Source organism: Abramis brama, assembly GCF_963993115.1.
Source record: "Abramis brama genome assembly, chromosome: 20".
NCBI classification, from domain to species: domain Eukaryota; kingdom Metazoa; phylum Chordata; class Actinopteri; order Cypriniformes; family Leuciscidae; genus Abramis; species Abramis brama.
In genome coordinates this window covers 1761614-1823609 of record NC_139982.1, presented here as the reverse complement: position 1 = coordinate 1823609, position 61996 = coordinate 1761614, and the positions used below count along the sequence as shown (strand labels likewise).

The 61996-nt window shown below is 39.6% G+C and overlaps 2 protein-coding genes across 3 annotated transcripts; both read right to left on the bottom strand.

Moving 5' to 3' along the window:
- Positions 1-2926: 2926 nt before the first annotated feature.
- trim44 (tripartite motif containing 44) lies at positions 2927-17570 on the bottom strand. 2 transcript variants are annotated; one of them, XM_084094836.1, is made up of 6 exons: positions 17065-17570; positions 14205-14712; positions 13577-13654; positions 10686-11000; positions 4837-4856; positions 2927-4225 (listed from the first exon to the last, which is right to left on the bottom strand). In XM_084094836.1, the coding sequence occupies exons 2-6, from the start codon at positions 14658-14660 to the stop codon at positions 4144-4146; spliced, it is 951 nt and encodes a 316-aa protein (XP_083950962.1). In that variant the 5' UTR covers positions 14661-14712; positions 17065-17570; the 3' UTR covers positions 2927-4143. The 2 variants fall into 2 exon arrangements, with proteins under 2 accessions (XP_083950962.1, XP_083950961.1); XM_084094835.1 differs by having other exon boundaries at positions 3472-4607; positions 17065-17524.
- A 6143-nt stretch (positions 17571-23713) lies between these two features.
- LOC311070459 (NLR family CARD domain-containing protein 3-like) lies at positions 23714-53259 on the bottom strand. Its single transcript, XM_084094317.1, has 6 exons — positions 53163-53259; positions 51217-53046; positions 49571-49744; positions 40472-40645; positions 26026-26072; positions 23714-25173 (listed from the first exon to the last, which is right to left on the bottom strand). The coding sequence occupies exons 1-6, from the start codon at positions 53210-53212 to the stop codon at positions 24644-24646; spliced, it is 2805 nt and encodes a 934-aa protein (XP_083950443.1). The 5' UTR covers positions 53213-53259; the 3' UTR covers positions 23714-24643.
- Positions 53260-61996: the final 8737 nt, after the last annotated feature.

Below are 61996 nucleotides of genomic sequence, written 5' to 3'. Positions count from 1 at the left end.
TTATATCAAATCCGTAAAAGGATTGTTAGGCCAAATAAATTAAATCAACCAGAACCGGGAACTCTTCCCATAACATCCGATGTCCTTGTTAAGAGGAGTGGCATCTATGCTATTAGTCTGTCTCATTATTATACAGAGGTTATTCAAAAATGTAAAGTCCACAGTCTTGTAATGCTGCCTGAATCATAATCATAATAGTGTTCATTCGTAGGCCAGAGGAGAACTGATCCGACTGAGTCTGGATTCTCCCAAGAGGTTTTCCTCCATTCTGTCACCTGAGCGAGGTCATGTTGCTAGTTTAGTTGGGGTTTTAAAGACACTTAATGTACAGTAATTATTGATCTGACTGCACTGACATGATCAGGTATTGGCTTCTGAACACAGGGCTGACATGATTGTGAAATTTGGCTGACGATTAATTGTCTGTTTTAGGGCTTTGTCATATTTTTTGTGTGCTTTTCATTATAACAAAAAAAAAATGTAACAAAATGTTATGATTAAAGGACAACTCTGGTGAAAAATGAACCTAGGGGTAATTAACACATGGTTACCGAGTCGATCGTTCCCTGGGATGCGTTTTCATGAAAATCGGATGCAAAGAGTTTTATCTCTAAAAACAGATTAGGAATTCGATAGGAATTACGTTTGTGAAATCTAACGTAGCACGGCGTTCGTGACTCGATTAGTCGAGACTGTTTTCCAAGATGGCTCCTGCATGTAAACGCGTAATGTACTGTCTTTATAAAGTATCTTCTTATTAAACTGTCTGTACACTTACAAAGTTCTCAATGCTTCGGTTTGCATGTAGGGACCCTCATTATGCTACCGTGTTAGTGTGAGGCTATTTTGAGCCTTGTTAGTGGTATTAACTAGCGATTTACTTTTACTTACTCTGTGCCCCATATACTAGCGTTATAAGCTCATCTGTTTTTAAAGATAAAACTCTTTACATTCTATAATCATGAAAACACATTCCAGGGAACAATCGACTCGGTAACCATGTGTTAATTAACCCCAGGTTCATTTTTCACCGGAGTTGTCCTTTAATTGAAACATTTTCTAAATTGTCACTTGCACTGTACGATTCATACAGTTAAAATATTTAAAGGGGTGGTATAATGGGTGGTTGAGTTTTAGCTCAAAATACCCCACGGATATTTTTATATAGCATTTTAAAGTTGTCACTTTTTGAGGGTGAGCAAAAACGCACAGTTTTGTGTCTGTTCCTTTAAATGCAAATGAGCTGCTGCTCCCGGCACAGGGGGCGGAGCTTCAACAGCTTGCACTCACACAGTCATGTACTGAACATTTCAAAAACTTTTAGCCTTTCATGTTCAAACTGGAGTCAGACAATGATGGAGAGACTAAAGAAGAAGTGACAACATGTAGAAGCAACAGGACATTTCTGAATGGTAAATTGGTCAGCTTGAGCCACTGTACCTCAGATGTTTTCGCATGTCCCCTGCTTCCCCTTCTCATTTTCTGAAGGGCTTCTGGAGCTTTGCACAGGTAGGGATTTTATAAGTTCTTTCATTTTTATTTTTTAAAGAAATCAAGTTTTAATGTTGTTTTTATGTCTATGCAACACCATTGCTGAGTATTTTCTCCTTAAAGCTGCTGTGAATCAAAAATGCGTTTTGAGACGTCCTGTTCCCTGTTTCCATATTTTTGGTCCCACCTGTACTGAATGAAGCAAGAGTTTAGAGTAACATTTAAGCTATTTTAAGGCATTAAGAAACATTTTTCACAGGAAAAACGTTTAAATGTTATTTTGATTATCAAAGCTGAGTTTAAAGAGGTAAAATTATTGACTGCAGGGGCACTTTAAAGAAAGTGCTTTGAGTGCCCAGCACTGGCAGACTTGAGACCAGACTTAATAACCAGGGCAAATTAGCATGAGAGCGCAATCACATAAAAGTGCTGATGGGAGTGTAAAGTTCAGCACGTGATCTACTGACGACACACACGTTAAAGAACACAGAAGCAGCCGGATCATTTCCATAATGACCCACACAATCTACCAAGAGCAAATTAGCATCTGGTTTAAGACATGCTTTTTTGGGCGGTAAATAATGATGTACATACCAGTAAATTGACTAGCGTAAACCTTAGTAAATCACCTTGTATTAAGTATTTAAATACTCTCCTCCCATATATACTGCATCTGAAAGGGAAACTCCTACAAATGCATTTGCAATAAGATCAGGCGTAAAAATAACCCTGTCCTCGCCTTTTCAACGCTAATTTTACTCTTCGTGTCTTTAGTAAATCCTGACAGTATTTTTTTTACCGCCAAAAGAGGTTTTGCGCTGGAGCAAACTGGTAGTAAATCTGGACCTTGGTATTTTAACCCTCAAAAGCATTGAAGCTTTGATTTTTAAATCAGTAATATCATCAGCAGCTTACATGATGGTAGGAGTTCAGAATCAGTGTAGAGTAAGTTAAATCATAAAAGCCTATTATTTTACAACAAAGTGACAGAAATAAAGCATATTACAGTATGTGTGTATGCTGAGAACTGAATCTTTCCACACTGCTTTTCCTGAGAGTTTAACTCGCATTCATGGACTCCATGATTGAGCAATAGTTAAAATCACTGGTTAGCCAAACACCTTATTGATACAGAGGTCACTGTACTCCTAATATCAAAAATCATATGGGCGTTACATAATCAGATTACATCTTTTCAAGTAACACATTACTTTTAATTAATTTACAACAGAAAATCTGAGTTACTTTTTCAAATAAATAACACAAGTTACTTTGTTTTCCCATGTATTGACTGACAGCTCTCCCATCCCCATGTTGAGAGAATCGTAAGTGCAGAGACGTATTAAATACTTTATGTATTTAATCTCACTTTATTAACCAATGTCTTTGCTTTTGACCTTCGATGATCCAAATCAACCATACGAATAAGCAAAAATGACTTTACATTTGAGTACAAGTTTTTATTAATATTATTGCTAAAGTAAGAGTGTTAAACTTCGATTCCCAGGGAAAATAAGAACTGCTACGAATGTAAATGTGTACCTTGAAATACAATGTAAATCGCTTTGGATAAAAGCGTCTGCCAAATGCATAAATGTAAATGTAAATTTGCGTTTCCTTCAGTCTGAGGATTATTCATTTCCCCTTTGGTGTGAACGGGCCTTTACATTTGCTGCCAAAAATACAACTTTTTTTCTTATTAAAATACAAACAAGCCAAGGTGAGAAAACGTAATGCAAAAGTAACATAGTGCATTACTTTCCATAAAAAGCAACGAAATTAAAAAAACTAGAAATTAAATTTTTTTAAAGTAACTAAAACTTTTAGGAAGTAACGCAGTATTCAGGAATTTATAACTTATAAAAGTAACTTTCCCCAACTGACCATTATCAAATATACAACCTCATGTTTTCCCAAAGCAAAGCATTGTTTAGTTATCAAAGAGAGATCTACTAATACAGAAAAAAATGCTAAGAGAACTGAAAAAAGCAAAATATATATTTAAAACTGGTGAGGAAAATGTACACAATGCGATTCCAGACCCAACATACTGATATCCAAACACAAGAAATGGTTTTTCCAGCAGGTTACGATCAGGGTTGTAATATATTTGGTATACTGGGAATCAGTGACCCAGGAAAATGTACACTTCATTCTGATAAAGAAAAGGTAGCCAACAAATGGACTAGAAACAATGCATCAAACAATGAACAGCTAGACCAAATATCCTCTACGTTTAAGCTCGAATAGAATCAAAGTATAGCATGATGATGTGAAGGTAAAAGACCGCATTTCATGAATCAAACTATCAAACCAGTGTGGAATATGAATAATTATTAAAAAAAAGGATAAAAGCATTCTATCAAAAGAGTTTTTTTTTCTTTAAAAAAATTCAAATGACAAAATACAAATCTGTCTTGTAGAATGTAGTGTTTCTGCTTCCTTCCTGCCTTTCCAGCATTTCCATTTTGTTTTATTAACTTTGATAGAAAGAAAGAAATTGGTTCAAGACAAAACAATTTTGAGATGAGCGTTTAAAACTAAAGAAATATGATCAGCACAGTTGCATTCAGCGATAGTCATAGTTTTTCATCCCGATAAGTTTGGTATGACGGGAGAAAGCCAGAGAAGGCGACGGAATGGCCATTAGTTTTAGGGTGTATGTCCAATATGTGCATCTCCTCTCTCTTCATCTCCTGAAGGATCTTCCGCATCCCTCCTTTGATTGGCTGCTCTGTAAGAGGAAGGAAGACTCATGAATTATACTTTTACATTCAAACATTGACAAAATACAGACACCGGCACAGAAATTTAAAACTTGGAGGTCACAAAATCCCAATTAAATATAGAGAAGTAATAGTGACACAGGGCACAGTTTAATCTAGATGTTGATTTGTGGCGCCACATCCCCGCATGAAGCCGGTATTATACAAGTTGTGGATTCATGTGGAGAACTGGGACTGACTTATCGGATTGTCAGTGCTGTGGACTCTGATGAGATAACAGTATGCAGTCTTATAGACACTGCCTGTGTCTCCTCTGTTGGCAAGCCGTTCTGACTCCCTGCCAAAATCCTCTTCTCTGGAATGGGAAGTATCTCTGGTGTTCCCCAGGATCTGGAGGGGAAGTTCTGAGTACATCATTTGAGAGACTAAAATTTGGGACCTCAGAATTTCTAAAAGCCTGCATCCAGCCCCGGCCACATCCACTGTATCTTTCGTCAATCAGTTAATATGCAACCCAATAATGTTCAGCTATTGGTATATTGTCAACAAAACATGGCTATTTACAATACAAAGAGTATCTGGCAGTTACTGAAACAAAAGATACTTTAAAATCCCTTACCTTAGTCTCAAATCAGGAATCTGAAAAACAGAGTAAAGAACAGAAGTTATTCATTTGAAATCACTGTTCTTCTGCTATATCATACATCCCGACTGTCAGTGGCTGTGAGACTAGTAGAGCTGCCTTTCCCTGCCTTCAATAATCTATATATATATATATATATATATATATATATATATATATATATATATATATATATATATGATGTCTTGACTGTGAAGGATCCAAATTTAAGAATATGTTTAAGATCTGCTGATCTTACTTCCTTACATAACATCACATGAAAAACTAAGGTGAATTACACTGTATTGGGCATTCAAGGTGAACATGATGGCATCAATTTACTGATCAGAAGTTAGCTTTAAGTCAGCTGTCTAAACATTGTAATAGTCAGGGGTTTTGTTAGCCTTTGATCTTCCAACTAAGAGTTGAACTGTGTGTGAATGTTACTAGTCTTAGTTCTCGTGACCATTTGTGTTTATACCATTTGGGGAGCTCAGTTGGGGGTAATTGCCTCTATTGTCTTTAGCAGTAGTCATCCCTAAAGGCTGTGTATAAGTTCAGCACCTTTAGGGACAGCCCACTAAAATGCCTATAAAGAAACCATGTAAAGTTACGTTAGTCAGACTGATTTGGGAAGAACTGCAGCCGCGTCAACGCGAAGTCCTCAATAAAGAATAACTTTGTTTGAACGTGATCCCCAACGTCTCCTGGTCTCTTGCTTCGACGAAGAAAAAAGTTTTCAACAATTTGGTGCCGTGACCCGGATGGAGAAGGAAACTCAAAGAATTTTAAGCTCAATGAACTGAATCTTGAAACTTCAAGCTCAACAAAAGATTTGACAAAGATTGCCAGACTGAATCTTTCCAGCTTCCTCCAGATTGAAAACTTCAAGCTCAAAGATTTCAACAAAGCTGACTGAGTTCCAGACTGAATCTTGAAACTTCAAGCTCAAAGATCTCAACAAAGCTGACTGAGTTCCAGACGAAATTTTTCTGTACAACCAACGATTCGGTGAGTTTACACTCCATTCAAAGAACCAATGCAGACCAGTACAAATGTTTTCCTCTGCGCCGTTCAGAGAAGTAGTTAAACAGCTGTAGAGTTTGGTTAACTAAAGATGAGCCTCTAAAAAGTTTTTCTTTTAGAGATGAAATTTACCCTCTGTTGTTGACAGGGAAGATTAACAGTTACATGTTAATATTGTGTGTATGCTCTTGCTAGAGAAGACCTATCTGTGAGCTAGAGAATTAGCTTTAGAATTAGATTTAGCCTCATGTGCTAATAAGATTGTACCCTCTGTTTGCAAGACAGTAGAGAGAAGTTTTTTTTTAGTGTTTTGTTTGTGGTAACAGAAATTCACAAAATGTTTAGGAAAAGTACTAGACAGATTACACCTTTTTGGACAGATAGTGAATTCAAGTCTTTGTTATCAGAGCACATGGACTCAATCGTGACTGAGAAAGTCAGATTGAATTTAACAAAGAAATTTAGCATTGATCCAGGCAGAGTTTGGTCAATCGAAGATTGTAAGAAGGTACTAGGAGAAAGTATTCGCAAGAACAGTGTCAAAGGCATTATCTTCTGTCACAGAGAATTCGGTTTAACCCTAGCTACAGAACAGTCTAAGCGCAACTCTGAGCTAGAGAAACAGATCAAAGAGCTCCGTGCTAGAATATCTTCGTTGACTAAGAAAGTAAACCGCAACAAAGATGCAGAAAAAACTGATGTGGAAGAAGTTAGTCAGCCTGATAACAATTATCCTGACTTAAAAGCTTTCGTTGAAACAAATGTAGCCATCCAATCAGTAACTGATCAGCCTGTAGATTCAGTGCAGGTTTGTGGGGCTAGGAGAAGATCTCAGGGAACTGAAAGTGTTACTCCGAACTCTTCTGTTGTCCAAATACAAACGGTTGCCAAAACATCTTTAGGTCCTAAGGATATAGATAGACTCTCCCAGAGTTTACCCTCAGCACGTACAAATTTTTCTGAATTTAGAAGAGCATTGTTCAGCAAAATGCATCTCTATGACATGTCGTTGCCAGAAGTCACACAGCTGATGTCACAAATTCTAACTGAATCTGAATTCAACAATTTTGAGTCTGCTGTTACTTCCGAACTGCAATATGTCAGTAAAGGCGATTTGAGAGAAGGTGTTTTGAAAATCCTAAAGAATATCTTAGGACCGAAAATCGATTGGTCAAGAGTTACTAGCTGTGTACAAGAGAAAGAAGAAACTGTGAGTGAATATACTGAGAGGTTCTGTCAGGTAGCGGTAACGTACAGTGGAATAGTGGATGATTCCGAAAGTGTGTTAGCTGACAAAGGAGCTCTAATCCGAATTTGGGCAGATGGTCTTGTAGCTGAGTACAGAACAGCCTTGCCATTCCTAGATATTACGTGGGCTAAAAGAACTCTCAGAAGTAACCTAGAAAGTTTAGCTATTTGGGAAAGAGATTCTGATGTCAAAGAGAGAGTAAGAATTGCAGCAGTTTCTGTTAAGGTCAACTCAGAGAAGCCAAAGAAACGCAAAAGTCCTAGAGAAGCCAGTTGTTCTTACTGTGGCAAGCACGGACATTTTGGAAAAGAATGTAGAAAAAACAAAAATAACTTAAGACAAGTTAACAATGTTATGCAGATTTTACTACATTTGTTTGCTACTTTGAAGCAACCCCTCCCCTCGTCATTGGACTCGTGGGTAAGCTTTTTGAGGTGTTAACCATTTAGGCTGTGATTGCTTAATCTCCCCAGTAACTCACAACAAAGATGAAAGACTTACTGACTGTCACAGCCTTTGTTTGGGGGACATTCAGTATACTCACAGCCTTAAAATGTTATACCACAGAATATTGCAGTTAGACAACCATCCTCTGTTAATGATGTTTATTAGGACTGATGTTTCACTGGAGAATGGAAATGTGCCAATTTTTCTCACACACTGTACAGTGTGCACATCACAGGGACAGAATAGGACACACAGACCAGGGCGGAGCCAATGGAAGAACCGATGTGCAACAGGCCTCGGGGGTCAGCCATGTGGTGAAGATTTCCTCATCCCCCCTCTTATCCCCACCTCACTGGTCCATAGGTGTCAAATCAATTAAGAAATAGGGAAAGAATGAAACAACCGCAGCAGACGCTACAACCCTAGTGTTTAAACAAATACTGCTACAACCCTAGTGTTTGGACAAATACTGCTCTGTCGTCTTTTGTTTTCTTTCTTCCTCTGTGCAGATAAACACTTGATGGCTGTTCCAAAAATCCATATGCAACGACGTCTCACCTGCATATGAAGCCACAACCTCAAGAAGACAACTACACCCACTGCTGAACGAGCCAATCACAAAAGAAAAAGAAGAAAAAAAAAAATACACAACGCAGAAATACAAAACCTTCAGTCATCCATCGATATGATCAAGACTACAAGCCTGCACCATTATCTGAGTGCTGCACCTGGTTAATATGACTGAAGATAACTTTTCATGGTTCGGAAACCTGTTAGTATCAAGTGTGTCAACCAGCAAATGACTCACGTCCAGCACACCCGTAAGATTTCACGGACCCTAAGTGCATGTTTGTTTCTGTGTCAACATGCAATTACAGATGAACAACACAGAGCAAGTTATATGTGCCTGTAACTTACACAAGTTACAAGAATGAACATATGCGATGTGCCTGTAACTTACACCAGTTACAAGAATTAACTTTATGTGTTTAAATTTGTATTTTGTGAGAGTTTTTAAGAACTCTCAAACGGGGGACTGAAGGATCCAAATTTAAGAATATGTTTAAGATCTGCTGATCTTACTTCCTTACATAACATCACATGAAAAACTAAGGTGAATTACACTGTATTGGGCATTCAAGGTGAACATGATGGCATCAATTTACTGATCAGAAGTTAGCTTTAAGTCAGCTGTCTAAACATTGTAATAGTCAGGGGTTTTGTTAGCCTTTGATCTTCCAACTAAGAGTTGAACTGTGTGTGAATGTTACTAGTCTTAGTTCTCGTGACCATTTGTGTTTATACCATTTGGGGAGCTCAGTTGGGGGTAATTGCCTCTATTGTCTTTAGCAGTAGTCATCCCTAAAGGCTGTGTATAAGTTCAGCACCTTTAGGGACAGCCCACTAAAATGCCTATAAAGAAACCATGTAAAGTTACGTTAGTCAGACTGATTTGGGAAGAACTGCAGCCGCGTCAACGCGAAGTCCTCAATTAAGAATAACTTTGTTTGAACGTGATCCCCAACGTCTCCTGGTCTCTTGCTTCGACGAAGAAAAAGTTTTCAACAACTGTTTCTAAAGTATGTAATAATATAGTAATGTGTTATAGTTGTCCTACAGTATATCTCCATACAGAAGCTTTAGGTCAAGCCCATCCTGGGATAGAACATGTCAGCCCTTATCTAAAACTTTGCTTTCCCAAGGGCTTCTTTATTTCAACCAGTGGTTTCTGGAGAGAGTGTTACCGTCGGTTGCTTGCTACACTTACATTTATCCATTCAGCAGATGCTTTTATGAAAACTGACTTACAAACGCAGGCAGATGTGTTTGATTAAACTCTGCAGGACAATGAATCTCCAGGACTCCATGAATCTCTACTTGAGCCAACATTATATCTTAGTCCCACAGTGCCAGGTTTCAGGAGTAACTGGTTGTGCAGGATAATCTGCCACTGACTTAAATATTTGTCAGGAAGCGCAGAAGGATGTTAGAAGCCCAAATGCTGCGATCTTAACTGCAGATAGCTGTAGATGAACAGGTGAGTAACAACAGCAGTCGATAGCCACGTTTCCACCGGAATTACCAGGAACAATTTGTCCCAGGAACTTTTTCCCCAAGACCTGTTGCTTTCTGCATTTCCACCACAGTCTAAAGTACCGTGAAGATTAGGCAAATTAGTCCGGTGATGTGGGACTGCACGCACCGCAACAGATTTTTAAAAATGGTGGTTGAAATGAAATGCTGCGTGGAGTCAACCAATCAATATGCGGCATGAACTCAACCAATCAGCATGTTCAGTGCCCAAGTCCCAACCCCGAAAGTTCCTGAAACGCGGCTAATGAATGCATGGTAGAAACAGAAAGCTGAAATGGTCTATGCCTTCACCTAGTCCTCGATCTTAAGGACTTAGTGACTAAAACAACCACCAGTTAGACAGCAAAACAAACCTCTTTGACCACCTCATCAAGCAATATGGGATGGACCTTATAGGCAATAAATTATTGCTTTCACAGTTTGATCAATGTCCTTTAACATTACAATACATTGAGTGTCAAATATGTCTGCTGCGATTCCATATCTGAAATGTGATTTGTTCTTGCGTTCCTGTAGCTCATACCTTGATTGCAATGTAAGTTGCTTTGAATAAAAGCATATGCCAAATGTGTAAAAGTATTATAAATTTACTTATCTTAGTTAAAAGAGAAGTTCACTTTAAAATGAAAATTCTGTCATCATTTACTCACCCTCATGTTGTTTCAAACCTGTATGAATTTCTTTCTTCTGCTGAACAGAAAGGAAGATATTCAGAAGAATGTCAGTAACCAGACAGTTTTTGGGTCCCATTGACTTCCATAGTATATTTTTTTCCTACTATGGAAGTCAATGGGACCCAAAAACTGTCTGGTTACTGATATTCTTCTAAATATCTTCCTTTCTGTTCAGCAGAAGAAAGAAATTCATACAGGTTTGAAACAACATGAGGGTGAGTAAATGATGACAGAATTTTCATTTTAAAGTGAACTTCTCCTTTAACCATCCCAAACCTCTTCATGCATTATTACTGTGTTTTTTCTTTCAGTGAAGCTTCTCTGTAATCACGTGTGATGTGAGAAGCTTGACTAACCAGTGGTCTGGGCTCCAGCAGAGCTTCGGGTGCCGGTGCCGGTCCGCTGGCCAACAGCGGGGCGAGGGACATTGGCGCGACCCCGTCCTGCTCCATCTGATCCAGGTCGCTCAGCTGCTGTGTGATGGAGTCCATTTCCTCCTGAAGCTTCTCCGTGTGGACGCTGATCTCAGAGATCTTCTCGGCGGCCTGGGCAGTGAGGAAAGCCTCCTTCAGATCCACCAGGTGTAGGACACGCCACTCCTCCAGCCGAACCAGCCGGTGCAGCTCGTCAAACTGATCGTTCACAAACTGCTCCAGCTCTTCCACACCCATCTATGAGCAGCCAAGCAGGAGAGGTTTGCTACACAGTATACTGATTTATGGGAGTAAACTTTGTTCAATTTGTTGTAGTAACAAGTCTAATTACTATTTGGAGTGCAAAGACAACTACAGGATTGAAAAATAATGCTTTCTCCCAAGGAATATTGTTCAGTTATGAAACTGCCTGTTCCTGATTCAGACAAGCTTGTTCATGCATTCATAACCACAAGACTAGATAATTATATTTACATCTGGCTGGATGAAGTCTCCATAAACACACTGCAGTTTGTTCAAAACACAGCAGCCGAGGTACTGAGATTTAGAGATAAAGCCTTTTCCTAAATATCTCTGTCCATATCATTTGCTTTCCCTTCTTCTACCTCCAGTAGCTGCAGTTGGTTGTACTGCATTCACCTGTCATATTTTTCAGTTATGAAACATGCTTTCTGTTCCTGATACAGAAAGGTCATACATTGACCTCAAGACTATTACTATAACGGCCTATCGTTTGGTTGAAAATCCAGCAGCTAGTGTCTTTACCTGATCCAGAAGATTTGATCGTATTAGCCCAACTTTATTATTGACACATTGGCTCCATATTATTCTTCGATTATGAAATACTGCTACTTTCGCCATTCATACTGACCCCATATTTGCACTGCACACGTCTGCGGCGTGTCTGTCCTCCAGGCGGTGCCAACACACACCAGGAGTGTTTCAGAAGCGAAGTGACTGGATGCGCAAGACCACATGATTATCATGTCCAATGTAGTTTTTCTTGATTTTTGGGTTTTTACCATGGTTAAGTTATTATCAATTAAATGCAATTATAATTGTATAATTGTAATTATAAGCACTTATCTTGTACCTATATTTCACATACAGTGCCTGTGAGCAGGAGGAGAACACTGGCTTTTGGACGTGGTGTCCATCAAACATAGGCTAGGCGCCTAGAGGTTACACACGACGGCAGTCCAGAGGCATCTAAGTCAGAGTCTCTGAAATGCTCTTTTAATGATGGAACTCATTTGGACTAAAGAGATGCATAAATAAGTCGTATTTCATGACACATCTATATTTTTTTGCTCAATATTTCCTTGTGTGCAGCATGTGTGGAAGTGCCTGCTTGACCACATTTTGTGTTTCTATATTTTATTGAGATGAGTACCCAACTTAACTCTGATTGAGCCATCTCTACCATCTGGTTGAGGTATGTTATGCCAAAAATATCCACTAGATGTCACAGCGTCAATCAACAGCACTTGTCACAACATTTCAGAAACATGGATTTCAGAAACAAAAAAATCCCTCCTGCCATGTGAACTGTTTTTGGTGAAATTTTGCAAGGTAAGCATATTTTTTTGACATATTACACTGTAAGAGCCCTGACTTTACAAAATGATGTTACTTGGTGCCATGAAAAAACTTTAGTATGTTTTTAATAATTTTCAAATCATGCTCAACAGTTAACGCTCACCCCCTTTTTTGAGAATGGACATTAAAATGCACTATTAAATTTGGTTCTAATTCAAGAATGCTTTGGAAGATAGACCTAAGTCTGGTCTTGTTTTAAAGAAAACACTCAGCAGATTATTGCTGAGGTAAAAGCACTTCAAAAAATTAAAGTATGAAAAAGTAAATGGAAGTTTAAATTTACAGTTAATTAAAATATACTGTACTTAATATTTTTTCTTTTATATAAAATACATATTTTACTAAATATTTTTTACTATAAAATTACTATAAAATCAATATATATCTAACCATATATCTAACCAAGTTGTGTTACAAATTTGAAGTTGACATCACAAAAATTTAAGTTGAAGATTTGAATTGAATTGAACTGAATTGAATTGAATTGAATTGAAGATTTTGTTTAGGCGTATTACCAAAAATAGCCACCGGGTGACATACATTCCATTGATTTTAACTTTATGCATTCTGCCATAACAAATTAATACATTTCTGTCCAAATATCACTTCTGTCACAAAATATGGAACCTTGAGACTCAGACCTTTCTGACAATATGTGTTTTGTAAGATTAGAAAAGGTTTTGATCATAAATTATGATCTTGAAACATAAAAGCCTAAAATGTCATTATATTACTATCTTTTGCTATTTTTTTTTTAGTTTTTTTTTTAGTTTTTGAATGCAGAAAGAATGTAATGTCTTTTAGTTATTTGTGTTATTTATTTTTGTTTATTGTTAAAAAACAAGAAAACATAATTTCCTGTGTTAAAATGAAAACCTGAAATATTTAATCGCACACTTCAATAAATAAAGAAGATTCAATATACAAAAATATTTTATTTTGATTATGTTTTTAAATAAATTAGTATTATAGTTCATATTTTCATAGTTCATATGAAAATGTGTATACAATTTATTTTACCTTTAAGTGCCATCTCGACCATTTGGTAGAGGCCGATATTTTTAAAATGATGGGATGTGTTGAAAAAAAAGACAGTGATTGTGGTTACTAGCGACATAAGTAGATAAGAAATGCAAAAAAAATTTTTTTCAAATGCCTTTTTCTTGGTGGGGCAGTTAAGGGGTTAAGGCAATATTGTGATGAGCGTGACTCACGTCTGGGCTTATCCACTTGTTCTTGATCCTGTCTGATATTTCCTGCGTGCGCTCCAGCAAGTCGATGCCTTCTCGGCTCTGAAACACAAACAAACCATGAACATGTCGACACTGCTGTCCACTGCTCCTCTGAGGGCATCCGGCTCCCTCTGCTGGCCGGACTGACAGTCTGAATGTAGAGTTTTGGAACTTACATTTGGTGATCTATCCCTATGTGTCCTAAATGACAGAATTATAACCAGTGTTGTGTGTGTGTGTGTGTGTGTGTGTGGTGAGTGTGTGTGTGTGAGTGTGTGTGTTTGTTTTTGTGATTTATGATGACATAAATTTGTATAATGACATGGGTATTACACTGGTATTGCACTGGTATTACACTGGTATTACACTGGTATTACAACGTGAACGTGATTTATGAGAACATTTCCTGAGTCCTCGTATTTCAAATGGCTTTAAAAACATACTAAACAGTGTTTTATTAAAAATGTAAAAATGCATAAAGTTTTCTGTAATGGGTAAGTTTAGGGTTAGGGTTAAGTGTGTGTGTGTGTGTGTGTGTGTGTGTGTGTGTGTGTGTGTGTGTGTGTGTGTGTGTGTGAGAGTGTGTGAGAGTGTGTGTGTGTTCACTGACCTTCTGCCACAGGTAGGCCTCTCTGAGCGTGATGATCTCGTGTTCTCTGTGATCGCCCTGCACCGCACACACCACACAGATGACCCGCTGGTCCTGCTTACAGTAGAGCGACCCCTCCTGATCATGTTCTTTACACTTCAGCCTCTCCACTGTCACAGTTTCTCTCTTCGCTGCTCCGCTGTGGCTCTCGTGCGGTGCGGAGGCTCCCTGCGCTGCGCTGTCGGCCGGCGGGCACACACACTCCGGCGCGGGCGCGGGGGTGCAGTACGCCTGCAGCGGGTGCCCAGTGCTCAGGGAGTGCTGGTCCGCATGGCTGCTGCAGAAGGCGAAGCGGCAGCGAGTGCAAACCCACACCGCCGGCTGAGGCTCGTCCGGCTCACACGCATCGCATGTGCCGTCCATCTGCGGCAGGTCCTCCTCCTTCAGACAGCTCCTGATCCCTCCGGAGGCGTCCATGACCGTCAGCGGGAGACGCTAACGCGACGGTAGGGAGTTTCTGGGTGGAAGCCTAAAATGGGTAAAGGACAACTGCATTTAAATGACTGGCATTAATGCCATGTTTACACTGCACCATTTTCAAACTCGTCAGGTCACTGTTCTCTTCTGCACGACTATCTGGGGCGATATTTAGTCGCTGTTGTGTTCACACTGAACGGTAGATCGGTGACAGGAGGTTTCACACTGCGTGACTTTACAGGAGGAAGAATCGCCGACAACTCTGTCTGGATCAAGATCAAGCGTGTGTGAGACTGGAATTGTTATTAAAAATGATAGCTTGCGATCCAAATTGTCTGTGCGCTGAAAAGGACAAAGAAGAAAACAGATTATGCAGGAGGGAATGGTTGGGGAGACGCGGGGAGATTGTGAGGATTGTGTTCTGCAAAGAGAGTTGGGGGTAAATGAATAATTCTGCAATGTTCTGCTGTTGCGGCGCTGGTCAAGCGAATGTTTGTGCTTTGTTTCTGTTTGATATAATTGTGCATATCTATTAAAATACTGATCTTCTGGTCTATCCCTCCTCCCGCTGCCCTGTATCTTGCTCGTTGGCTTTAGGTCATCGCAGGTGTAGTTTTCAGTCAGAACACTTTCACACCGCAGGATTGTGAATCGCTTCAGGTCCAGATAAAGAGCACGCCAAATATCTCACAGGCGTCGGCAATTCTCTCAGATCGCGTCTTTGATAATTCACACTGCGTGATCGTCACTCGTGCGAACGAACACCGATTTCCCTCTGATTTCGGGCATTTGTCTGCGATTGAAAATCAGGCCGGAAATCATGCAGTGTGAGCTCGGCATAACAGTAATGTGTGGATGGTTCAGTCAACTACAAGTGTATAGCTATAATGTATTGTAATTAGTTTGCTAACATAAATATGCTAGGAAAGACTTTGGGCCATTTCACATCATCTTTCTTCTTGCAGCTGTTTGATATGGAGGTTTTCCACTTGTACTCATGAGTGGGGTTTTCGCAGGTTTCCATGAGCTCACAAAGTTATGTACAGTACAGAGTAATGTGTATTGCAAACAAGACCATCCAGTCATTGTCCCGTCTCGGAAAACAAACCTTTACCTTTCATTTCTCTTTAAAGGAGATAAAACTGAAAAACTGAAAAGCTGAAAGCAAATGAAAATTGGCCGATGACAACAGTGACTCAAAAAAGACTGGCCGTAGAGCGAGGGTTAGGGTTAGGGTTAGGGTTAGGGTTAGGGTCTGGAGCGGTCAACGGTTTGGATTTTATGTCATTAGCCATTTTGCATTGTAAAATCTTGAAAGGAACCAGACTGATTTTAGTGGGCAGTATTTCAGATTTAGTTCAGTGCTTCCGTACTATCCTAACACTGTAACCTTACAGTTCAATCACTTTAGTAACATATCTACTTTGTTTTCTCCATTATCATTAAAAGGAGTTTTTTTTTTTTGTCACCTTTGCACATACTTTTGGGTGTGTGACAAAAAAACATACCTTTTTATGCAAATTAAGATCTGTCTACAAACCCTTAATAAATCGTCATTAGTTTTTATTAATATCAAAATATGAATTACTAATCTTTTTAATTAATTATAATTGTATATTATTCATTATATGAATTATAAAAATATAGAAATTAACCTTACAGATGATCAATATCATGTTATAATAAAATAATATTATGTTATCATAAAAGAAAATTCGTGTTGTTGTGGACCTATACAAATGACAAACTCTTTAAATTCACTTGCACTGACTTCTGCAGAGATGTGAATCTATCTCTTATTCACACGTTTGGCTGTCGCTGTAAACATCACACTTCATGTGCACATGTTTCTGAGGCAATCATAACCTCAGGATCAAGCCTCGAGTTGATAGAGATAGTTCATAGCATGTAGTGAGAGAATGTTAAATTGCAAGGATCTGTTAGGTTTTGTCAACTCAGAACTAACCCTGTCAGACAGGCTTCAGAAAAACAACAACAACGCAGGTTAGCCATGTAGCATACACTCCTGCTCAAACATTTGTGGTCAGCAAGACTTATTTTTTATAAAGAAACTACTTTTATTCAGTGCACTAGCTGTTAGCACTTTGTATTTTGTTAGGCAAGGTATTAAAGTCCCAGGATCCTAGCTGTAGTCATTTAGCAGATGCTATTATCCAAAGCAACTTCCCCTATATCAACCTGAGGACAGTACAGTCTTGCTGAAACACACAATGAGGAAGTTCAGGAGTCGCAACCATTCAACAACCTTCCGGATCCTCACACAGAGGATTACACAAAAGGCTTCCCGCTCCTAACATGTAGCTTCAGCGGGTTTTCTCTCCAGCTCTTAGCATGAGAAGGAAAGCTATTGTCTTCTGTTTTCTTCATGAATCCTCAGTCTTACCTCAGTCTTTCTGGAGTGGACACTGTTTTCTTTGTCTCTGTGCTGCACACGTATGACCCGCTGGGATGCTAATGCTGATTTTTTCTCTTTCCCCCTTTGTTTTGTTAATTTTACTTATATTCTTTCTGACTGCCCTGTTTTCACAGAGCTGTAACCCAACACATGATGATCTCAGACCTCTGCTGCTGCTCACACTGCCTGCACTTCCTTGTTTTGGTTTGGGTTTTTTTTTTCTTTCTTTTTTTCACTACTTCCTGTTTCTCCAAAACAAGCTGAAAGACAGAGACCAGCAACAGCAGACAGAGAAGAGGACAAAAACCACGGAAGGATACTCGGCTCTCTAAATATTTAGTGTTATTTAGTTGATTTAATGTTGGATTAATGTTGTTTTAATTACAAAATGGTTGCTTGGATCTCTCTCTCTCTCTCTCTCTCTCTCTCTCTCTCTCTCTCTCTCTCTCTCTCTCTCTCTCTCTCTCTCTCTCTCTCTGTGTGTGTATGTGACTGCTGGGAGTAGGCGGAACATTGTGAGTGTGAGTCGTCAGTGGCTTCAACTTGTGCTTCATGTTGTGCTGTTGTGCTTTCAAGGCACCATGAAATCAAAATGGTCAATTTTATATATATATATATGGGTGTTTCTGCAACTACGGGCACGGGGACTATCCTAATTTAAAAAAATAAACCTCTATGAATTTCAATTTTAACCATCACAGTCTGTAATACATATAAAGATTTACACAAAATAGAATGTATTTGTTAAGATTTTACTCTGGAACATGTTTATTTTTTATGTTTTTCGGGTCATCTTCTTAAAAAGTGTCCTTACCGCAATGTTACAATAACGTTCATTTTATACATTTTTCTTTAGTAATTTCTATAAAAAATGTAATATATCAGGGCTGCCAACTTTTGAGTTTAGCTTGGAGTGAGATTTTTTTTTTTTTTTTGGCGAGGGGGGGAGGGGGAGGGGTGGTATGTAAAAACAAATATTGCATCACAATAAGTGTAATTGTGATTGTCAAAACATTTGGTAACTAAATAGAATTTTATGAAGTTTAGTGACAACATGTTACAATGTTTACATTGTACAATGACTGGTATAGGATACAGTTTGTATTATTGCTTGACAAAAATTTCAAGATTTCAATTCCATTCTTGTGATTTGATTCCGATTTTGATTCAATATTGACTATTTTGGATACATGTTTATTTTAAATTTTATTTAAAAAAATAATCTCACCTAATGCTGTAAACATAGAGGGCCCAATCTGCTGGTATTATTAAAGGTTAAAAATAATATTAAATTAAATATAATGCAGTTTTTGTTATAATAACAATTATTTAATGACATAAGTAAAAATATAATAAATATGTAATATAGTGCTCAGCAAAATCTCCTCTCTAGCTATTTTTTCTATTTAATTGGTCGTTAAATGGCTTTCCTGAGGTAAATGTAACGTTATGTGACATAATTGTTCTCCTGCTGTTATATTGACCTCTTTCCGTGGTTGAAAAACACTAATTGGTCGATATTATGTTTACTTTCGGTAAGTTGTACTGCATCTTTAAATAAAAAAGTAACAGGTGATCGGTTCACGTGCACTTGAACTGAGGCGCTCAGCGATCTGTCACGTCACATTTACAAGTGCCAAACGTATTTTTGTCTGAATTTCGTAATAAAATTGACGGAATCTAAGAGCTGTGAATTAGTTTAATATTAAAAGTACCTCTTTGCTCCACAATTTTTCTGTGCGTGAGAAAATGGATGTGTGGCGTGAGAGCGTGTGAAAAGTGTCAACTGCGTGAGTCTCACGCTCAATGCGTGAGAGTTGGCAGCCCTGTATATTTAAATAGCTTTTTCAAATTTGATGCAGTTTTGTAAATACTGATATAAAAAAATAGTATACAAAATAGGGAATTTCATGTTTTTTTCTATGCCATGTAAAAAATTTACAGTAACCTTAGATGTCAATTGTTTCCATACACACAAAAGATAACATAATTAACTTTTTATGACAGATGTTGCAATTTCAATGTGTTAATCATCTCAACTTAAGTGTAAAAATATATTTTTTTGCAAATGAAAATGTGAAAAAAAAGGAAATAGAGCAGTGCTGCGGTAATGACATCTTGTGTCGGTAAGGACAAAATTTTATTTTTAATGTAAAAAATGGCATGTTTATATATATATACTAATATAAATACTAATATATACTTAAGTACTAATAATATACTAAATATTTGTAATTTAATATACAGTAAACCTTGAATTTGTCTCTACCGCAACAAAAAGTCTTTACCGCAACACCCAAATTTGCTGCGGTAAAGACATGTTGCGGAAATGACATTTTTGCTAATATTTTAGCTAATTGGCAGCTAGCAAGGCCTACCACATTAGTTTTGACTCTTAACATCTTAATATATGTGAATTCAACAGTAATATACATTTATTTTTAAAATGTAGTTATAAATACACAATTATTAAGCTGAATGGTAAGGACGCACAATAAATACTAGAGCAGAAAAGATGATGTTTACCTTATTTTTTTGGTATCTTGTGAGTGAGGTAGTGTGGTGGTCCAGTCTGTCAGCAATGTGCTCATGTGATAATTTCTGTTTTCATAGAAACTAGACTTGTTTGTGTTCGATAAAATTTCATAATAAAAGCTTTTTTTCATTGTTGCGGTAAGGACTCAAAAGTGTGGGACAGGCACATTTAGTTAAAAAAATCATAAAAATGATCAGTAAATAATACAAAGAATTTTAAGATGCTGTAAATGAATCTGTATATTAAACAATTCCATTTGAAATAATGTCATATTGTAAAAGAATGAGCTAATTTTAAGTATCTCAACATTGAAACCACGGGTGTGGGACATGAGCAAAAATGGTGTTTGGACCTATAAATGCTTCATAATTTTACATTAAATCATATTATTTATTCATCATTTTTTATGTCAAGGTGTGTATTGACACTACTTTTATATTTATGAAACATCAAATGACAAATTTTATCATAAATCTAAAATTTCACTCCTGGGACTTAAAAGTGCCCGTAGTTGCAGAAACACCCATATATATATATATTATTTTTATTTATTTTTTTATTATTATTTTTTTTTTCATGGAATATTGCAGTATTTCTTATGAATGATTTATCGGTGCACTTCATTATTTACTGTGTTAAATTCATGTTTCTGGTTATCTTGAATCAGAATAATTTCCCCTCCCCCATAAGTCTTTCACTCGTTTATAAGGCACAACAGGGAAGACATTTATGTTCACTATAAAGATAACCGCTCTTGGCTGGAAGTCAACATTAGTACAACACTTTCTTCCATTCATTCATTTCAGTTCAAGTTCTCATGGTTTTGATGTCTTCAAAATTGGAATTGATGATTTTAATTACTTTTTTTTTCCTTAGATTTTTTTTCTGGATTCCATTTAAATGGTTAAATTAAATGTTAGCAATCAAATAGCATGTCTATCATTGATGTTGAATTGCATACGTTTCATTATTCCAATGTATTAAAAGCACCCTATAAAATTATGTTTTATTTTCCCAAATTCTTCTTTTTTTTTTTTTTCACGGGCCCTATGAAATGTTTGTAAATAAAAAAGAATATTTACAAAAGTGTTATGTCATAAACACAACTGGCATTCATTTGCGAATCGCTTTCTGTGCATTTGTTGATCTCCGCACTTATTTGTATATTTTGAAACACTTCTTATGTCAGGATTCAGGAAGTGCCGACAAATTTACAAATGAGTGGACTGCACCAAGCGTAGCACATTCATAGTACATTCTCGCTACAACCAATCACGTTTGGCTTTACACTTGGGGCGGGAGCAGATTAATTTTGTATGGAAAGCCAGGAAGCTCAAAATCAAGTGATTTTTAACACGTAAACTACATGTGAACAATGCGTCAACAACGTGTTGTCTGCGTGACAACGCGTGATCGCAGGCGTCAATACTTTTGATCCATCTGAGTGTGATGAGTTCCCATTGGCTGCTGAGCACCAGGGTTAAACCATTTGTGAGCTTATAGAGGTTGCCTGCCACTCATTGACTCTATATGATTGCAGTTTTCTGATTAAATTATTTTAAATTTAACAGATAAAATACCCTCAATTTAAAACAAATGAATAAATAATTAAAAATAACTTAAATATGTGATTTATGAAAAATTGGATTTCAGTGCAAAAATAGATAGAAATACAGCTGAAACCACTTGTCTGATCATCATATTAGCTATGCTTCCATCCACCTATTTTTATGCGCATTTTGGGATATCGCATTGAAAAAAATGCTGGATGGAAATGCCAAGCTGCGCATAAAATCATCTAAAAATGTGCATAAAAAAAACCTCAATTGAGTTGGATACATTTTTTATCCGATAAGAAAACATGCGTTTAAACTACAATGGAAACACATTTACTGAATAAATTCCACGATGCACATCAAAAAAGACATGTGACTTTGCTATGGGACGGCGCAACTGGACTAACCAGTGGAGCGATTTTGTTGCACCGCATCTCAAATGCTTGTTCTGAAACACCTCAGCAAAGTCTGTCAACAAAGTGGTTCAGTATAATTACCTGAGAGCTGTCTTACACGACTGCGTTCCCAAACAGCAGCATCTGCCTCCGAAATCAAGATAACACGTTTATTGTGCTTCGTCTGTGCACTTAAAGACACAAGTCATTTATAATATACGAAAACTATTATATATAGTGGCAATTCTGACTTATCTTAGTGATATTTATCGCAAGTTTATCAGGAAGTGACGATTTTATTCTCTTTGACTCACTGGATGAAAACGATGCTTTATTTGAAAATGTTTTATGCAATATTAAAATTTTGCGCACAAGTTATATTTGCAACTTTGGATGGAAACTAGCTACTGATGGCCTGTGAGATGAAGGGAGGGGACAGGGGCGATTCTAGGATTACAATATTTGGGTCTAATGAGGGTATGATAAAAAATAAAATAATAATTTAATATATTGTTTGTATACTAGGATAGGCCTTAACAATACAGTAGGTTCTAAACAACCCATCAAGTCAGTCCCTGAAAATGTAATTAATTTCTAATCAGTTTAAATGACAGCAGCTAATATTCATTAATTATATTGAGAATACAGACAAACCCTATATTACTGTAAATGTCTAGATTGGCAATATGTGGTTAAAATATTTTTTAGAAACTACCTTTGAGCAGTAAAATTAACTTTAAAGAAGATCTACATTTCTCATTTTCATTCATGGAGATAACACAGGAAATGTGCCATGCTTTAGTCAAGGATTTCTGTCACCTGGTGTAAAACAAACTCTTTAACATGAAAATGGCATGACATTACCACTATAGCCAGCAGATGGCAGCAGAGGACCACTCATTAGCTCATTTGCCATTACCACATCCTTTTATAGTGCTTTTTGCATGTTTTGCTTTTGGATTTATTATAAAATGCATAAAATAGGCCTAATATAACACATTTTGACAATTGTTTGGCAATTTTTGGGTCTAAGAACTGACTGTTCAAAGGCAAGCCTACAGAGAGCATCCAAAGGCCTAAGCAAGGTCCTTGTGAGATGCACAGTCACAGTTCTACTCCAATATCATCAACAATAGCCCTGGCAACTTTAAGAAACTTTTCTCTACTATAAATCACATCCTCAAACTGCAAACTGTCATTCAGAAGCCACAGAGGAGAAGTGCAACAACTTTATCATTTTTTCAGGAAAAAAAAGTAGACACCATCCGCTCCCTCCTATCCAGCTCCTCCACCCTGCCTGTCCAGACTGTCGACCCACAGCCTGGGACTTCCCAACCTCTCTGCTGTTTCTCTGACATCTCACAGCGAGAGGTTGAGGACCTCATCAGAAAGATGAAACTCTAACTCTACCTCAGGAGTAAAATCAATCAACCCCCTCTGCTGCCCTGCCATCATCTATTTTGACCACCTGCCTGGAGAAGATAAAGGTGTGGATGAAGCAACACATCTGCAGCTGAAAAGCTCCAAGACTGAAGCCATCCTACTTGGCACCCCACAGCAGGTCCGGACATCTGTCATTACCAGCATTACCTTCTCTGGACAGTATATTCCACTTTCAACATCAGCCACCAACGTGGGTGTTAGAATGGACTCTAGTCTGACCTTTGAGGCTCACATCAAACGTCTGTCCAAGACCTCCTTCTTCCACCTCAGGAACATCGCCAAACTCTGTCCCACACTCACTCTTGCAGATGTGGAAAAGCTTGTCCTCGCCTTTGTCTCCTCCAAGCTGAACTACTGCAATGCGCTTCGGGATCCCTCACAAAAGCCTCCAGAAGCTGCAGTACATTCAGAAAAGTGCTGCTATATGACCATATATGACCGCAAATATGACCATATCACCCCCATCCTTAAATCACTCCACTGGCTTCCTGTCTCACTCAGGACTGAGTACAGGGTCTCCCTCCTCACCCACCCTTGTCCACATCAAATACCTTTTTTTATATAAATCTGAATCGTGGCATACAAACACTGATCAAATCTGTATTTTATATTTTATAAATGAGGTCCACAGAAAGAATTTATAATGTAAAGAAGCCAGTCATTTGTTCATTAAAAAGACTTTTTATTTCCATTTGTAAGGGTGGGTTTCCTACAGGGTGACTAAAGAAATGTTATTAACAAGATGGTAGAAAACTGTACATTTCTTGTCTATTACCACCCACTGCTACTTATACCAATGACGGAAATAAGCGCAGTTACAATAGCTTAATATGTGCGAGAGCGTTGCTATAGAGAGTGACGATATCGTATTGCAATAGGTAGCACTTCAAAGTCAATTCAAACCTACCACATCAAACCTAGTTAGCACATTATTTGTAATTGAAAGGGTTCAATGACAATATGGTTATGGTTACACTTAAAATAATTATAAAATAGATGTATGAGATGATAAAAACTTTTACCATTAATTGTACCAAGCATATATGCAAAATGTTACCTGAGAGATAGAAAGAGAGGGAGAGGCGGAGAGAGTGTAGAGTAAGAGAGAAAGAAAAGAGGAGGCAAACAGAGAATGCCCCAAGAAAGAGAGCCAGAGAATCACAAAGAACCAGAGCAACAGTTACAATCATCTTTTATCCCTTCCTGACCATGTGACCGAAACCCAAATGTGAGACGTTCAAACTGACCAATCAGATAATTACACTTCCCCCACCGTACTAAAGGTGTGACAATTCATCGACCGCCGAAGTACACACATCTTGGCCTACAGGCCTAGATCACTATCAGCCCCTCTGTGCCTTTAGAAACTCCAAATGGTCCTTGGGGTAAGAAAGAGTGGGTTGAAAACAGCAAAGCAAATGTCTTTGTTCATTTCAAATATCTTGGAATTATTTTCAATCCTACACATTTAACCAATTAAATAGCATTTATATTTAAGTTTTTTTGCTATATTTTAATGTTAGTAAGTCGTGTTAAAAATTGCTCTGTGCATAATAAGCCAGTGTGTTATGGTGTGATGGGCCGCTTTTTCTTTTTATTCCTGGTCAAATGAAAGCGTACAGACCAACTGCAGGTTGTTAAATCTTACACAGAGACACGGAGGCATCATAAACCCTAAATCCAGCATAGAGGGGTTCAGTGAATGTTGTGTTGAATGTGTCTATGTGTGTGAGTGTGTTTGTGTCAGAGACGCTGTAGAAGGACAGAGTGCCGGATGGCCAGTCCAGATACACTCCTACTCTGTTAGACGGCGGTGAGGGGGAAGAAATGTTATTGCTCATATTATTGTGCCAGACAGTAAATCCATTTGCAGTGCAGTACAGACTCCAGGATTTGTCACTGTATCCAAACCAACAGTCATTCCCTCCTTTCCTGCTAAGTCCTTTATATGCCACGGCTATACCAGCCCCCTTCCCGCTCCACTCAGCCTCCCAGTAACAGCGTTCAGTCAGACTCTCCCCACACAGAACCTGCTCATAGTTCTCAAATCTCTCTGGATGATCGGGATATGACTCTGGATCTTTGGTGTGTGTCACCTTCCTCTTCTCCTCACACAGAGAGAGCTTAACATGTGCTGTGTTTGGATCCAGAAGGAGATCACAGGCATCTGAACACAAGAAACACAAGAAGAAGATTGGAAGTTGTGCGAAGTTGATAGTTTTAGAGCAGTGCATGTGTGTGTGTACACTCAACAAATAAGACAAACTTATTGTGTGTGTGGGGGGGGAGGTTATATCAAAAGTAGCACTCAGGATCTGGTGTGTCCAGCAGCTTTAAGCCCTACACAGCATCATGGACTGCAGCAAACTGGCCAGTTCTAGCTGTGAGATTTTACCTCACTCTTCCGCCAAGGCACTTGCAAGTTCTCGAACACTTCTGTGGGGACACGTGGTTACACGTGGTTTGGCACTTCAAGGATGATTAGCTGTCCTTCTGTCTCCCTGCAGCACTATGTTAGGTGTCTAGGTGTCTTACATTACACACACTGCAGTTTATTGCTCTGTTCACATCTGCAGTCCTCATGCCTCCTGCAGCAGGTCTATGGCATGTTCACACAGGTGATCAGGGACCAGGGGCATCTTTCTTTTGATGTTCTTCAGAGTCAGAGGAAAGGTCTCTTTAAAATTATTGGAACTGTGAACATTTTTTTTTCTGCCTGAAAACCATTAGTGTTTTGAAGACTGTTACACAGGTGCATGTGCGATAATTGTTTATGGTTCAATGAAAAACATTGTTTAAATCCGTTCCAATAAATATCTGAAAGCTTATTTGGATTTTACTAAATTATCTTTAAAATACAGTATCCTAAAAAGGGACGTGAAATGAGATGTCTTCAATAATATAGTCATTAACACGTGTGTGTGTGTGTGTGTGTGTGTGTGTGTGTGTGTGTGTGTGTGTGTGTGTGTGTGTGTGTGTGTGTGTGTGTGTGTGAAAGAGTGAAAGAGAAAAGTCCTACATTTTCTCAGTCCTTGTTGAATTCTGAAATGTTCTCCATGATCCAAACTAGAAAGAGACATAAAATATTAGTGAGAACTTCAAAATAAATAAGTATTTCTCAAAATGAGGCATTCAAAAATGGAGCCAAATACATAATTCTTTTGGACACAGTCCAATGAACTTAGCAGTCTAATAGTTACAGATCTCTAAAGACAGATCAGCCTACAGCATACATAATGCAGTGACAATAAATTCAAGACCAAGTGACTAAACACACAGCTATATAAACTTTGAATACAGAAAATCACTCACACCGTAACAGACTGAACCCAAACGCTGAGTGCAATTAAATCGTTTATTTAGTCCACAGTGAAAACAATCACTACAGTCCTGGATAGGGTTGCCAACCGTTCCGTAAAAAACGGAATCGTTCCGTATTTAGAAAAAAATGGATGCGTTCCGTTTCAAAGTAATAAGGAACGCAATTTGTTCCGTATTTCTGTCAGAGCCAAAACGAGCAAACATTGTCATTTGTCAAATTGTCATCTAAATCAATGAACGAGAGGACGTTTTATTTTGAAACTGCGCGGTATGCTAATTTCCTACTCTTGTGTTTTGTTGTCACCAATGAGATACGCGCACTTACATTCCCACTCAGCTCATTGGTCAAGATAGGCCCACTGCTGCTCGTAAGGAAGACGTGTCGGCGAAACAGACAGCAAAAACTAAGCAGCATGGACGACACCGGCTCGGAGAATATACAACATTTACCAACCAGTACTGCTTCTACAAGCACTGACAGTGGTACATCTCCCAGGAAGAAACAAAGACGTTTACAAAAATATCGAGTTGAATGGGAAAAGGACCACGCATGGCTGGGGAAAGTGCATGACAATGAATATAAAGCGAACTGCATAATCTGCCGGCGCGTGTTTTCAATTGCCCATGGTGGCATACATGACTTGAAACAGCATGCAAGTGGTACTGGACATGTCGAAAGACAACGGGCCAACCAAACAAGGGGAAGCCTTGACCGATTTGTTGTCCATCAGGCAACTCCAGAGGCAGATATGGTAAGGACTTCTGGTTATGGAAACGTGCAATGAATGAATGTCAGCATGTTATTGCCAGCGATATTACAATAGGCCTTAATGATAGCCTACAGTAGGCTATCATTAATATTTTATAAATACTTATAAATACTTTATAAATAAAATTTGATTGATTTATTGAATATTATGAAGAAGTGCAATTGGTGGATTAATGCATAAAATGTATTTCCAAAAATAACTACAAATACATAGATAGGCTAATTGATAATCTGAAGAATGCACTGCACATTATACACACAAAGATCTTTTACATTTCTAATAAGTTCAAACTTTTCATAGATATTTTCATGTGCAGACAGCTATATATAAACTGCATGTTGGTAAACCTTGATGTAACATAGTTATTGATTATTAGTTATTCTGTAGATATAATATGCTTCTGTTTGTTAACCTGGGTTTAGTAATACACGTCGACTATAGGCCAATACGATAAGATATTTTATTTTTTTCCTTCTTGATAGGTGACTGCTGCAGAGGTAGCTCATGTGTACCACACAGTCAAACATGGTTTAAGTTATAACTCAGCCGACTGTGCATTCAAGTTGACCACCCGAACACTGAGTGACTCCAACATTGCCAAGAAGATGTCCTGTGGTAGGACGAAAGCTGAGGCAGTTGTGAAAGATGTCCTGTCTCCAAAGGCGATAGAAGCTGTTATCAAACAGTTGAAAAGGGATGGTAATCCACTACCATTCTCTCTCCATACAGATGCCTCAAACAAGAGCAATCGCAAAATGTTTCCCTTGGCTGTACAGTTTTTCACACCAGAGAATGGGATAGTCAACAAAGTAATAGATTTTGTAGAAAATCCAGATGCAGAGGGAATAGTCAGATCAATCCAAAGCTCCCTTGACAACACAGGTTTATCCCTTGATCATGTATCTGCATTCAGTGCTGATAATGCAAATGTCAATTATGGTGTCCACAATTCTGTCTTCACAAAATTGAAAGAGATCAACTGTGAGATACTTCGTGGCAACTGTCATGCACATATCATTCATAATACAGTGAGAAAAGCTCTGGACCAGCTTTCAGTGGATATTGAAAATATTGTCCTCAAAGTTTATGGCTTCTTCTCCATCTCTGCCAAAAGGAGAGAGTCCCTGAAGGAGTTCTGTGAGTTTTGTGATACCGAATTCCATGAAATCCTGCGCCATGTAGTGACCAGATGGCTGTCACTGAACCCTGCAATCACCCGCCTGCTCCAAAACTAAAATCCACAAGCCACTAAAATCATATCTGATTAGCATTGGTGAGGAATGTCCAAGGCGTCTTCAAACATTGCTGAGGTTGAGTGAAGATGCTCCTGGACCCGAGGAGGAGGCAGACATTGTGGAAGTGTACCTTCTCTTTTGTAGTAATATCATGTCCTTGTTTGAGGAGGTGGTGAAGAAGCTGGAGACAAATGTAACTTCATCTGTTGACCTTTACTGCATCATGGATTCCTTTCTGATGAGACTAATTCAGAGAAGGGATGATGGCTTCTACGGTTATCTCACACGATAGAGGCTCCAGCATCTCTCACCATCTGAAGCTGATGTTGCCAGGCAGGAGTTTACAGTCTTCTTAAACACTGCCATTAGTTACATCCAGAAGTGGTTTGACTTTTCAGAGGAAAACTGGCTTTTTCACCTGCAGCCCCTCTCTTTAGAGTCTGGGAAGATATCTTTTGATGAGATGGAGAAGATCACTGAGCGGCTTCACATGGTTGATAGGTAAGTTAGATACAAATGCAAATGTAAACCATGTTTTACTATTGTTGATGATTATGAAAGTACATACAACTGATAGAAATATTCAAATAAATACATGTATATACACATAACTTTCTACACATATAATTAATTTAGTTAAATAAACAGCAAAACACTGTACAAAGTTCTGAAATGTGTTTTATTTCTGTATTGACCACCGTATGGCCTGTGTACCATTTATGACTAACACAACCTTTCTTCTCCTCTGCTCTGAAAGACTTAACATCTCTATGGACAGCCTCTATGAAGAATGCATGACCACAAATAACCTCCTTGCGCACCTCACCACAGCGGCCCAAGAAAAGGAACAGTGGCAACGCAAGGGAACAGCAGAGAGGTGGATGCATGTTCTTCAGGCAACTGATCTCCCCAACATTCAGGCTGTTGTATCCTTTGTCCTCAGTATCCCATCTTCCACTGGGTTTGTAGAAAGGATTTTCTCTTTCATGAAAAGCAAATGGACAGATGTGCGGAACAAATGTTCCATTGAACTAATTAGGAGTGAGCTTATTGTCAGCCTCAATTATGACATGTCTTGCTCAGAGTTTTACTCTGCAGCACTGAAAGACAAACAGCTCCTTGCTGCAGCAAGAAGTCAAAAGAAATACCATTGGAAAAAGTAGGTTGTGTACCACTGAGCTCTTAAGATCCAAAGGTCAGTCACATTTCTGTTTCAATACAAATGAACATTCCAGGCATTTCAGGTAAAAAGGTGTTTTTTGGCACAGTGCAATGTTTATTTTAATTTGTCTTTACCATTTTGTACATTAACCCTCTGGGGACCACAAACGCGCCCGCGCGTTTTGCTCGTTTTTTTTTTTTTAGCAATGAAAATAAACACTAAATGCTCTGTTAATTTTGATCTTTCATTTTCGTGTAATACATCAATCGATCCTGTTCAGTTTCTATTTTTTTTCTGTATACTCACAATAAAAATAAAGTGTTTTGCTTTTTGACAAATAAAGAAAAATTAACATGATGCGATTTCTGCCTTCTCTCTGTCAGTAAACTCCCATTTGAAACGCGTTCGAAAATGATCTATAACTCCGCGAAAATTCAGTCAAACAGGCAAACAGACCCACGGGCATAAAGCTTGAGATCGCATCTTTTAAATGAAGTCATTTATATAAAAAACAAATATTCTCAGCTTCTGTAATCTGTATAAAAAGAGAGCGACTCCTGTCGAGCTCATTACGAGCTCATTCACAGTAATGTGACCACTCCCCGGAGAGCGCGTGCTATTCAAACGCAAATTCTGAGAACTATTTCAGAGCTGTGAAACGCCCACATCAGCTGTAAACAAAGCGCGTCGCGACTCCTCGCGAGTGAGACATTGTAGCCTACCTTATGGAGAAAAGATTCCTCAGAACAGTGCTGATGAGGAGCAATATCTCCTGAAATGAGGAGCAGATTCCGCTGAGGAGTGAGGTAGGCTGTTTTCTTTTCTCACGTGTGGAATAACGTTATGGAATAACGTTAGTGTAGGCCTATGTAAACCGCAAAAAGATGAATCGCATTTCTATAATATGACTCGCCTTTCTGTGAGATGAATGAAGGGGACATATTTGTAAAGACTGTTTAGCCTAAATATGAATCGCGCGTCTGTGTGTGAAAGAATAAACTGCTTTGCTATAGCCTACTGAGATGAGTAAAAATCGACTGGAATATGTTGAAATAAAATGTATTTGTATAAGCAACGTATTAAACTGCAAAAAAAAAATACTATTTTTGTCAAAAATAAATTCATAGACTAAGATGTTAGATGTTCCAATGTTGGCTATATTCAAACTAATGAATACATATGATAAAATGTAGGCCTATAATCTTTTTCTTTTTTTTTTTTTACAAAGAAAGAGTACACTTGAAATATTGTTGAAATTGTAATTATTGTTGTAATTGTAACATTTTTAATAAAATAGCAAAACATATTTACAAGAGAGATGTAAGCGAAATCTTAAATGGTCAATATAAGTCTTCTTCTAAATACATCTTTTGTCCTTGCATTGTGGCTCAGTCAGTTTCACACCTGAGTGAATGGCTCATTATGCAGAGTGGGTGGGACATTGTAATCTAAGGTGTAAACTACTCCTCCCCCTCGCATATTGGCTTTCCAAGCAAAACCTGTTTTACACCATTTAAATCAATGTATTTTTTTTTGTGAACGATAAAGCAAGACTATTTTTACATCATTTTGAAGCTAGAACTCAAAGGGACAACATCCATTAGTCAAAAGTCTTGTGGACACATATTTAATATGTGTTTTGTGGTTTTAATTCAGCAACTTTCATTTTAATTTTTCCAATAACCACGCATAAACATTATTCTCTTAAAAATACAAACATCTACATACACGTTTCTCGCATATTATGGTAGCCCTGTTTGTGCTATATAGAGTGAATTTACACCTTTGCCATTAACATGTTTATAAATAACTGAAAAAAGCACAAATGTCAAGGCATGTCAGAACATCTCAAGGACCCCAAAAACAGCTTGGTCCCCAGAGGGTTAACAGTCCTGTATTGCATACTGTTTTAAGTTAAAGAGGACTATTTTTTCTTAAGAGAAACCTTTTTTGCATTTTGCACATTCAGTCTTCATATCCTACTGTTTTAAGCACATGAGAACAATTCATTATTTAAAGGAAAAACTTTTTGTTTCTGTTTTTATTTTTGTGAGTTTGCACATTTTACAGGCTTTCAGAACTATCCAGAATAATTTCTGTTACAGAAATTCTATTTTTCCAGTACAATAAATAGATAAGTGTTGTAACAACAATTTCTTTCTGTGTATTCCATGGAAGGGGGGGGGGGGGGGGTTACATGGTGGATTTGGGTGGGAGTTGTGCGCGTGTGTGGGGGAGGGGGGATGGGGGGGGGGGGGGGGTCTTGCTGTTGCGCAGGGGTGTTCCTTTTTTTTTTTTACAGGGAGTTGGCAACCCTAGTCCTGGAAGATGAAAATACATAAATAAAAAATAAATAAATCCAAATCACAGATGATGAGGCCAACTAGAGTTAGATGATGAACTTGAACAGGAAGAAATCTGTTGAACAGTCCAATCTGTATAATCCAGGCTGGTTTGTGATCGCTACAACGAGAGAATACAACGTGGCATGAGATCGAAGCACAAAGAGACAGAGGGCAAGATGAGTGACGAAGGCAGACGATGATGAAACAAAGAGTCCAAAGGCTTGTTCGACTTGAACCGGTGCTGTACAAACCGATCAGTGAATGACATCAAAGTACCGCAAGAGCGATTAGAGAGCAGACGGCTCTGTATGCTTTTGACTCGCACTCCCAGTACTTTGATGTCATAAACGATCGGCCTGTGCTGCGCCGGTTCAAGTCGAACAAGCCTCAAATGTAGCGAGGTAAGCAGGAGAAGGGAAGGGGGATTGTGAAGCGACTTCCAATCCCATTACAGATTGCTGATAGGGTGGCCCAATTTAAAGGACAGGCAACATGGAAAGGCAGCCGGGGTCCTTGTAGCACCAGTTAGCCGTTTGGCTAGTAGCCGTGTAGTCAAGTCAAGTCATCTTCATTTATATAGCGCTTTTAACAATGTAGATTGTTCCAAAGCAGCTTTACATTGATAATAGGAAATTAAAGTAAAGTGTTTTGGCTTTATAGCAGCTCTCGAATAAAGTTATTGTCCAGATAAAGTTAGTTTGATTGATAGTTTGATTGATTCACTTCCATCGCAACGATCATTTGTTATTAACTTAGGGGCCGCTACAGGCACGGCGCCAGGATTTTTTCTCTACTGGTGCTAATGGGGAGCTGGACCGATACGTGGGGGTGCTAAGAAAACAATTGATTTTCATTACTTAAGTTACTCTATAATATAGAGGTTCTCGTTTTTTCAATAAAAGCAGCTATGATACACTGCACTTTAACTGGATTTGGCCAAAGAATAGTCAACAAAATAACTAAGCCTAATACAAGCGACCACAAGGCAATGACAAAAATGTTTCACGTGGAAAGGTGCGAGATTCAGCACCGGAGAGCGACCATGCGTCTGCCGGTAATCAGACAATACATACAAAATGCGACAAACATATTTATTCCATATGCACAATTAATGAAAACAAACAAACATCTATGCATTGCTAATATTGTCTTGGATCACAACCAATATCAACTCAACTTAAGAAATTAAATTGATAGTTAAATTAATAACATAGGCTACAAAGTGCAGCCGCAACGAGAAGTGCAAACAGTTTGTGTCTAATGATTCGGATCACAACGTCAAAAATAGAATTAATAATATAAAACGCTACAGCAAGAAAAACAAACACCCTGTACCTGTTAACTGGGCACACACTTAAAGAGCATAAAATGAACTGGCTCATTACAGTATTGATTATTATTCTACTGCAAACAAAAACACGCGCCAAATTCTGTTGTGCATTTGTTACAGTGTAACGAATTAAATGTCACGTCATGACATCAAATGTAGCCTATCACAACCAGTCTCTGATCGCAACGTCAGGAAAAAACCTCACTGAGTTGTTTTACAGGAGGACAATGCGTCTGTTGTTGTGGTTAAGTGCAAATGAGTCTATAATCTTTTGGACATCAAGGGCCTTGGTTCTTTCTGCGTGGATGGACAGGCAGGCAAGGTTGCTAAGTCGAGGATTTGCCATTCGGTTTCTCAGGTATGTTTTTACGCGCCGCATGCAGGAAAAACTGCGCTCACATGAAGCGGATGTTACAGGCAGTGTAACAGATATGCGCAAAAGTTTATAGATGTCCTCAAATGAATCTTTGTATGGTTTTAGCATGGACAGAAATTCCAGTGTGCTGCCGACTGTTTCACCTTGTTCTTTTTTTCTTTCCAAGAGCCGGCGCATTTGGTGCACCTCGGCCAGCAGGTCATCCTTTTTGATCCCATACAACTGCGCCATGGGCTCAAGGCTCTCCTTTTCAAGGAATGTGGCATTTTTGGGGTTGAGGGCTGACGTGCCCATGAGAACAGCACCTGCTTCTGATGAAAACCGTTGTGTCATTTCATTCACTAGTCGATCAATGACAGGGTAGAATGAGGATGTTCGGAGTTCATCCAGAGAGGACATGGATCGGTGTTCTGTTTGAACTGGAGCTTGAACTACGTAATCCTGCAGATGGTGAGGCTGCTGGGATTGTCTCTTCTCTTGTGGGAGCTGAGGTGGTTTTGCTACACCGACTTTGGCGCACAGGGCCTCCGCCTTGCGCCATATGGCTCTCCAAGAGTCCTCTGTGCGCTTTTCTTTTAGGCCCGTGATGACCGAGTGCGCGAGGTCGGTGGCAGTCTCCAGCAAAAGATCGGGTGACTGTAGAGTGTCAGACAGGAACTTTGCTGTACGAAAAAGATCCTCAAACAGAATAAGGTGGAGGATGAATTCAGCATCAATGAATGAAAGCAATGACCGTGCATCAGTGGATCTGCGTGGATTTGGTTGCGCCTTAATGTCATTTAAGGTTGCAATGATGGCGGGGAGGGTTTTTTGCACTGCCCAGAGCGAGTAGTACTGGCAGGACCAGCGCGTATCAGACAGTTTCTTAAGTTCAATGGGCTGCTGTGAAGGCTCAAGTTCCTTTTGCTTCTTAATGAAATGGGCATGGACAAATGAGCCTGAGAAAAACTTGTACATGTCTTGCACAATAACAAAAAAATCCCCCGCTGGCTTCACGTTTCTGACACAGTCCACCAGAACAAGATTGAGGCGGTGTGCATGGCAGTGAATGTAGACTGCCTGAGGGACCTCTTCTCTGAATTTCTCTTGGACCCCGTTGTGAACACCAGACATTACAGCAGCACCATCATAACACTGAGCAATACAGGCAGTGTGATCAATGTTACATTTGCTGAGAGTGTTTTTAATCGTAGTGAAAAGTGACCCTGCATCTAATCCGTCAGCTGGCGTGAAATGGAGAAATTCTTCCACAACGTGATCATTTTTCACGTAGCGCACCACGACAGACACTTGTTCCATTTTACTCAGATCCTTACTCTCATCTACCATCAAAGCAAATATTTCAGCATCTTGTATTTCACCACTAATCTGATCCCTAATCATATTTGCCATAATTTCCAGTATTTCGTTCTGTATATCATGATGCGTGTACTTCGCATTTCTTGGATTTTCTGATATTTTCTGTGCTACGGTTTTGTCAAATTTTCCTATGATCTGTAAAAGTTCTAGGAAGTTTCCCTGGTTGACAGCCCTGTCATTCTCTGTGTCTCCTCTCTGTGAAAGTCCCTGGTACGCAGTGAAACGCAATGACTCCACAACTGCTCGCATATACTCTCTGTTCTCACGGACTATTTTTGTATGTCCATCACTCAGAGCATTACATATTGTTGAGCCAGACTCTTTCTGAATATTCCACTCATTCCATGCTGCCATGGCATATTTATGCTCCACACTGGCATTGTGTGTCTTAAATGAACTTGTCGCCTTCTTCCAGTTCTGGTAGCCATGGTGGGTAAATGCCGCCTTGTCTCCATGGTTACCAGGACGCTGAAAGTGCCGGCATGCAAAGCAGAAAACACGGTCCTTTGAAATAGAATATTCCAGCCATTTGTTATCCTCATACCATCTACGACTGAAGTAGCGATCCTGCTGTCCAACTTTAGTGGCCGGATAACGCCGGAGAAGAGGCCGCCTCGGTTCATCTACAGGTGACTGGCTTAAATCAGAGGGAGCGGTGTCGGTGTCAGCGGCACATCTAACTGGGACTGTTGAGCAACTAGCGGCGATGGACAGCTCCGGTGCTCCTTCGGGTCCTGGCTCATGACTTTCTCTCTCAAATTCATTTTTCGAATCTCCCTCTTCTTCTTTGTCCATCTGGGAGACTGGATCTTGGTCTTCATTTTCGATCTGCACTCTTTTTTTTTTAATAACAAAACGATCCATTGTATTTGTAACAGATTGTAGCCTAAACTAGCTAGCCTAGCCTCACAAGGGTTTCTTGTTTACAAACAATAACGGATGCGCGCGCTTTTTCTTTATTTTAAATTCCGTTTTTCTTTATTTAAATTTCGTTTTTCTTTATTTAAATTTCGTTTTTTCTTTATTTTAAATTTCGTTTTTCTTTATTTAAATTTCGTTTTTCTTTATTTAAATTTCGTTTTTCTTTATTTAAATTTCGTTTTTTCTTTATTTAAATTTCGTTTTTTCTTTATTTTAAATTTCGTTTTTCTTTATTTAAATTTCGTTTTTTCTTTATTTTAAATTTTGTTTTTCTTAATTTAAATATACCCTTTACTGCATCAGTAATTTGTTAGTCAGAAAAATATTAGACTACCTTAAAAGTATCGCTTAAGTTAACAGACCTGTGTGTGCGCGCGTTTTATATAGTGTCCATTCTCGGAGCATAAGCCCTGCCCGCCTGAGGCGAGCCGCTCCCGCTCGCGCTGTTCTGACTGTAGTTTACTAAAAGTTTATTCATTCTGAACGTGCGGCGTCTGGCGTTTCCATATTGCACCAAATGCGACAATGCACTCCCTTGTGAAATCGATTGGATGAACAGTTCTCGAAATAATTAAAAAATGCAAACAGACGGACAGACACATAGAGAATACTGCCTTTATTAGAGAGAAGAATATTTTCAGCCCCCTCTCCCGAAGCTTCGAATATTCGATGTTCATTACTACCGAAGCTTCGAAGCTCAAAAAATGGTATTCGGACCAGCCAGCCCTAAATAATACCTGACGATCTTTGGATTGTGGATGACAAGAAGTGACCAGCAATTGTATGGCCTGCCTGATATATATATATATATAGGCCTATAGCCTATATAATTATCTAATTCAGACACCAAGTGTGTAAACAAGAGAAATGATTAGAGCATGCAAATCCCTTGATGCATACAACTACGTGCTATGTGGTCATGCGCAGTTCGTCAAATACTTTGATGCTGCACCTGATTTTTGCGTGTTGAGGTCAGATGTACTCCGGTACGAACTAAGAGCGCGGGTCATTTGCCTGGTTGCGTGGGCTTAACTGGGGCTACACAGATTTTTGACGGGGCTTTAGCGCCCCCTAGCCCCGGTGTAGCGCCGTGCTTGGGCCGCTAACACCACACCGTTTTAACAGAAAACTCTTAAGTTCTTTCTGCGCAAACTTCAAAAACGCGAACCAGTGAGAACGTTGATGGTGTGCACATGCGTATTACAAGTTCAGTCTATAGTTTGAATATACAGTATGTGCGCAGGCGTGTAGTCCTTCCCTACAAATCAACCCTCAACATACTACTTGTCTGGCCTTAAAATTAATAATACAGAATTTTAATCGCTTCCGCATAGCCACGCGAACCAGAATTATCCCGACAACGCTTTATCTGTAGAGAGGCAAAGGGAGGGGAGGAGGCCTTCACAGGGAAGAGACTAGTTGACATTTCAGGACTGCGCTGTCGTCGCGTCCAAGCGTAGGTCCTTCATCAGGTCTGGATACAGCCTGGATCCGGCGGACTGCGGTAAACCTCAGGATAAACAGAGAGACTAATATTAGCGTAGACGGCTTTCTTCTTATGATGTAACGAGTACATCAGGATTTATGGAAAGTGACCTAATCTATGCAGCCTAACATTGGATTATAGAAGTCTATAATGTGTTATTGTCGCGATTCACACAGGGAACAGACGATATGGTAAGTTTAATGTGTTTATTTAGCAGAATGGATCGGATCCAGAGATGAATGGTGAGTAAACCGAAATTAGATAAACAATGGAAGCTTAGGTGAATGATAATCAAGTCTCTCTTTCTCTTTGCAGATGATGAAGATGAAGGCTCAGAAGATGGATGGTAGACAGGCTGATGAGGATCGTCTCAGGTAGGTTTTCAGGTAAGTCTTGTAGGAAGGGAGTCTGTGTGTCTTGTATTGACGAGACTAGACGAGGAGTGAAGGGAGAGTGCTGAATATATAGGGCTTGTTAACGAGGGAGTGCAGGTGATGATGATGATGGCTGATAGAGTGCAGGTGTGCCAAGGAGGATGATGGGAAGTGTAGTGCATGCACAGATGAGGAAGACAGACGGTGAATGTGACATAACTCCCCCCTCCTGCTAGGCGCGACCCGTGCCGTAGATGGTAGATCCTGGGAGGGGGGTGGGCATCCTGGAGTCAGTGACCGGAGGGAGAACAGGGACAGGACAGACAGGAGACTCCAGGATGGTATAGCGGACCGTGGCAGAGCAGGCTGAGCAGGGGGCCACGGCGGTGCAGGCTGAGCAGGAGTTCCAGGGATCCCCAACTGAGCCGGAGGGAGCCAGAGCCGAGGCGACACCACAGGTCTGGAGGGCCAAGGCGGATCTGCAGGCTCATGGGACTGAGGCGGAGAAGGGGCTCTGGAAGCCCGTGGCGTAACCAGTGCGAGGGAGGACGACTGAGGAGCAGGAGGGAAGACGGAGCCCAGTGGAGCAGAAGGGATGCAGGGCAGAGGCGCAGCCGGCAGCACGGAGTCCCGAGGTGGAACCAGGGTGACGGCTGACCAATGCGAGGAAGGAAGGAGGAGTGAGCCTGGTGGAGCTATAGGGCTGACAAGACCCGACGGAGGTAAGGGCACAATGAGCCGAAGAGAAGCTACAGGGTCGGAGGACCAAGGTGGAGTCAGAGATTCAGGGGACTGAGGCGAGGACAGGGGATCCACTGACCAGGGCGATGCTGAGGCCTGGAGTCCCGGAGGCGGCTCCACAGCAACACTGGCGGGTAGCTGTGGATGGGCAGCAGGGTCAACAGGGCTCAGTAGAGGCCAAACAGTAGCATGAAGGGACCAGACGAGGAGTGAAGGGAGAGTGCTGAATATATAGGGCTTGTTAACGAGGGAGTGCAGGTGATGATGATGGCTGATAGAGTGCAGGTGTGCAGGTGTGCCAAGGAGGATGATGGGAAGTGTAGTGCACACACAGATGATGAATGTGACAGTTATGTGTATGCTAGGTCAAAGAGATGTGTCTTTAATCTAGCTTTGAACTGACAGAGTGTGTCTGCTTCCCGGACAATGGTAGGAAGACTGTTCCAAAGTTTTGGTGCTAAATAGGAGAAGGATCTACCGCCAGCAGTCGATTTAGATATTCTAGGTATTATCAACTGGCCGGAATTTTGAGATTGAATAGACGTGAAGGATTATAATGCGTTAAGAGCTCGCTCAAGTACTGCGGAGCTAAACCATTTAGTGCTTTGTAAGTAATCAGCAATATTTTAAAATTTATATGATATTTAATAGGGAGCCAGTGCAGTGTTGACAGAACCGGGCTAATATGGTCATATTTCCTGGTTCTGGTAAGAACTCGAGCTTCTGCGTTTTGGACCAGCTGTAGTTTGTTTATTAAGCGTGCAGGGCCACCACCCAGTAGAGCATTACAATAATCTAGCCTTGAGGTCATGAACGCATGAACTAATTGTTCCGCATTTGTCAATGAGAGCATATACCGCTTAACTACACACAACCGCCCTTCAAGCCGCCATCTTGAAACCACTTTTTTTAGTTACATTTGAATTAGATTCTGTTTATCATTCTCTACTATGATTTGTTTGTGGTGCAGAGTCATGTACACATCATATTTTAAATTAATCTTTAGCTTGGTCAACTTTATTTCATAGGAGAAAATTGCACGTTTTTATTTATTGCACTATTTAAGGCACTTTTAGGTAAATTACCTTCTTATATTTCTTATCTTTTCACCTCTAACCTCTTTAACCATTTTTAAATATCTTTTACAAACTGATTTAAATGAGACATTTAATTGTTTTTGTTGATTTGACTTTATATGTGTATTTGCAGTATTGTTATCTTATGATCTTTTTGTGAAACTTTATGTGCTGCCAAAAAAATTTAAACAGACATAAATTATTATTATTTGGTCAGTTTGTTTTTGTGATTTGTGTGTGTGCTCATGTGGCACATACTGAAAGCATAATTTGTATACATACCTGTTTGTGTGTGTGTTAACCTGGTAAATCCTACATTTGTACAGTATTGAAATCATTATGTCTAAAGAAAGTCCCATATAAAACATGAAAACGCAACGTGTGTGTGTGTGTGTGTGTAGTACTGTTTAAAAGTCGTAAGCACATTATATGCTTCACAAAAAAAGATTTTTAGATTATTTATTTTAATACTTATTTTAATGTGTTTTGTTTTAGTGTACCAGTATGAAATACCAGTTTAGATTTCCAAACATTTTATGTACGTATATTGTAATAATCCAGTGAAATTTTTGTATGAACAAGTCTGACAACTGTACAGTCTGGTCCACACAGAGATCTGATCTCACCATTATTGAATCAGTTTGGTTTGATTACTTGAAGAGAGAAAAACAACTGAGACAAAAATAAATCCATAAGAACTGTGGCAACTTATCCAAGATGCTTAAACAACCTTGAAAACTGTGTACCTGGGAGAACTTGTGCTGTTTTAAAGAGAAAGGATGGTCAAACCAAATATTGATTTGACTTTAGATTTATAATGTTAAATAAAAAATACTTAACGTCTTCACAGGAACTTTTGCACAGTACTGTATGTGTATTTATACATATTATGTCATTTATTTCACTCAGTTTCACTGAGATTAGCAGTAATAATGATCTTGTGTAAAACCCTGATACTGCCCCACATACTTGAGTATCTGCAGTGAACAGTTTGGATCATTCAGTTTGTCCGAGAGCAGCTGGACTCCTGATTGTCCTGGGTGATTGTAGCTCAGATCCAGCTCTCTTAGGTGTGAGGGGTTTGAACTCAGAGCTGAAGACACATAACCACAGCCTTCCTCTGTCACCATACAGCCAGACAACCTACAGACAACACAAAACAGTCAGATAATCTTAAACAGAAGATTAAGAATTGAAGTGAAGACTCAAAAACATTACATAGACCTGACTGGACCTGGTTTGACATACTGATATTTTATTTAGAAAAGCTGCCAAAACTTGAGAGTGCGGGTCTGTTGCGTCTAGACATGCTGCCATCTTACCTCACTGTCATACCATGTCATAAGTGTCTGGCATGCCAACACTGCCAGACACTCTGAATCTTTTATTTTCTCGTTTTGACCGCTGTAACAAGAGAGGCCAGCATTCATCCTGCTCTACCAGAGAAGGACGAACCTATTCAGCTTGCCCAACATCAGGTCAGATCCACCATTAGGATCTGACCTGAGTCAATAGGGGCTTTTGCACCGGGTAGTTCTAGGAACGTAAGCCACGTTTCCACCGAAATTATCCGCAACAATTTGTCGCTGGAACTTTTTTTCCACCAGACCTTTGCTGTCTGCGTTTCCATCGCAATCTAAGTACCGTAAATCTAGTACTGTGAAGATTAGGCAAATAGTCCGGTGACGTAGGACTGCGTGCTACTGTACAGTTCCCGCTGGGTTTCATCCTCTGAATTTAAGCTTAATAAAGCCTGAACCTCGTCGTCGGTCCATTGGTCATATTTTTTAAAGTCCATTGTTGATTTGAACAGCAAACAACTGTTACTACATGCACCGTAACAGATGGTGGTTAAAATAAAATGTTGCGTGGAGTCAACCAATCAAAATGCGGCATGGACTCAACCAATCAGCATGGTCAACGCCCAAGTCCCACCCCTGAAAGTTCCTGAACTTTGAAAAAGTACTACATCGCAAGCGGGAATGGGGGATATTTACCCGGAACTTCATTTAGACCAGTGATTCCCAACCCCCGGTCCCCGGACCGGTGCCAATCCGTGGACCCGTTAGTACCGGGCCTTGAAATATTCCCAGAATAATGTTTTTTTTATTATTATTATTATTTTTATATATATATAATAATAATAATAATAATAATAATAATAAATGCTTTTTTTAAGTGCTATGACATGTCATGTTATTTAATCCAAAACATAAACAATAAATAGATTAAAATATGTTTCTTTGGGCGTCTTGCGATTGTTTAGCAACGCGTCGTATCTGAACGGACTGCAAAAAAAAGCGCGGTGCACCTGAAGTGACAGAAGTGAGAGATGAGCGGGCCTCAGCAAACTTCAATGGCTAATTTCATTGCGGACAGTTCGGGTAAAAGAAAAGGCGATGACCAACTCGAAAATAGTGAGAGAAAAAAGAAAAAAAAGTCAAGCTTCAATCGTAAATACGATACCTCATACATTAGGTATGGATTTACCACAACAAGTGATTCCGTGGCGCCAAATCCATTGTGTGTTATTTGTGGTGAAAAACTCTGCAATGAAGCAATGAAGCCGTCAAAACTTCAGCGGCACTTAACCACCAAACACCCAACTCTCAAAGACAAAACGGAGGAGTTTTTCGAAAGAAAGAAATGTGAGTTGGACGCTCAGCGGCAAGTTTTGATATCCTCAACATCAGTAAACGTAGCTGCAACAAAGGCGTCATATCTGGTTGCTCATCGAATAGCTACAGCTAAAAAAAAATTTACAATCGGAGAAGAGCTAATTTTGCCGGCTGCAAAAGATATTTGTCGGGAACTTTTAGGGGAAAAAGCAGCTAGCAAGTTGGAACATGTTCCACTATCTGACAATACTGTTGCCAGGAGAATTGATGACATGGCTGAAGATATTGAGGGGCAGCTGTTGGGCAGATTAAAAGCATCTCCGTGGTACGCAATTCAAGTGGACGAATCGACTGACGTGGAAAATAAGGCGATCATGTTAGTTTATGTGCGGTACGTGCATCAAGATGAGGTGCAGGAAGATTTGCTCTGTTGTCTTTCACTTCCAAGCACAACCACCGGCTCCGAAATATTCCAAGTATTGAACGAATACGTAGCAGGCAGACTGGAATGGAAGTTTTGTGTTGGTGTCTGCACTGACGGGGCTGCCGCGATGACCAGCCGGTTGTCGGGGTTCACTGCCAGGGTGAAAGAAGTTGCGCCAGAATGTGAGGCAACTCACTGCATGATTCACCGAGAGATGCTGGCAACCAAGAAGATGTCTCCAGAGCTTCACACGGTCCTTAATAATGCTATACGTGTCATCAACCACATTAAAGCTCATGCACTGAATACACGTTTGTTTGAATTATTGTGTGAGGACATGGATGCTGATCTCAAGCGCCTGCTGCTACATACAGAAGTTAGGTGGCTGTCCAAAGGGAAAGCCCTAACACGAGTGTTTGAGCTAAGAGAGGAATTACAAAAATTCCTCTCCAACAAGCAGTCACCCTTAGCAGCGCACTTCAGTGACAAGAGCTGGCTCGCAAAACTGGCCTACTTGAGTGACATTTTCATGGCCTTGAACGACTTGAACCTGACAATGCAGGGGAGGATGGCTGACACATTCAGGCTGGCGGATAAAATCGCGGGATTTAAAGCCAAGCTGGAAACCTGGGCACGGCACGTCAACCGGGGTGTTTTTGATATGTTCAGCAACTTATCCAGTTTTTCCGAGGATGCTGAAGGAATTGGCCAGTTGATACATTGCCACCTGACATCACTGTCTGATGAGTTTGAGCGTTATTTTCTGAAAAAGACCCAAGGAATGGCAAAGTATGGATGCGCAACCCATTCCAAGGTATGCACATTACATATTCATATATAACGCCCCTGCCCAAAGTATATTTTCTATTTAATTTTCCATTTGGCAAAATAGTAATTTCAATAAATGCAATTTTTTCAAACAACAATAGGCTACTTTTTATATTTAATTACTTTAAATATATTATTTTGACTGTTGTGGAAGCGCTCTTCCTGGAACAACACGACACGGCAACTAAACCCAAATAATTCACTATTTTATTACAATATTGTTCTCTTTATAATGTTATGTAATATGACAGTCCCAATAGTAATAATTAGTCATGTATTGCCGTTTGAGCTGCGCGCGCTGAAGCTGAAGAGGATCAGCTACACTTTACTACATTATTTTTTAACCAAATGCATCCTATGTCATGAGATAAATCAGATATAGATATGCCTACACAAAATAAACACAATATTACAACTTACATTTGCACAAAACAAAATGCTGCTTATAGTTGTCACCTGTTGGTGAGTGAAAACACTAAGTTGCTGTTGAAGTGATTGACAATGTTTCTAGTTCATTATGCAAATAAATGATAGGCTGTTGTTTTACACAGTGATATGTTCCAAACGATGCATCTTAAAATTGAGGCATTAAGGGTGCTTTCACACCTGCCTCATTTAGTTCGTTTGAATCGCACTAGAGTTCGTTTTCCCCGTTGGTGCGGTTCGTTTGGGCAGGTGTGAATGCGGCAATCGCACTCGGGTGCGCACCAAACGCGGACCAAACAAGCGTACCGAGACCTCCTGGAAGAGGTGGTCTCGGTACGCTTTGAAACGAACTCTGGAGCGGTTCGTTTGTGGTGAGAACGTGATCCGACCTCGAACAGAACCAACTGCCAAATAACTGCGCATTTTTGGACTAAGCCAGTTGCCGTAGTCAGCTGCGCTGTGCATTAACGTTATAGGATGAGGAGAAATGTTTGTTTACAGTTTGCAGCTCAGCTCGCAGACAAACTTAGAGTTGTGAGGAGGTGAGCCTGATATAAATTATTATTAACATTATTTTCGAGCCGCATCCTCGGTTCATTCTCAAATATTATTGTTTGTCTAAAGTGGTGTAGACAAACTATAATAAAATATGACCAAGGATACAATCAGCCCACGCAGTCGTCTCTCCATAGGAAACAGCGGCGTGTTGTCTGCCGGATTTTCCACGGATTTTTTGTTTACTTCCGGGAGTTCTGTTGGAATTTTCCCGCACGTTAATTCTGACCAAACGAAGTGCAGTTCCGAGTGATGTGGATGTTGTCACGTGACTGCATTTTATCAACTCATAAACTGATCCGGACCAGAGTGTTCAGTGTGGTGTGAAAAGGAACCAAAACGCCTTAAAAATGCTACAAAGTATAATTTGTCACCCTTGGTCCGGACCAAATGAACCGAACTACAGATGTGAAAGCACCCTAAAATTGACAACTGGTCCCTGGATTTTTTTTTTTTATGAATATGCTGGTCCCTGGCACAAAAAAGGTTGGGAACCCCTGATTTAGACCCTGGTTCCTGCGGTGTAAACACACGGAGTACCACCCCAAAGACACTAGTTCCTGGGGAAAGTTCCTGCGGTGGAAACGCGGCTTTAGTTCTAGGAACTAGCCACCAGGGTTGTTCCCCGAGAACTAATGGTTCCCCTAGGTACGTTTTCCTGGTTACATTCGCACCGCCAGTAGGAACTCTGAAGTAATGTAAGTAACTCTGAAGTAACGTTGTTGTTGAGACATTTATTTTGATCGCACGGTAGAGCTTTATTTTGACAGAACTGAGAATGCCAGCCAGAGCCACACAGTGCTCGTATTCTCCATGTTCATTAGTTTGATCTGTCTAACAGTCCTGTCTAATGCGTTATTAAATATAACTGTTATACATAGAAAGTAGGCGGTAGTGAAAAGTTATTAGCAAATGCCGTGTTGTTGATATCCAGCTGAGCAGAAATACATAATCATTTTTCGCTTGGTCCCCTCAAAGTTTTCTCCTCAGCGTAAAGGTTTAGAAACCCATCTATCACTGTTTTCAATGTTCGTATATCCTGTCATCATAGCTCTCCAGATTGCCCTTACACACCTGGACCAGAAAAACACCTATGTAGTAAGAATGCTGTTTGTGGATTTCAGTTCTGCTTTTAATACAGTTATCCCACACAAACTGCTTCCAAAACTCAGCAACCTGAACTTAGGCACTTCACTGTGCGCATGGGTTTTAGTCTTCCTGAGCAACAGATCCCAGAATGTCAGGAAGGGAGATTACACATCATCCATTCTCACCCTGAACACTGGCACACCACAGGGTTGTGTCCTCAGCCCACTTCTCTACTCCTTCATTACCCATGACTGCTCCCCTGTTTATCCTACTAACACAATCATCAAATTTGCTGATGATAATATATGGCATAACTTTATTGTCAGACAAAATCCAAAATTTGTCATTAATTACAATAAGTTCATTCACACTTACTGTACAAAACCATATCACATAGACACAACCTTTACAATCACATTAAAATAGCCCCAGTATAGGTTTAATTTTTTTGTAGCTTGTCCAGTATGGAAGTATATGGGTAGCAATATTCAATTTGAAATGTAATATGCAAAATGACAATGCAATATGTAAAATGGCAATGCATTTCTGTATTTAAATTTACATTTTCCATTACATTTGTGAAATGAAAAATCAATTATACAGTATAATTTACATTTGCCATTTCATACACTAGTTTTAATATGTAAATTTAATACATATTTTAACACTTTATAAGTTGCAAAATGATATGAAAATGTATAACATAAATTATTAGATATTTCTAAGCAAAAACTATAGCAAAATGATCATTTAAATGTTAATTCAATGTGCAAATTGAAAATGCATTCTGAGCCAATCACGCCCCCGCACCCTCTCGCCCTGTCAATCACTGCGTAAAGGCAGGGCTCGGCAACAGGTAAACGTAGGCTATGTTACGTGTTTTGAGGTGTTGGAATGAAACACAGCGGCGGCAGAGCTGATACAAGCGTTAAATTCGCTGGCATATGAAGTGGAGCGTGAACAGAGAAATGGTAGTGTTTCTGAAGATTATTACGCCTCTGCAGGTGATAGAACCAGTACGATGTTGGAACGTCTGGGATCATTTTCTGCCTTATCAGGCGTCAACACCCGTTTGGTGTCAACATTATGCTGCGCTGTTGTTGTCTGATGCTGGACTATGTTAACCCTCTGAGGTCGGCAAACGCGCGGGCGCGTTTTGCTGGATTTTTCTCCACATTGTAGCACTATAAACTTAAATTACTCCGTCATTTATGGTCATACAGAAAAAAGAAATATAAAAAAAGAATCTGTGATATTTCTACTTTTGTATGTGTCCACTTACAATCAAATCAAAACATTGTGCTTTTGTAAAATAAAGAAAATAAACAGGGTGTGCTTTCTGCCTCTCCGTCGCGGTGAACTTTTTTTTCTTGAGCACGTCTATAAACTGAAACAAAACTCAGCGAATACTTGTCACACATTTATGAGCCATATACCTTTATAAACATTTAAGTGTGTACTTTTAAATGATCGGATTCAAAACGAAAACAAATATTCTGTTTAAGTAATTTGTATAAAACCAACAAGATGTCCAGCTTCTCAAACGCTTGCTCATTATATTTAATTTGGCCACGCCCACTCGCGCAAAAGAGATTCACATGCAAATCTCCACATGGAACGCGAACTCGTTCATTACCTCAACAACAAAACACCAAAACACTTCACTTTTCTTCGAGTTTGAAAGACGCGCCTGAGCTTACATTGGATTTACCTCAGAAGAAGAAGAACGCGATTTGAAGACAAGAAAGATGTAAGGTAAGAAATTCTTACATATTAGTTTGTTATTGTTGCATAAATGTCACGTTGCAGTTGAACTGTTGCTAGATATATGGGTAATATTATAATATTTAGACCCGTGTTTACTGTTACTGTGTTTGTGGATATCTGCTCAAACGTAGATATGTATATGGTAACCATAATGTTTTATATTTGAGCGCGATCGCTGTTATGGGATATTTTGATTTTCATTGATTCACAGTATTGATTTTCATTGACTTTCAGTAAGACATTGAAATGACTCTTTGCTGGACTGTATGTGGTCTGCCAACATATGACTATATGTGTGTGTGTGTGTTTTAAACACTGAGAAACAGGTGAGACATCAGGAGGAGGCAGATTGAAAAGGGGCTCTGACCCCTAGGGTCAGAGGCCGTCCAATTTAGAACTTGTGAGTTTGTAAGAATAAACTCAGCAGGATTAGATCACTAGCAGAGAAACCTTCCCTTGTTTAGATAAGGGCCTGTAAGCAGGAGACCTTGAAAGCAGTATAAAGGCTCCTCTGCCCTCCCCCTGGTCGTCGCACTTGTTTCACAGACTGTACTGGTGACTTCTGTGTGGCAACTGGGCCTTCTTGCAAGAATAAAGTACTTTTTAATGATCATTTGAATTTCAGAGTGTCTCTTACGCAGGTGATGATTGTTTAATGAATTTTTGCCACAACAATCGCGTTTGAATGTATCATATTTTGGATCGCGATCGCGTTTGAATGTATCATATTTTGCAGCGCGATCGCGTTTGAATGTATCATATTTTGGATGAAAGCAAAACGCACCAAACGGCTTCATGTTTTTACTATTATCTCATTTCATATCATCATAACGAATGGAAACATTTGAAGTAACATGATAATCAATATATTTTTCTCTAGCTTAGTTGTTACTGAAATCTTTTGGAAGATTTATACTGCTATAGATTATTGTTATTATTATGTTATCCAGCACTGCGCATAGCTTATGCCTACAAGGCACAACAAACCTGGTGTTCATTATATTATATATTGTTGGAAACATTTGTGTGTGTGTGTATTCTGTGAATTTTAAAAAGCAATTTTAACCAGAAAAATCTAATATTTATTTCCAAAATAGTGCAGGCCTTTCTCTTGATATCAGGATGTTCACTTTTTTTTTTCAGGGCCCAGATGCCACTGAGGACTTCAACATTCACATGAGTCTCTGTACATGAACATGGTAAAGTGAAAATCAAACACCTTGGAAATGAAAGGTATGTACAATGTTTTTAGGAATGGCACAAAGGTCTCTGTCTTTGGATCATTGTTTTCAATAAGTGCTTTTTTGGCATTTGTTGTGTATCTTTGGATTATGTTGTGTTGTAAATAAATCCAAACAATTTAAAAGCCATTCTTTTTTAAATATCCTCATTTACAGTATTGTGCAAGGTTGCTCAGAATGACAGGGCCTGATAGCTCCTAATAGGGCCGTTAGGGGAGGGTCTTTGTCTTTCTCAGGTGTGAAAAGCTTACATATTAATGACCTTCCGCATAGAGCTTTCTCACACAAAACCCGTCGTAAAATTTTTAAATCAATATATTGTCTTATCTGAATGAGCAGTCAGGGTGATTTTCACATAGTTTTAGAGCAAATATTCTAGGCTACGTCATACAATTTTCAAAAGTCTTGTGAAGAAATAATCAGTATGGGTTTCATGGCCTTATTTCAGTGAGAATTTTTTTTTTTGTATTTTCACAAACCACGCATAAATGTCATTATCTCAAAACTACAAACTTTTACATACATGCTGCTGATATATTATTGTAGCAGAGTTTGTGCTGAATACAGTGTAATTAGACTTTAGCCATGAAAATGTCACAAGTAACAGAAATAACCAGAAATGTCAGAGCATGTCAGAACACCTCCAGGGCCCAGAAAACAGCTCAGACCTCAGAGGGTTAATGATGGTTTCGTTTTGTATAAAATATTATCATTGTCTGATACACATATGCTTATCTTTATTCTTATTACTATTAACTATAATTACCCAATAATGTTGGAGATCGTACAGTTTTTCCTAACAAATGAGCAGTATTAACTGTGAGAGTGTGCACAGATATGCACTTTATTTCAGAACACCATCCGGGTACCATTGGAATGCTCATCTATCAGTTTTTCTGATGGACCAGACTGTATAGGCAAACTTTGATATTTTAAAACTACTTCAAACTTTCTGGTCAGGCTTTCTCAAGCCAACATCAAAGTCTGTCGTGACTTTTTTTATTTTTTTTTATCTAGTTTTACCATTCCTGTGCTTGGATCCCTAAAATCACTATTAGCACTAAACATTAAAATCTTGAATTACAAAGATCCAAGATTTAGAAGATCAAATGTTGCATACCTCAGTATCTCTAGCTGACAGTTTGGACTCTTCAGTCCGTCTGAGAGTAGCTTCACACCTGAATCCTGCAGGTCATTGTTACTCATGTCCAGCTCTCTCAGGGCACAGTTTGAGGATTGTAGAGCTGATGACACAATTTCACAGGACTGAAGAGTCAGATTCCATTCAGCAAGACTGAAACAGAGCAGAGCACAACAGAGTTGCATGGCATCTTCAACAGGCTAATAAGTCAGTTATGGTCTTTAAAAACAAACAAACAACTGTTGCTGTAAAATTTGAAATATAGAACTTAGTATGTATACAAGCATACAAGATGGATTCATGTATAGTGTTTCATATTGAAAATGTATTATTTGTTTAGTAATTTAACTCGCTAGTGAAGTTTTGATGAGAATCACCATTAAACGTACAGTATGGAATTTTTTTCGCCGCTAAGGGTCGCTAACCTCTTACAGTAACAAAGGTGTAGTTTGATGACGCAACATTTGCTAAGAATTATGGATCTTGTCGTCAATGTCAAGCCGACCAATCTAATAATGTTTATGGATGAGTGAATACATCGATGTTTTTATCATGACTGTGATATAAAGCAGTTCGGGATTGCTAAGAGACAGCTATCAGCTCCACACGCGACGCGAGTCCCGCGGATATAACAGTTAAAAGGAATATGGACATTTCATTCTACCGAACTATACGCAAAGCAGAATTACAACTCACAGGTCAGTTTATTAGACAAATTAAACTTGTGAGGTAACGCAGCACTGTTTCACTTGGTCTAACATTACACTATCACACTAAACTGCATTTGAATGTGTTGAAATGTATGTGTTAGTTTGTCTGTATGAGACTAGCAGTAAGCTAGATCAACATTAGAATAACATACAGATCATATTCTAACATTTTATCATTGTTGAACTATATAACATTGATTAGTTTTATGTAAATGTGCTCACCTGTTTAATAAGTACATGTAGGAGCGGTCGAAGTCTCGGACGTGGAGCTCTTATTTATATACTGTCTATGGGAGCTCTTGGCATCTCGAAAACACCGCGCTGATATTGATTCTTGTTTTAGTTCTCCTTTTTTATCCAGAGTCTGCTGGCCATGGTCCATAATGTTTGAACGAAACAACAACAGCGTGCAGATAGACATTGCGAACTACACAGTTGTCTGCGTCTGTCGCTTTGGTTACTATCAGACGGCTCTGGTTCATAGCTCTGGTTGCTATGGCAGTACGAGCGGAAACCAGGGACAACGCGGATATGACGCCATTGACGGCGACAAAACGGAAATAAAGAAACGGGACGTTTCTCGAATTAAATTACAAATTTCTCCTGGTTTGAAAGTTGTTGGAAACAGATTGGGATAATGTAAGTACACAACTAAAAAAAATATATATAACATAGATATAGTGATTTTTGCTATTTTTAAAGCAAAAAAGTTACATATTGTGCCTTTAAATCTGATAGTTTACTTAGCTGGACATAGCAAATGATGACAAAATTAACTTGTTAAACAAGATAAATGGTCTATGTTTATTTATTAATCACACAAAGAGGGTGAGAGTAATTGTGATTAAAAAAAAATGTATCTACTGACAGCCATATATCTAAAAACTTTTGTCTCTTAACTGAGCACAAACTCACAAAACTTTGTGGCAGTTGATCACAGCTGGTATCAGTCTTCTTCTACCCTCATCTGATGTGTTGTATTTCTTGACGTTCAGCTCATCCAGCACCCCCTCTGACATCTGAAGCATGTAGGCGATTGTTGAGCAGTGAGCAGGAGAGAGTTTCTTCTCTGAGTGTTTGTCTGATTTCAAAAACTCCTGAATCTCTCTGGACAGAGTCTGATCTTTCATTTCCAGCAGACAGAGGAACAGATTGATGGATCTTTCAGTGGGAAGTCCATGTCCATCTTTGATTTTCTCTTGAATGTACTGTGTGGTTTCTCTGATGCTCTCTGAGCTTTTAACTGTGTGTGTCAGTAGATCCTTTAAGAGTCTCTGATTGGACTCCAGTGAGATGCCCAGCAGGAACCGCAGGAACAGATCCAGCTGTCCGTTTTCACTTTTAATGGCTGCATCTACTGCTCCTTTGAGCAAATTATGCAGTGCAAAAAAGGTTAGTGTCTCCATAATAGTGCACAAATTGTAGTAAAAAACATAGAAAGCTGCAAGGAACTCCTGAACGCTCAAATGAATGAAGCTGTAGACTTTCCTCTGATGAATCACAGATTCCTCCTTAAAGAGCTCAGTGCAAATCCCAGAATACACTGAGGCGTCAGTGACATCTATGCCGCTCTCTCTCAGGTCCTCCTCATAGAACATCACATTGCCCTTCATCAGCTGTTTGAAAGCCACTTCAGCAAGTTTCACAATCACTTCTCTGTTGGACTGCAAGACTTTCTCTGGATCTCTCTCATCATACTTCTGATTCCTTGTGTTGATCTGAATCAGCAGGAAGTGGATGTACATTTCAGTCAGAGTCTGAGGGATTTCTGCACTCATATCTTCTTTCAGGAGCGTTTGAAGCACAGTGGATGAGATCCAGCAGAAGACGGGTATGTGGCACATGATGTGGAGGCTTCTTACTCTTCTGATATGTGAGATAATTCTACTGGCTTGATGCTCGTTACTGATTCTCTTACTGAAATATTCCTTCTTCTGAGACTCATTGAATCCCTGAATCTCTGTCAGACGGTGGATGTATTTGGAGGGGATCTGATTGGCCGCTGCTGGTCTGGAAGTGATCCAGATGAGAGCCGAGGGAAGCAGATCTCCTTTTATGAGCTTTGACATCAATACACCCACTGATGAAGTCTCAGTCACATCAGAAACGTCCTGAGCGTCTGAAAACATCAGTGGGATTCTGCTTTCATCCAGACCATCAAAGATGAACACAACTTTACACTCCTCATAAATCTTTGAGTCCAGATCTTGAAGTTCAGGATGAAACTCCAGCAGAAGTCTGTGAAGACTGTACTGATGATCTCTGATCAAGTTCAGCTCTCGAAATGGAAGCACAAACATGAAATCTACATCCTGATTGGCTTTTCCCTCGGCCCAGTCCAGAATGAACTTCTGCACAGAGACAGTTTTTCCAATTCCAGCAATGCCTTTAGTAAGAACAGTCTCGATTTGCTCTTTCTCCTCATGTCCTGGTTCAGGTGAGACTTTAAATATGTCATTACAGTAGATTGAAGTGTCTTGTGAGTGTTGTGTTCTGGCCATTTTCTCCATCAGTAAAACCTCATGTTCTTCATTCACTCCTTCACTCTCTCCCTCTATGATGTAGAGCTGTGTGTAGATCCTGTTAAGAAGGGATTCATTCTCTTGGTCTTTGGTTCCCTCAACTACGTTCTCATACTTGTTCTTCATGCTGGTTTTGAGTTGGTCTTTGGCTCTCTGAATGACATCATCCACTGATTTCTGCAAGTCTCCAGTCTGCAGGGATGCAGTGCATGTTGGAAAGGTTCTGTCAAAAATACAATAATATTATGATATGAAAAAACTCAATGAGATTGAGTTTCTGACATTTTTATTCATATGAAATGCAGTACAGTAAAGTAGCTACTACATGTTTATACTAACAAAGGGTATGAGGACATCATGGAATCACTGAATGAAACGGGTCGATTCATGGATCTATTACACTTCACAGACACACCGCTGGGTTCTGGAGACTCGTCTCTTCCTCCTGGTGATAAATGACTAGAGACAAATAAAATGACATGTTATACATATTTACCATAGAGCTGCACGATTTGTCACAATTTCCATGAAATCGCACTTAAATCGAGTTGGCTTGTTGCGATTTTGAAATTATTTTTTATGCGCCGCTTGCCATTGATGTACGGCTCTGTAAACGCTGCTCCATCTGAAAGTCACTTAGAACGTGCATTTGAAAAAACAACACGCGTCAAACATCTTTACAAACATGAGAAGCATTTATGAACCTCTTGTCCAACAAAAGACAACATTTAATAACATGCTTTTACTCCAAACTCACTTTATAACGATAGTTGAGCATCCTTCTGTGAGATGATGTGGCTTCTTACACAGAATAAGGCAGTCGTGTGTTTATTAGTCATGTTTAATCAAAGCGTTTCAATCTTCTGTGTATTCAGCTACAGCGATGATTAGAGATGCGCGGTTGGCAGTTACAGCTGCGGACTCCGAGGATCGGGCGGATGACGTGACGAAAAATAATATTTTAATTAAATTCGGGCGGGTGGCGGGCGGTTGAACCAATCAAATGAAAAATATTATTTATACAGCAATCAGCAGATGGCGGGCGGGTGCTGTTTTGAAAATTGGTCAAAAACGTTGGTGCGGATGGATGGCGGACGGATGATGAGTTTTGTGATAATGAATAATGTGATTTTGTGATAATGAAATAATAGCCCATCCGCGCATCTCTAGCGATGATGCTCATAGGAATGATGTGTGTTATCGTACTTCAGCGGAGGGGTATATTTGGCGTGTCTGCGTGAGACACCCTCTGGCATTCAGATGGCTTAAGCCTTGTCTGTAAAACCTGGGGAAAAAGTAACAGAAGAAATGTTATAAGAATAAAGAATAGTTGTGAGATGAAAATAAGAAAGTGAAACACACAGTTGATAGGTGATTTTAAATAAATCTTGCAGAATCTGCAAAGTGTTAATGTTTAACCCAGATGGCCCCAGATTATTGTTGTTCAACATTCACTACCAGTTAAAACATCACACACTTGATCTGGACAATATACAGCATCCGTCACGGCTCTTAGTCTAATGGTGCGCATATTTGGAGAAATAATGATTTATCATCACATGTTTATATACAGAATAATATTTATATTCTTTTTCCACTGAATTTTGCGATCTGAAGAGCTATCACAGCGAACACAGCTAGCTCTGTCTCTCCTCTTCCTGATTTGCGTCAGTTATGATTCTCATCGCTCTCTCATTCGCTGTACAGCTGTCAATCATATACGTGATTCAATGTGACCATAATCCTGCCCTTCTGCATGACGCTGTCCTGTACACTTCCTCGTCCTGTGCTCCGTGAAAATCAAAGCTAAAGAAATATTTCTGCACCTGACACCAGCTCATAAATGCACGATTTCGATTATATGTGGTTTGTGTGCGATTTTCATGTGATTTGGGGTATTTTCATATGAATAATGTTTACAGTATACATGCTAAGAAGGTGTAGCGATTACGAGCGGACACATGGACTGGAGCGAAATCATGGACACGAGCGGACTCATGGACTGGAGCGGACTCATGGACATGAGCGGACTCATGGACATGAGCGGACTCATGGACTGGAGCGGACCCATGGACTGGAGCAGACTCATGGACTGGAGCAAACTCATGGACTGGAGCGGACTCATGGACTGGAGCGGACTCATGACATGGAGCAGACTCATGGACTGGAGCATACTCATGGACTGGAGCGGACTCATGGACTGGAGCAGACTCATGGATTGGAGCAGAATCATGGACTGGAGCGGACTTATGGACTGGAGCAGACTCATGGACTGGAGCGGACTCCTGGACTGGAGCAGACTCATGGACTGGAGCAGACTCTGGAGTGGACTCATGGGACTGGAGCAGACTCATGGACTGGAGCGGACTCTGGAGCGCACTCATGGACTGGAGTAGGTGTGGCAGACATGTTGTGAACCGGCTCTGGTGTGGCTGATATATTGTGAACCAGCTCTGGTGAGGCAGACATGTTGTGAACCGGCTCTGGTCTGGGTGGTATATTGTGAAATGGCTTTGGTGTGGCAGACATGTTGTCAAATACATAGATATCATATAAAGGCTAGATGTCTCGTGCGCGCTGCTGGCCAATAGAGGTCGACGTCCACACACGGCGGCCATCTTACCACAGTGTGCTCGCTCACTCGTAACATGGTGCATGTACTTTTAAATAACCATAACTTGCTCAATTTTCTACCGAATTTCAAACGGTTTGGTTTATTATAAACGTCAGAGATGTAGCTATGACACTGCATACATATGAATAATTATAACATACACGTTCAAGCATTCGGAATTATAGCCACGTTAATAACGTTTGTAAGAAACCAAACCGTTTGTCAAGATTTCAGCGAGATAAGAGAATTTGTGTGCGTGCTGATCACTCACCTTAATTCACAGCTTCCCTGTGTTAAGATGGCCGCCGGTGATGCCGGAAGTGACTCCGCCTTAAGACATCTAGCCTTTATATGATATCTATGGTCAAATGGCTCTGGTGTGGCAGACATATTGTGAACAGGCTCTTGTGTTGTTGATATGTTGGCAAATGGCTTTGGTTTGGCAGACATGTTGTGAACCGGCTCTGGTGTGGCTGATATATTGTGAACCAGCTCTGGTGTGGCATGTTGTGAACCGGCTCTGGTCTGGGTGGTATATTGTGAAATGGCTCTGGTGTGGCAGACATGTTGTGAAATGGCTTTGGTGTGGCAGACATGTTGTGAAATGGCTTTGGTGTGGCAGACATGTTGTGAACCACCTCTGGTTTGGGTGGTATATTGTGAAATGGCTCTGGTGTGGCAGACATGTTGTGAAATGGCTTTGGTGTGGCAGACATGTTGTGAACCGGCTCTGGTGTGGCAGACATGTTGTGAACCGGCTCTGGTGTGGCAGACATGTTGTGAACCGGCTCCGGTGTGGCAGACATGTTGTGAAATGGCTTTGGTGTGGCAGACATGTCGTGAACCGGCTCTGGTGTGGCAGACATGTTGTGAAATGGCTCTGGTGTGGCAGACATGTTGTGAAATGGCTCTGGTGTGGCAGACATGTTGTGAAAAGGCTCTGGTGTGGGAACCACAGGGCAGGAAGGTACATAAAGCATTGGGCTAGTGACCATTAAAACAGAACTTGCTGGTTTTGTTATCTTCTCATAACTGAGATAGTTCCTCCTGTAGCATAGTATAATACATTAATGGCTATTTAACATTACCCCTAAACTTTGACTAGGTGTAATGAATAGTGATGTAAACCATGTGTCCAAAAAAGGAAACCATTTTTAGTGAAGCTTTGTATCGATGCTTGATTCGTTCTATCACAATCACGTGACCAATGACGTCCGAAGCTGCGTTTCACACACACCCACTTGACTGCTTCATACTTTGATTCAAAGGTCTAAAAATGCGCGACACAGGGGAGTGCCCTCATGGTTTGTTAAGGTGTATTGCGTTCAAACACTTTGAAACATTTTAAGGGTAACACTTTAGAATACTGTTCCTTCATTAATGAGGTATGAAAAAAATAGTAGTTACTGATTAGCTAATAGTGAACTACCTCATTCAACTGAGCACTATTACTTACTAATGTGTTAATCAGAGGTTCTTGTTAGTTAATAGTAGTTACTAGAATGTTAATAGTGCGTTAATCATGTTCCTGTATAGTTATTCATTAATGATGGAACAGTATTCTAAGTGTTTCCCACTTTAAGCACACTCTCCCCAAGCACCAGTAATTCTAAAGAACACTTCTTACAATGTTCATTAAGCACAAAGCCTCCATAAGCCTTGCCCATTCGGGCTACAGTACATTGGTCTGTAGGCTACAGATTTACTTTAATCATGTGAAACTGTGTGTGTGTGTGTGTGTGTGTGTGTGTGTGTGCATTTATTACTTCCTCTATTCATGAGTTTTATGTTTACAAACAGGAAGAATGTCCACATCCACTATACAAAACGTTATCTTTATTGTTTTGAGTTACTAGGAGTATGCAATGGAACAGATTGTTCTCTCATGTAGGCTATTTAATATATTGATTCATTAATTTATTCATCTATCCATTCATTCATTAATTTATACATACATTCATTTTTGCTTCTAAGATTAACGCGTTGGTCGGTTGTGAAACATTTTGCGACACCGCTTTCGCCAGCAGAGGTCCTCGTCGAGCTCTGATTGGAAAAGCTTCTGATTTGAGAAAGAAATAAAATTTTCCTTAGCCTCAAATTTTGTGTAGGCTAGCTTACGCCTGCCCTGTGTATGCTCTCTTTCTTATGTAAGATAGGCCTATTGCAAATAAAAAAATTATATTGACAGTCTCTGAAAATGAGAATCAATTCTCAGCCAGTCCTATACTATATTATACATACTGCATATGTTTTTGGCAGTTCTCATTTCATCAATACATCTGTGGCAGGGCAGCTCTGAGTGAATCTCACGGAGGAGCTCTGGAAGGACAAAACGACGACTGACGACAGAGAAGGACAAGAGAAGACCAGGCCTGTGACATTTTAAGTTGTTATTTTGTTTGCATAATGCGTCAGTCGTCCGTGAGGGGCTGCTTTACTTTTACTTTGTGTTTGGTTTATTTTGTGATTAAAGTTTGTGTTGAACATTTGCTGGTTCTCGCCTCGTTCTTCCCTGAACTTCAAATTCCGTTACTACATCATTAACCACATCATAAGACATTTAATGATTAAGTAACGTGATAGTAAATTTGCATTGATATGAATTAATGTGACTAATATATTATAAAATTCATCCCTTGTCCAAAACTCAGCATATTGTCTAAAATAAAAGATGACTTAAAAAATGACTGCTGTGTACTACACTTAAATCGATATTAAATATTGATCTGCACTTCACTACAGTGTAAATGCATCTGCTTTGCGCTGTCCAGTGTGTCACGCAGCTTTTATAGTTGGACAGTAGGCTAAGAGTTAATTATTGGTCCAGATGCAAGGTACATTAATACCTGAAATAAGCAAATAATAGCCATTTATCTGGCACCTGTAGGTAGCCTACACAGAAGAAAGCTTTATCTAGGTGCTGCTTGTGTCATATTATACTCTAGGCAGTTGCAATAAACGGTTTAAGAATTTTGTTGCACGGAACTGAAGAACTGATGACGGCACAGACTGATCTCAGGTTGACTGATCCGTGGAAAGCAGCATTTCATTACCGTCCACGTGTTCGAATATTCAGGCTCAAGCATTTTATACCCATGAACCTAAAATTGAAAAATCAAACTGAATTCTTGTTCTTTCTTTCTTTCTTTCTTTCTTTCTTTCTTTCTTTCTTTCTTTCTTTCTTTCTTTCTTTTCACAGGCACAGTTATCTTATTTCATTTCAAATTGAAAAACAAATTCAAACCGTACACAGACCCTTGGCCCGTTGTGTTTTGAATTTTTGCATCTTATTATGTGAATATAAATTTGCTTGTGCAATTGCAAAGAGATTGTAGAGTTTGACATGTGACAGTTTCATATTGTCACAGTCATCGTCTGCACCATTCTGTCTTCGTCTTCACTACACTTCCCAGAATCCTCCTTGTCTCCACACCTGAACTCACTACCTCAATTACCCACCTGTTCATCGTCTTCATCCGTGTCACCTGTCCTCACCTCGTTATAGTTCATTAGTGTCTGTATTTAGTTCTCTCTGTTCAGTTTGTCTTGGTCGGTTATTGTTTGTGCACCAGCACACTGTTTCTTGTTTGTTTTGAGTTACCGCCATTTAATAAACCTTTGTTATTTTTGTACTTCGCTTGGCTTGTCTTCTTCCTCAACCCGGACCTTACACATATATTCTTTATCTATGATCTCTCTATTACTTCTCAGTTGTTTGTGTTACTCTGTTTGAAACACTGTAGTACATGTGTAGAAATGCAGTGCCTTTAATAGGCCTAATAGAGTGGTAAATGTGGTAAATGTGATACACTGCTTTTTGTAATGTAAAAAGACCGCTAGCACATCTAGAAACATCAGGATATCTGCCTTGTTTTCGGGTCGCGAAATCGGGTGTTTAAGTTACAAAGATCGGGTGCGACTCTTTGTAACTTTCGGGCTTCTGGTGTCCTTATCTCCACCACTTCTTCTTTTTTTAACCACAGGTGGAAAACAATAGCTTACTATGTGGCAAAAAAAAAAGGATAAATGGTATGCAAAAAGTATGCATGACTATTAGTCTATAATATTTAATTATACATAAAAACTAAATTATTTTAACAAATATTATAATATAAAAAAATCTTTCAGTGTAAATATTAAAAGTGATTTACTTTGACTGTAATAATCAGCATTTCTGACATTTTGGTGAAGTAAGTCTGCACATTAAACAGCTGAAATAAAGATCTATCCCATGTAAAGAGAAGTAAAAACCTAAATCAGCTCGTTTTATATGGTTACATGAAGAATCATTTCTGAACTTACCAGCTGTTTAAATATTCAGTGTAAAGAGGTTTAAGCCTCGGAGTCAGCAACGAATCTGCAGCTGGCAACAGGAAGTTAACCGTCACTGGCGACTGACAGTTTGATACCCGTCACTAAAACTGAATATCCCAAAACACCCGACGTCCACTTTCATTTACAACCAGAAGTAGGAGGTTCCTGCAGCTAAAGGCAAATAATGACAAGAGAGTGATCACACTCAATTAATAATAATACTCATAATTGTGATTAAAATTCGTTATTACATGTTTTTTAATAAGAAGATTGTATACATTCAAAGTTATGACGAAATCATAAAAACCATGCGCACATCAAATGAGAATAAACTTCTACTCAGAATAAACATCCAGCAAACTTCCATATAATATAAAGGCTCCACTTTTCCTTTAGTTTTTAACCCCACTCATACGAAAAACTCAGATCATCACGCATGTGCTGTTTGCTGATTGTTAAAACTGAACACACACGCTGTATGAATGAGTATTAAAACAATGTGTTAAATGTGTTAATTATTTATGTGTACTATACAAAAAAAAATCAGTACAAAGAACAATACACAAACTTTATGTAACTGTTGGCAGATCTTCTCAGTTTACCTGTTCAGATGATGACGTTTACTCTCATCCACAGCCTCTGTAGTCTGTAGTCCCATTTATGGTTCCCACGTGTCATGCACATACACAGAAAATAGCTCAGTACTAATGCATTAAAAAATAAAGTCTTTCTTTCCAAGAAAATTGACCGTTATTCCTCAGTTCCTCCATCACACTATGACTGGCCTTTTCCTCTTGTTTTCTTGCACATTCCGCAAATCTTTCTGAATGAACATCTCCCGAGAAAAATATGAAATATATTAGCATGAGGTTCAGGCTCTAAGTGCACAAATACTCTGATTATCTTCACTGTATGTGCAGGCCTATAATAAAATGAAAAAGGGCATAAAACACAACCCTGTCTCCTTTTGTTTAAAGGGTTAGTTAGCCCCAAAATGAAAATTCTGTCATTGATTTCTCACCCTCATGTCGTTCCAAACCCGTTAGACATTTGTTCATCTTCGGAACATAAAAGAAGATATTTTTTATGAAATCAGAGAGGTTCCTGACCCTCCATCGACAGCAATGCAACGGCCACATTCAAGGCCCAGAAGGGCAGTAAAGACATATTTAAGTAGTCCATGTGACTCCAGTGGTTCAACTTTATGAAGAGACGAGAACCTTGTGCAGCGCTTCCGGGTTCTACGTCAGGCTTTGTATTGGCCAGCTCCTGCGTCAGCATCACACACACGTGTCGTTGAGCTCACGTGAACAGCGTCGGCCAATCAGCGTTGCCGTTCTGATGTAGAACCCGTAAGCGCTGCACTGTGGGTACAATGGAAACCGCATAGGAGACTGACGTGGAAGAGAAGAAATTCTTCAATAAAGTGTTTTTTTTTTTTTTTTTGCACACAAAAAGTATTCTCGTCACTTAACATTAAGGTTGAACCACTGGAGTCACATGGACTATTTTAACAATGTCTTTACTACCTTTCTGGGCCTTGAAAGTGGTCGTTGCATTGTTGTCTATGGAGTCAGAAAGCTCTCGGATTTCATCAAAAATATCTTTATTTGTGTTCTGTAGATGAACGAATGTCTTACGGGTTTGGAACAACATGAGGGTGAGTAATTAATGACAGAATTGTAATTTTTGGGTTAACTAACCCTCTGTAATGTCAGTTTATTGCACAATAATAGCCATTATAAAAATACAAGTAAAAGCTTTTATTAGGCCTACTAGCATATTGGCTGTTTATTAGTACATATAAAACACATATTGCTGTTTTCTGCATGACCATATTCTACATCCCAATCCTACCCAATACATAAACTTAACATGGCCGCCTGAGGGGTCGTCTCCGCCATGGCCGCCCGACGGGTCGTCTCAGCCCTGGCTGCCTGCACGATCTTCTCCACCCTGGCCGCCCGAGGGAGAGTCTCCGCCGTGGCCGCCTGAAGGGGGTCTCCGCCCTGGCCGCTTGAAGGGTCGTCTCCGCCCTGGCCGCCCGAGGGAAAGTCTCCGCCCTGGCCACCAGATGGACTGACATTTCCGCCCTGGCCTCCCGAACTCTGTGGTCCGACCTGGCCTCCCGAACTGTCCATTTCCCCTGCCCCACCCTGGTCTGTCCTTCCTGTTCCCCCTGTTCCACCCTGGTCTGTCCCTCCCGTCCCGCCCTGGTCCGTCCCTCCCGTCCCTCCCTGGTCTG

What these genes read in the sequence shown, in the direction of transcription:
- trim44 (XM_084094835.1), bottom strand. Translation starts at nt 14,660, where the DNA reads ATGGACGCCTCCGGAGGGATCAGGAGCTGTCTGAAGGAGGAGGACCTG. An exon ending in AGGCCTACCTGTGGCAGAAG is followed by an intron (nt 13,655 to 14,204) that starts GTCAGTGAACAC and finishes TTTGTGTTTCAG; the next exon opens with AGCCGAGAAGGCATCGACTT. An exon ending in ATTCCTGATTTGAGACTAAG is followed by an intron (nt 4,608 to 4,836) that starts GTAAGGGATTTT and finishes CTTCCCCTCCAG; the next exon opens with ATCCTGGGGAACACCAGAGA.
- LOC311070459 (XM_084094317.1), bottom strand. Translation starts at nt 53,212, where the DNA reads ATGAATCGACCCGTTTCATTCAGTGATTCCATGATGTCCTCATACCCT. An exon ending in TGTCAGCTAGAGATACTGAG is followed by an intron (nt 40,646 to 49,570) that starts GTATGCAACATT and finishes TGTTGTCTGTAG; the next exon opens with GTTGTCTGGCTGTATGGTGA. An exon ending in TCAACAAGGACTGAGAAAAT is followed by an intron (nt 25,174 to 26,025) that starts GTAGGACTTTTC and finishes TCTTGTGTTCAG; the next exon opens with ATGCCTGTGATCTCCTTCTG.